We start from the raw sequence: 72,089 nt of genomic DNA, 5'->3' as shown, positions 1-72,089 counted from the left end.
TTCTCTATGGTTTATAAACTATTTTACTAGCCATAGATTCATCAAAATAAGCAAACAACACACGAAAAACAGAATCTGTCAAAAACAGAACAGTCTGTAGTAATCTGGATCAAACTTATACTTATATAACTCATAAAATTCTAAAATAAATTTATGGACCTGAGGAATTTATCTATTAATCATCTTCAAAAAGAATTAACTCAATATCACTCTCCAATTAAAAATGGCAGCAGTTCTCGTGAGCGCTAAAGTTTCTGTTTTTTACAGCATGATCATAAAGACTTCACCCAAGTCTTCCCAAAGGTTCTACTTGGCACAAACACTAATTAAACACATAAAACCACATATAAACAGAGTCTAGATGAATTATTTATTACTAAACAGGAACAAAAAGAACAAAAATAAAATTGGGCTGCCTCCCAACAAGCGCTATCATTTAAAGCCCCTAGCTAGGCATGATGATTTCAACGATGCTCACATAAAAGATAAGAATTGTAACATATAGAGAGCATCTTGAAGAATATGACTAGCACATTTAAGCCTAACCCACTTCCTATGCATAGGTGAGGGAGTCTTAGATTAGGGGGTGTCCGGATGGCCGGACTATACCTTCAGCCGGACTCCTGGACTATGAAGATACAAGATGGAAGACTTCGTCCCGTGTCCGGAAGGGACTTTCCTTGGCGTGGAAGGCAAGCTTGGCGATACGGATATGAAGATCTCCTACCATTGTAACCGACTTTGTGTAACCCTAACCCTCTCCGGTGTCTATATAAACCAGAGGGTTTTAGTCCGTAGGACAACGTGCACATCAACAATCATACCATAGGCTAGCTTCTAGGGTTTAGCCTCTTCGATCTCGTGGTAGATCTACTCTTGTACTACCCATATCATCAATATCAATCAAGCAGAACGTAGGGTTTTACCTCCACCGAGAGGGCCTGAACCTGGGTAAAACTTTGTGTCCCTTGCCTCCTGTTACCATCCGGCCTAGACGCACAGTTCGGGACCCCCTACCCAAGATCCGCCGGTTTTGACACCGACATTGGTGCTTTCATTGAGAGTTCCCCTGTGTCGTCGCCATCAGGCTCGATGGCTCCTACGATCATCAATAGCGATGCAGTCCAGGGTGAGACCTTCCTCCCCGGACAGATCTTCGTCTTCGGCAGCTTCGCACTGCGGGCCAATTCGCTTGGCCGTCTGGAGCAGATCGAAAGCTACGCCCCTGGCCGTCAGGTCAGATTTGGAAGTTTAAACTACACGGCTGACATCCGCGGGGACTTGATCTTCGACGGATTCGAGCCACTGCCGAGCGTGCCGCACTGTCAAGACGAGCATGATCTAGCTCTGCTGCCGAACAGTGCCCTGGAGGCCGCACCCGCATCGGCTCCGACCCTTAATTTGGAGCCAACTGCGCCAATCGAGGATGGGCGGTTGGAAGCCACCTCGGGTCTACGACCCCGACGGTGATTGAGCTGAACAGCAGCCCCGTACTCTGCGAGACTCATGAGTCCAAGGAGCCAGACTCCTCTCCGGACTCCGAACCCTCTACGCCCCTGCCGATCGAATCCGATTGGGCGCCGATCATGGAGTTCACTGCCGCGGACATCTTTCAGCACTCGCCTTTTGGCGATATCCTAATGTCACTGAAGTCTCTCTCTTTATCAAGAGAGCCCTACCCGGACTACGGTCAGCAAGGTGGGAGTACGGACGATGAAGAAATTCAAAGCCCACCCACCACCCACTTTGTAGCCACTGTCGACGACTTAACCGACATGCTCGACTTCGACTCCGAAGACATCGACGGTATGGACGCCGATGAAGGAGATGATGAAGAACTAGCGCCTACTAGGCACTGGAAAGCCACCTCGTCATATCACATATACATGGTGGACACCCCAAAAGAGGGAGATGGCGATGGAACAGCGGAGGATGACCCCTCCAAGAAACAGCATAAGCGCCGGCGTCAGCGGCGCCGCTCAAAATCCCTCCAAAACAAATACGGTGATTCTAGCATGGGAGATAATAATACTCTGGAAAGCGCCGAAGAAAACCCCCTCCAGCAAGATTTAGCACAGGAGGATGGAGAAACCAGCCCTCATGAGAGAGCGGCAGACAGAGAGGTCGAGGACGATAATTATATGCCTCCCTCCGAAGACGAGGCAAGCCTCAACGACGACGAATTCGTCGTGCCAGAGGATCCCGTTGAGCAAGAGCGTTTTCAACGCAGGCTTATGGACACGGCAAGAAGCCTCAAGAAAAAACAGCAACAGCTTAGAGCTGATGAAGATTTGCTAGTCGCCAGATGGACTGAAGTCCTTGCGGCCGAAGAGCATAAACTCGAACGCCCCTCCAAGAGCTACCCAAAGCGCAGGTTGCTACCCCGATTAGAGGAGGAAGCACTTGATGCGGCCGACCGGCCACCTCGTGGCCGCGACAGAGAGGCCTCTCGGCCCTCCACTCAAGCCGCACCCCGTACCAAGGCACGAGAATATGCGCCGGACTTACGAGACATGTTGGAGGACAAGGCAAGGCAAACAAGATCGATCTACCGATCGCGTGGGTGCCCCACGGTTCGAGACGGTAACCGTCACGCCGGCCACAAATTCGGCAGGGCCGAACACAGTAGACAAGGCTCATTGGAGCTACTTCATGATATAGCCCAGTACAGAGGCACCGCACACCCACTATGCTTTACAGACGAAATAATGGATCATCAAATCCCCGAGGGTTTCAAACCCGTAAACATCGAATCATATGATGGCACAATAGATCCTGCGGTATGGATCAAGGATTATCTCCTTCATATCCACATGGCCCGCGGCGATGATTTCCACGCCATCAAATACCTCCCACTGAAGCTTAAAGGACTAGCTCGGCATTGGCTTAACAGCTTGCCAATAGGATCAATCAGTTGTTGGGAGCCGCATTCCTCGACAATTTCCAGGGCACTTATGTGCGACCCCCAGACGCCGATGACCTAAGTCACGTAATTCAGCAGCCAGAGGAATCGTCCAGGCAATTCTGGACACGGTTCCTAACAAAGAAAAATCAAATAGTCAATCGTCCGGACGCTGAGGCCCTAGCAGCCTTCAAGCACAATATCCGTGACGAGTGGCTGGCCCGGCACCTTGGACAGGAAAAGCCGAAATCTATGGCAGCACTCACGACACTCATGACCCGCTTTTGCGCGGGAGAAGACAGCTGGCTTGCTCGTAGCAACAATATGACCAAGAACCCTGGTAATTCGGACACCAGGGACAGTAGTGGCAGGTCGCGTCGCAACAAGCAGAAGCGCCGCATTAACGGCAACAATGTTGAGGATACGGCAGTTAATGCAGGATTCAGAGGCTCTAAATCCGGTCAGCGGAAAAAGCCATTCAAAAGGAATCCTAGGGGTCCGTCCAGTTTGGACCGAATACTCGACTGCTTGTGCCAGATACATGGCACCCCCGAAAAGCCGGCCAATCACACCAACAGGGATTGTTGGGTGTTCAAGTAGGCAGGCAAGTTAAACGCCAAAAATGAAGACAAGGGGCGGCATAGCAATGACGACGAGGAGCCCCGGCCGCCGAACAACAGTGGACAGAAGGGTTTTCCCCCACAAGTGCGGACGGTGAACATGATATACGCAACCCACGTCCCCAAAAGGGAGCGGAAGCGCACGTCAAGGGATGTATACGCGGTAGAGCCAATAGCCCCAAAGTTCAACCCATGGTCCTCCTGCCCGATCACCTTTGATCGAAGGGACCATCCCACTAGCATCCGTCATGGCGGATTCGCCGCATTGGTTCTAGACCCAATTATTGACGGATTTCATCTCACTAGAGTCCTTATGGACTGCGGCAGTAGCCTGAACCTGCTTTACCAGGATACGGTGCGGAAAATGGGCATAGATCCCTCGAGGATTAAGCCCACGAAAACGACCTTTAAGGGCGTAATACCAGGTGTAGAGGCCAACTGTACAGGCTCAGTCACACTTGAAGTGGTCTTCGGATCTCCAGATAATTTCCGAAGCGAGGAGTTAATCTTCTACATAGTCCCGTTTCGTAGTGGTTATCATGCACTGCTCGGGCGAACTGCATTCGCTAAGTTCAATGCGGTATGACACTACGCATACCTTAAGCTCAAGATGCCAGGCCCTTGAGGAGTAATTACGGTCAATGGAAACACCGAATGCTCCCTCCGAACGGAGGAGCACACGGCGGCCCTTGCAGCGGAAGTACAAAGTAGCCTCTCCAGGCAGTTCTCCAGTCTGGCCACTAAACGACTGGACACCGTCAAGCGCGCCCGGAGTAACCTACAACAAGCCCGCCTGGCACGATCCGAGCAGGCGTAGCAATGCGGCCCCAACCCCAACCCTCGCAAAAAGGCGACGCCAGTACTTCGCGTACATAACTACGCTCTAGAGAAGGGGGAAGGGCACCATCACGGCACGCCCAAAACACGGCTTAAACCGTACCAGGGGCTGCCGATTTTTTAATTTTCTCTTACTTTCAGGACTCCATCCTTCGGAAGGCCTGTTCGGCAGTTCAATTGCCGCACAAACGATGCAAGAACCAGGGAAGCAGACAAGCCACGCTGCATTACGGAACTCCCAGATAGTCTCTATCACGAGCAGTACGCATACTATTCCGCAGCTTGCCCCTGGAACGGACATGTTAACTAGTCCAACCTTCCACTTATCGCATTATTTGTATCGTTCCGCTTTGATCACAGCCCTTTTTAATAAACAATGCATAGCTCTCATCTATTTTTGCATTACCTTTTTTCTTTATATATGTTCCTTAACGACATGTTGCACCCGTACACGTTGGTACGGCCAAAATACGCCAGGGGCTTTAGTACCCCTCAATATGGTGTGAGAAGTCCGAACACTTTAACAAGTGCGGCACCCCGAACTTATAGCATTTTATGCATCGGCTCCGAATCATGTCTTGGGTCAATAGTTGGGTTTGCCCGGCTCCTATGTTTTGGTGCCTTACGTTCCGCTATATCGGCTAAGGTAGCACTAGGAGAACCACTGCGATTGTGCCCCAGTTGAGCTGGGTCGAGCACCTCAGTGGAGAAAGCTAAAACTGACTGTCATGATGAAGCGAGAGCTGGTCACTGTTCGAGAGGTTTTTCGAGTCCCTAAAGACTTATGTCGCTTAGGGCGAGGAGCCGGCTCTATCCGGCCAAGGCGTGGATAGCGCCCCGAACTCGGTCTTCCGAATACTAGGGGCTTCGCCGAAATTTAAAATTATAGAATTCTATGGCTAAGTGAGAGTGTTCATGCATTATAGTCCGATTGCCTTGTTCGTTGGGCTGAGCGCCTCCCTCGAAGGACCCAAACATGGGAAAAAGAGCGCTCAGGTTTATCCCCGAACACCCCAGCACTAGCGGCACAGGGACAGAAGCCGACGACTCGCCATCTCTCAGAATTGATAAACAGCCACACATAAGGTAATATTTTAAATTCCAACAGCATTGCTTAGCGCATATAAACAAGTTTTCAGCGCACAGGACAAAACGAGCAAGTTTCACTCAAAAATTACATCCCTAGAACATTCATCCGCCACAAGGCAGGCACCCTTCAGAACATCCTTATAGTAATTCTCGGGCTTGCGATGCTCTTTCCCCGGCGGTGGCCTGTCCTTCACAAGCTTCTCAACATCTAGCTTGCCCCAGTGCACCTTAGCACGGGCAAGGGCCCTACGGGCACCTTCAATGCAGACGGAGCGCTTGATGACTTCGAGCCTTGGACAGGCCTCCACCAGCCGCCGCACCAGCCCGAAATAGCTCCCAGGCAGAGCCCCTCCAGGCCACAGCCGAACAATGAGGCCCTTCATGGCCTGTTCACCCGCCTTGTGGAGCTCGACCAGTTGCTTCAGCTGGTCGCTCAGGGGCACGGGGTGTCCGGCCTCAGCATACTGAGACCAGAACACCTTCTCTGTCGAGCTGCCCTCCTTGGCTCGATAGAATGCGGCGGCATCGGACACACTCCGGGGAAGATCTGAGAACGCTCCTGGAGAGCTCTGGATTCGGGTAAGTAACAAGTAACTCATGTTTATGTGTTTGCTTTGCAGAAAGAATGCCTTACCCGCCGCTATCTTCTTCACCTCATCCAACTCCTGGAGGGTCTTCTGGGATTCGTTCTTGGCAGACTTGGCATTTTCAATAGCCACCGCGAGCTCGGACGCTCACGTCTTTGAGTCAAGCTCCAAACTCTCATGTTTTTCCATGAGAGCCTGGAGCTCTTGCCACACCTTGCCAACCTCGGCCTCATACTTCTCCCGCTCGGTGCGCTCCGAGGCCGCCCTCTTCTCGGCCTCGACCAGCGCTTGCTTAAGGGTCGCCACTTCAGACGTGGCCCCTACAATAGCCACGATAATCCTGTCATTCTTTGCAATTGCACCTTTTTATATATATTTAAAAACAAGGTATTTCTTACCTTCATTGTCCTTGAGCTGCTTCTTGGCACGCCCGAGCTCTTGCTCGGACCGCTCGAGGTTCTGCTTTAGCATGTCCACTTCCGTAGTTAGTGCGGCGGATGCAAGCAGAGAAGCCTGCATATGCATATTGACTCATTTTTGTTAGACTCCTGCGAATTTTATTTGATCCTCTATTCGGCTTTTCTTCCCGAACGCCAAATAGAGCATCAGGGGCTACTGTCTATGCGGTAATATTATTTACACATTCTTTACATACCTCAAAGCCTGTTAAAAGGCTAGTACAAGCTTAAGTCAGTCCGCTCTTGGCGGACTGAACCTTCTGGACCACCACACTCATAATAGTGCGGTGCTCCTCGTCGATGGAAGCGCCTTGGAGCGCCTCCAACATATTGTCCGGCGCCTCCAGTTGGACGGGGGCCACCGGCACGGTGGACTTGCTCCTCTTGGAAGGAAGTCCCCCGCCGGACTCTGTAACCTTTGAAGGTTCCGGAGCAGTGTCCGGCCTAGAGCCGGACTTGGAGCCCTGGGGGGTTTCATCCCCTTTACTCCTGGAGTCCGGGAGGTCGCCTTGCGGCGCCTCCAGGACCACCTCCTCCCGGCTTGGAACCTGTTGGGACAACACTTTGGTGTCGTCCGTAGGGCGGGGGGAGGAAGCCATCGGAAGCGAGTTCACATCCGACGAGTCCAGTGAGCCGCTCGACGACGCGTTGAGCCGGCCTTTGGGTGGGCTACATAAACATATTCGACGTAAGGGAAAGCTGTGCAATAAACGAATACTATGAATTACTCTGGTATCCGGATACTTACGATTTTGCTAGGGGCTTGGCCCTGCGCTGCCACTCCTCTCCGCCGTCGTCGGCGTCGGTGGAGTAGTCCGGAGGAAGGGTTTTCCCCTTCTTGGACCCTCCGGCCTCCCCAGAGAGGGCGGCCTTCCTTTTATTCTCTCCTCCCGATGGAGTGGGAGAGGTCTCTTCTTCTTCCTCCTCGTCTTCATGGGAGGAATGCAGCTCGGAACCATCGGATGATGGATCCGACACCTCCTGGCGCCGGGCACTCTTTCGAGTCCCCGCGACCTTTTTCGTGGCCTTCTTCTCCGGCACCACATAGGGTGCCGGAACCAGCAGCTTCGCCAAGCGAGCGTCCGCTGGGCCTTCGGGCAAAGGAGTCGGATAGTTGATCTGTCTGGATGTCACCTGCCAATCCTGTCAAAGGTAAGGGATCTTAGATCCTGCATGGAGTCAAACTATGAAAAACTGATACCCTGTAAAAGGAAAAAACAGCTTACCGCGAGAGCGTGACGCTGCGCACTGAATCCGCGATCCTCGGTAGCGGATGCGGGAGCCTCGGCGCCCTTGAAAAGCACCTTCCAGGCATCTTCGTACGTTGTGTCGAAGATCCTGCTCAGAGTTTGGTGCCGCACCGGGTTGAACTCCCACAGGTTGAAACCCCGTTGTTGACATGGGAGGATCAAGCGGATGGGCATAACTTGGACTACGTTGACAAGTTTGAGCTTCTTGGCCACCAGGGTTTGGACGCATATTTGGAGTCCGGTCAGCTCTCCCTTCTTACCCCACGACAGGCCCGTCTCCTTCTAGGAGGTGAGCCTCGTAGGGGTCCGGATCAAAACTCAGGGGGTGCGACCCATTCGGCGTCGCGCGGCTCGGTGATGTGAAACCTCCCCGATTGCCACCCCTTCAAGGTCTCCACAAAGGAGCCCTCGAGCCATAGGATGTTGGCCATCTTGCCCACCATGGAGCCTCCGCACTCTGCCTGGTTGCCGCGCACCACCTTCGGCTTAACGTTGAAAGTCTTGAGCCATAGGCCGAAATGGGGGCGGATGCGGAGGAAGGCCTCGCACATGACGATAAATGCCGAGATGTTGAGGACGAAGTTCGGGGCCAGATCATGGAAATACAGGCCGTAGTAGAACATGAGCCCCCGGACAAATGGGTAGAGAGGGAAGCCCAGTCCGCGGAGGAAATGGGGGAGGAACACCACCCTTTCAGGGGGCCTAGGGGTGGGGATGAGCTGCCCCTTTTCGGGAAGCCGGTACGCGATGTCGTTAGACAGGTATCCGGCCTTCCTCAGCTTTTTGATGTGTCCCTCCGTGATGGAGGAGACCATCCACTTGCCTCCCGCTCCGGACATGCCTGGAGAAGGTTGAGGTGGGGAGTGCGGACTTGGGCACTGGAGCTCTAGTGCGCAAGAATGGATAGGCGGAGGAGGAAGAAGGCGTAGGTGAAAAGGTGGATCCTTATCCCCTTATATGGGTGGATGCAACTACATTTCCCCACCAGCCTGGTAAAACTCGCTTATCTCCAAGCAACATAATCAATTGCGCGGTTGGGTTACCCACGCCCGTATTGATGAGAATCCCGGAATAAGGGGACACGATCTCTGCTTTATCAAGACGTGCCAAGGAAACCGCCTCGCATGACGCGCTGAGGTGGGATAATGAAACGACTCGGATAAAGGCTTGGCCGTGGTGTGTCACGCTACGGAATACGTCAGCAGATTAGATTTGTGTAAATATTATTCTCTCTATGGCAATATGTGGAAACTTATTTTGCAGAGCCAGACACTATCTTTGTGTTCAAAATCTTCTATGAAGTACTTGGAGGAGGAACCCGCCTTGCAATGCCGAAGACAATCTGCGCGCCAGACTCGTCGTCATTGAAGCCTGGTTCAGGGGCTACTGAGGGAGTCCTGGATTAGGGGGTGTCCGGATGGCCGGACTATACCTTCAGCCGGACTCTTGGACTATGAAGATACAAGATTGAAGACTTCGTCCCATGTCCGGAAGGGACTTTCCTTGGCGTGGAAGGCAAGCTTGGCGATACGGATATGAACATCTCCTGCCATTGTAACCGACTTTGTGTAACCCTAACCCTCTTTGGTGTCTATATAAACCGGAGGCTTTTAGTCCATAGGACAACGTACACATCAACAATCATACCATAGGCTAGCTTCTAGGGTTTAGCCTCTTCGATCTCGTGGTGGATCTACTCTTGTACTACCCATATCATCAATATTAATCAAGCAAGACGTAGGGTTTTACCTCCATCGAGAGGGCCCGAACCTGGGTAAAACTTCGTGTCCCTTGCCTCCTGTTACAATCCGGCCTAGACGCATAGTTTGGGACCCCCTACCCGAGATCCGCCGTTTTTGACACCAACAATAGGGATTTTGTGAGCAAACAACTTGTGGGAACAAGAATCATCTTGCATAGAAGGTAAAACAAGCATAACTTCAAAGTTTTAAGCACATAGAGAGGAAACTTGATATTATTGCAATTCCTACAAGCATATGTTCCTCCCTCATAATAATTTTCAGTAGCATCATGAATGAATTCGACAATATAACCAGCACACAAATCATTCTTTTCATGATCTACAAGCATAGAAGTTTTATTACTCTCCACATAAGCAAAATTCTTCTCATTCAGAATAGTGGGAGTATCATAAGAAACTTGAATACTATAAATTGTTTCCACATTAAAAGAGTAATGTTCAGAAAAAGGGTAATCATAATCATGACAAGTTTTATAAATATAATCATCACTACTTTTTATAGCATAAGTTTCATTACAATAATCATCATAAGTAGCAACTTTGTTCTCATCATAATCACTTTGCATATCAAAAATATCATCATTATTAAACATAGCATCCCCAAGCTTGGGACAAACATTAATTGCAGAAAATATATTCTCAAATATGTCATCCTCATCAAACATAGGTTCCCCAAGCTTGGGCCTTTTCGTATCATAAGCATAATCACTCTCATCATTAATAGTATGGATAGCACCAATAGTATAGCAAACATTATTATAATGTTCTTCCAAGCAAGAACCAAAAAGATTTTGAAGATCATAAGAAGTATCATTATCTTCCCAATCATAATCATCACAACAAGCAATAGGCATAACGAGATCATCATAAAGTGTATCATCTTCATTTTCATGAGGCACAACAATAATAGGAACAACCTTATTTGGGAGAGATACCTTTTTACCTCTCTTCCTTTTTCTTTTCTTCCTCTTCACCACATCATGTTGGGGTTCAATCCTCTTTTTGGAGCTCCTTATTAATGAGATTGGTTGAGTAGAAGGCTCCTCCTCGTTACCTAATTCATCATAAGAAATAATAGGAGGATATTGGGAAGTCTCTTCCCTTTCATTAGTATTCTCTTCATCTTCTATTTGTTTTATTTTCTTTAAGTAATTGGCAATATAAGGATTTTCAATGCAATTCACCGCACAGTACATATAAATCTCTTCCAGATCAATATCGAGGAATTTCTTGAGGTTATATTTTGGAATATGCTTAGTTTGACGCTTGAATTCTTCATAACCCAAAAGCAAACTTAGCTCATTATAATGCGTGTCGGTGCGGAACGACACCTATGGGATCACGAGAATCCCTACAACGGTTGCGGGGCGCGGGGTCGTGAGAAGAGCGGATCAAACAGATAGCACACGGTTCGTTTATCCAGGTTCGGGCCACGGGGATGCATAAAACCCTACTCCTGCTTTGGCGGATTGTATATCTGTGTTCTTGAGCTAGCTATGGGGCGTCGGGAGCTCCAAAAAGCCGAATCCTCCTCCTGGTCGTCTCGGGCCTCCTTTTATAGGAAAGGAGGTTGCCACCGTGGCACACAGGAGGTGGAAAGGGTACAGTGATGTGAGGTTATCCCTCGCAGTACATGACAAGGCGCATTTAATGCGTCTTGCCCAGGTGTCCTTGCTTTATCGGGGACGGGGGAGAGCCCTGTCTCGTCCGTCGCCGCTCCCTCTCATGTCGACACGCGCCCTGGCCAGCGGCGCCCGCGGTGCCATGTAGGTAGGCAGGCAGCTGAGGTGGCGCAATGGTAGGTCTCCACGAAGATCCGCATGCCGCCACGCAGGTGCCTGCCCAGCTGGTTGGGTCGGCAGCTGCATGCGAACGGCGGTGGAGGTTTGACTGGCATGGGCCTGATGGTGGCCCTACGGGTGTTCTTGGCAAGGGCCTTGCCGAGGCCCAGCAAGGGTCTTGCCGTGGGCCTGTTGTCATCCCCGGCAAGGCTCTTGCCGGGGGCTTTGTGGTCCTCCTTGGCTGGGATCCCGCCAAGGATCATCATCTTCTAAAGGGTGTATCTCATCTTGAATGTCTTCACAAAGATCTGCATGCCACCACGGGGATGCCTCCCGAATCCTTGCCCCAATGGGGCAGTGGACTCAAGGGTGACTCACTCCGTAGGTGTGGGGTGAGCTGCCACGGCAAGGGTCTTGCCGGGTTTGCCAAAACTGCCTCCCGGCAAGGATCTTGCCGGGGGGGTCCGCTTCGTCCCCTTTGCTCTTTGTGGTCTTGGTCTTGGCGTCGTTCTGCTTCTCTTGAGCTTTGGCCTTACCTTGGCTCACCTCCCTTGCCTTGCTCGGTGTGGTGGTGCCCGTGGCTCAGACTGCCCGTGCACAGTTATAGGGGTACAAAAAGTGTACCCCTCTTTTTGTACACCGACAGGAGCCCCCGGGCCTGGGCCACACATAAGCGCAATCGCATCGTTGGGCTAGGCCAAAAAACGGTGCGCGAGCAGGCAGGGTGGTTTTTACCGCGGTAAGTCTCTTCGTGCGCTGTGCTTCCCATGCTTCCCGCGCGTGGCGCGACGTGGGGAGGCGTGTGTGACGTGGGTGGCATGCGTGGTGCTGAGCTCTGCATGCATGCATCACGTCGTAGTAAAGGGGGCAGTTTGCACCTTCCCCATAAACAGAGGGAGGCGTGGAGGCGCGGCCCATTTACTGAACGGGGCCGAGGCGTGGTCTTCAAGGCGTCCACTCCCCACGACCACGGGGTGGGGAGAGGTTGCCTCACCCGTTGCCTCGGTCCTGCACTCCTGCCACGTGGCTCTCATGCGCTTGGGGTGGTGAACGGTGGAGGCGGGAAACCGGGCCGCCGCGGGCTGGGGCGGCGGGTCGGTCCCTGTTCCCTGCGCCTTCTACGTCTTGATTGGCTGAGCGGGGTGGCCGAGCCCCCCACCCCGTTCCTTTATAAAGAGCGGGAGGGGGGATGGCGTCCCGCATTCTTTCATCTCCTCCTTCATTCAGCTTCTGCTCCCCCCTTCCATCCGTCATGGAGAGAGGGAATCCTGGTACGTCAACAGTGGCGACAAGGGTCGCCGCTCGACAACGCGTCCCTCCTTCTCCTACACCCGCGGTGGCAGAGCCAACCGCGAGGGGAAGGGGGAGGGGGCGAGGCCATGGGCGAGGCCGAGGCGCTCGGGGAAGAGGAGGAAGGGGCGGCACGCCGGCCTCGCCTCCACCAGCAGTTCTTCCCCCCGTGGAGGGCCACGTTGGGGATGACCCTTGCAAGTTCTTCGTCAGGCTACGTCGGCCGCCTCGCCGTCGCCTTCGTATCCCGACTCCATTCGCGCGGGAGATGGAGCTGGATCCGCCGGAGTCGTTGTGGCTGCACATGAGGGGCTGCGCGATCAATGGCACATGGGCCCGCGTCGATTTCCCCGCCCCTCACGTGATGTATCTCCGTTGGGGATGGAAGACGTTTGCCCATATCCACCGCTTGACGGAGGGGCTCACTCTCCATTTTAAGCTAATGGATGGTGGCCTTCTCTCCGTCAAGGTCTTCGGGTGCTTTGGGACCCGTGGAAGGTGCTGCGTGGAGAGCTCTTCTGATAGTGAAGACTTCTCCTCGGGCGGGAGTGACGAGGAGGACTTCGGCAGCGATGACGAGGGTAGTAGGCAGCAGGATGACGGGTCCGATTAGGTGTCGGGTGCCGCTCCGTGTGGCACCGGCGACACCATCATTCGCGTCGCTAGCTCCCTGAACTTCTCGGGGTCGTCTCCTTGGGCGGCCGGCGTTGGGAGGCTTCGGAAGAGGAAGAGGGTGGGCGGCAAGGCCGTCAAGTCGGAGTACGCGGGCACCGACGCCTTCGACGCGTGCTGACGTCATGCCGCCTCGTCTTTGAGCTCTGCTTCCGTCGCCGCCATCACCATCCAGCCTCCGAACGGCCACCGAGATGTTCTCTTGGTGTCTTCTGCCACCCGTAGCTCGCCTAGGCGCTCCTTTTGCCCTTTTCGCCTCCTTGACCTGCCTCCTGAGGAGAGGGACAAGAAATGGATTACGGGCACCTTATCTCTTTTTAGTTTGTAAGCCTTCGGGCCTTAGCTGAATTTAAAACTTGTAATCCCATCATTCATGTTTTTCATTCCCTATGGACTGTACCTGAGTAGAATGTTTTTAATGAAAAAGGGCTGCTTGCCAGGTCATTTGTTAGTGGGTTGAACCCACGACAAGGAGTAAATCCTTGATATCCTTAAGATAAACATTTCCTTGCCCGGCAATAGGCCTTGCCGTCTCCCTACTTCGCTCGACCTTTCTCACACCTTTGGCGGAGGCAAGCATGAGGTGGGTTCAGGCTCCTTGTTTCATCCTCTCGCTGCCGCGACTACTACCAAACCTGGCCCCAGGAACGAGCCCTAGGGCCTAGAGTTAGGGGAGCACGGTAGTTTTTGGAAAAAACGAGGTTTCACATACCTCAGTCCATAAGGGAATGCATGATAAGGGATGAAGAACTTATCTGAACCTGTTGCCCCGGGCAACTCTGGTTTGCCATGGGTGAATCTTTGCTCTTGCAGCCCCCGGCAATACTGGCTTGCCGGGGTCTAGATGCTGGTCTGTCCATCTTCTCTTTTTCGTCCTCAAGTGATCCCGCAAGGATACCTGTGAGTCCTGTGAACCAAAGAAGACGAAAGAACAACAAAGAGACGCACACTCGACCTCTAAGCTAGGGGTTAGTCACCGCTAAGCACTATCAACCCTAACCAAGGACGAGACTCGACCTAGCATGCATGCTATAACTTAGGGCACCAACACTTCATTTATTTATGCTCAGGGTCTGCGCCTGGCTTTGTACAAAGGGTTACATGCATCATCGGCAATGCTTGTACAAAAGGTGGCTTGCCGGAGGGCCCGGCAAGCCGCGCCTCATGGGTAAAACTTGCGAAGATGCTCAATGTTCCAGGAGTTACTTACTGGAACGGCGTCTTCAGTCTCCAGGCGGACTGCACCAGGCCTGGTGACTCGTATTACCCGATAAGGGCCCTCCCACTTTGGCATCAACTTGTTGGAATTCTTGGCCGATTGGACGCACCGAAGGACAAGGTCGCCTTCCTCAAGGCTTCGGGCATGAACCTTGCGGCTATGGTAGCGGCGCAAGGCTTGCTGGTAGCGTGCTGCTTTCACAGCCGCCCGAAGATGATCTTCCTCAAGGAGCATTGCGTCATCTTGGCGGAGTTGCTCTTGCTCAAGCTCATCATAAGCGAGCACTCGAGGTGACCCGTATATGAGTTCAGTGGGGAGAACTGCTTCTGCCCCGTATACCAGGGCAAAAGGTGTCTAGCTGGTGGCTCAATTTGGCATCGTCCTGATCGACCAAAGAACCGTTGGCAACTCATCAATCTAGCGCCTTCAACTCTTGTGTAGCCTGTCAAAGGTCTTGGTCCTTAAGCCTCGCAGTACTTCAGCGTTTGCCCTCTCAGCTTGACCATTGCTTCATGGGTGAGCAACGGAAGCGAAACAGACTTTGCTGCCGACGTCTTGGATATATTGCAAGAAGGTGCGGCTTGTGAACTGTGTGCCGTTGTCGGTGATGACCCTGTTGGGTACACCAAAATGGCACAATAGTCCCTTGAAGAACTTGACGGCTGATTGAGCTGTGACCTTCCTCACTGCCTCCACTTCCGGCCACTTTGTGAACTTGTCGATTGCAACATACAAGTACTCAAAGCCCCTGACAGCACGGGGGAAAGGGCCCAGTATGTCGAGCCCCCAGACCGAGAAGGGCCAGGAGAGAGGAATGGTTTGAAGGGCTTGAGCTCGCTGATGAAGCTTCTTTGAATGGAACTGACATGCTTCACACCTAGTGAATAGTGTCGTCGCATCCTGGAGGGCGGTGGGCCAGAATAAGCCTTGCCGAAATGCCTTGCCGGCAAGGGCCCTTGACCCGATGTGGGACCCACATATGCCTCCGTGTATCTCCGCCAACAGCTCCAGTCCTTCCTCCCAAGGGATACACTTCAATTTCACACCGTTCGGCCTCTTTCTGTACAGGACGTCATCGATGAACTGGTACATGGTAGAGCGACGGGCTACTTTTTCCACTTCTTCCCGCTCTTCAGGAAGTTCCCCTGGTTGGAGGAATCAGACTGTATGATGTGCCCACACTGGAGCCTGGGGCTCAACAGCGAGGACTAAAGGCATTTCCTCCGCTATAGGAGCGGCTGTCTCGACGGCAAGAGCTTGACGCTCCGCCGGAGCTAGCCGTCCCGTGGCGGGCTCAGTGTCCCTGGCAACATCCTTGCCGGCGGCTCCGGGGAGCTCGGCGGGAAAGTACTTGCCCGGTCCTGATTTCCTGCTCTTGTTCTGCTCTGTTGATGGATCAACGGATGGCTGAGTTAGCTGGAGCACAAAGGTACCTGGTTCCACAGGTAGCTTGAGGGCAGCGCGGTTTGAAAGGTAATCGGCGATATCGTTCTCCGCTCGGGGAATGTATTCAGCCTGTATACCGTTGAAACGCTCTTCCAGGTTTCTCACTTCATCGACGTAGGCCTTCATCAACGGGCTCTGGTAGTCCTTGTTGACTTGCTTGGCGACGAGCTGCGAGTCGCCCCTGATGATGAGCTTCTTGATTCCGAGGTCTGCCGCGATCCTAAGACCGGCAAGCAGCCCTTCGTACTCTACCGTATTGTTTGTTGACACCTCCCTAGGGAAGTGCATCTGGATCATGTACTTGAGGTGCTCTCCGGTGGGCGCGACAAGCAGTACGCCAGCCCCGGCGCCATGTAAGGAGAAAGCTCCGTCAAAGTACATGATCCAACTGCAACTTGCCTCATTGCCGGGGAGAGCAGTCTCTTGGGCTTCTTCGTCAGTCGTCACGGTCCATTCTGCAATTAACTCCGCCAGGACTCGACTCTGAATCGTCAAAGTACTTTCAAACTTGAGGCCAAAGCTGGACAGCTCCAGTGCCCATTCCACAATTCTTCCCGTTGCATCTGGATTGTGCAATATCCGTTGCAGAGGGAGGCAAGTGACGACAGTGATCTCGTGTGCCTGGAAGTAGTGACGCAGCTTCCTCGAGGCCATAAGAAGGCCGAAGAGCAGTTTCTGCACGCCGGAATACCTTGATCTAGCTCCCTGCAGGAGGGAACTAACAAAGTAGACTGGGTGCTGCATCATATTCTTCTTCGGTGGCACTTCAACTGGCTATGTCGTCTCTGCATTGGTGGTGTCGGGCTCTCTCGCTGCCATTACCTCGTCGTCAACCTCTCTCTGCGCCACTAGTGCGCCGCTGACCACCTGGTTCATTGCCGCCAGGTATAGCAGCAACGGCTCCTGTGGCCTAGGCGCAACTAGTATTGGCGCGGAGGAGAGGTACTTCTTCAAATCTTGCAATGCTGCTTCGGCTTCTGGCATCCACTCCATCGGGCCCGCCTTTTTCAGGATCTTGAAAAAGGGAAGGGCACACTCGGCGGACTTGGAAATGAATCTGCCCATGGCGGGGACGCAACCAACAAGCCGACGCACGTCCTTGATTCGCTTGGGTGCTTCAATCTGCTCTATAGCTTTGATCTTGTCCGGATTGGCCTCTATCCCACGCTGTGACACAAAGAACTCGAGAAGCTTGCCGGATGGGATGCCAAAGACGCACTTCTCAGGGTTCAGCTTGAGATTGATCTTGCACAGGTTTGCAAATGTTTCATGCAAATCCGATATGAGGGTTGCCCTGTCCTTGGTTTTGGCCACTATGTCATCCATATAAGCTTCCATATTTCTATGGAGATGGGGTTCAAAACCAATCTGGACCGCCCTTGCAAACGTCAAACCAGCACTCTTCAGCCCGAAAGGCATCCGCATGAAACAATACGTACCACATGGGGTGATGAATGCTGTTTTCTCTTCGTCTTCTCTTGTCATGAAGATCTGGTGGTAGCCGGAGTAGGCATCGAGGAATGAAAACAGATCACACCCAGCTGTGGAGTCAACAATCTAGTCGATGCGCGGCAATGGGAAAGGGTCCTTAGGACAAGCCTTATTGATATCTGTGTAATCAATACACAGCCTCCACTTCCCATTAGCCTTGCGAACTATGACCGGATTGGCCAACCACGTAGGATGGAGCACTCCTCTTACCAAACCCGCTGCTTCCAGTTTCCGGATCTCCTCTGTGATGAACTCTTGTCGTTCCAAAGCTTGCTTTCTGACCTTCTGCTTGACGGGCCGCGCATGAGGACAGACAGCAAGCTGGTGACATGCAAACACATCGACATTCGCCCATAGGAAGGTGATGAGCGCGTCTTCCTATTTGTCATCAAGGGTGGAGCTTATGGTGAAAGCCCCTCCCGTGTCGTCCTCATTGGCAGAAACCTTCTTGGTTCCCGGCAGTATGGCCCTGGGCTTCTTGTTTCCGCCGGTGGAGCTCTCTGGCACGTCCTCGACGGGAGCGCTACACTCCGAAGAGGTGCGCTTGCCAGAGTGGGTGTCCGAGGTCTCACCGGTCTTATTCTTCTTCTTCCCTCCCGGGGTCCCAGCGGCAGGAGCAAGTGCCCTAGTGGCGGCAGCTGCTGCAACTGCTTGCTGGTATAGTTGGTCAGCGCAAATCAGTGCATCTTTCTTATTGGAGGGGATGGTGATGATCATCACAGGTCCTGGCATCTTCAGGGTGTTGTAGGCATAGTGTGATGCCGCCATGAACTTGGCCAGCACTGGGCGGCCAAGGATCCCGTTGTAGGGCAAGGGGATCTTGGCAACATCAAACACGATCCTCTCCGTCCTGTAGTTCAGATTGCTTCCAAAAGTCACGGGCAGCGTGACCTTTCCCTTAGGTTGGCTTCTTCCCGGGTTGACCCCCTAAAACATGCCCATCTCCTCGAGGTCTCCATCAGGAATCTGCAGTTTCTTGATCACGGTAGGCGAGATCAAGTTCAGACTGGACCCGCCATCGACTAGCATCTTTGTCACCTTGAGGTTGCGTATTGTTGGTGAAACCAACAATGGCAAGCACCCGACCGCAGTAGTGTGATCAGGGTGATCCTCAGTGTCAAAAATGATAGGTGTGCTGGACCACTTCAGTGGCCTTTCGGCATCAAACGACGGCTCTGCCACTGTAATCTCTCGCGCCCACTGTTTAAGCTGGCCGTGAGAAGTATGCAGCAAGGCACCACCGTCGATTCACATGGCCTCTGTAGCTTTCTGAAACTCTTGGTCGCCAGATTCGTCGTCCTCTTCATGATCGTCGTCTTCTGGCTTTTTGTAACGGCCCCGGGCGGGCCTCTCCTGTTGTTTATCCTTGCTGCGATGGCCTGCCTGGCCGTCACGCTTCTTGCCGGACCCCTCAGCACCGTCTTGGCCCTTCTCCTTGTCCCGCCTCTCATACTCAGCCCTCTGCTTCTCAGCGAGGAGCTCAACCTGTCGGCAGTCTTGGAGAGCATGGCCTTTGGTGCGATGGATCTTGCAGTATCGCTTGTCGGAGTTCCCTGGCTTCTCGGCAACCGCCAAGGCCCAGCAAGCGACACATCCGGCAATTTCCTTGTCGGGGTCATCTGCCTTGGTTTTCTTGGTGCAGCCGGTGTCACCAGATCCCTCTTCGGCAAGCACGGCTTTACCTTTGCGCTTCCTGTTGCGGCACCGGCCCTTCTTCGCCGGGGCGGCAGTATCTTCATCTGAGGAGTCAGTTTCCACGCTGGCGTCTTCGCCGGGGTAGTTCCTTCCCTCTTCAGCCCGGGCACATCTGTCAGCAAGAACATAGAGTTCTGCTACATCTTTCACCTTGTTCATTGCCAGCTCTTCGCGCATCTTGCGGTTACGCACGCTCTGATGGAACGCGCTGATGATGGCGGCAGGGTGAACATCAGGGATATTGTACTGTATCCGGCTGAACCTCTGTATATACTTACGGAGACTCTCGCCTCCCTTCTGGGGAATGACGTGCAGGTCGCTCGCTTGGCCTTGGGCTTGGTGGCCTCCAGTAAAGGCGCCCACAAACTCATGGCACAAATCCGACCAGGAGGAAATAGAGTCTACCGGCAAGTGCATCAACCATGACATGGCCTTGGGTTTAAGAGCCAACGGAAAGTAATTCGCAAGCACCTTATCGTCGCGGGCTCCGACAGCTTGCATCGCAATGGTGTAGATGCTGAGGAACTCGAACGGGTGGGTCTTGCTGCTGTACTTTTCGCCCACGTCAGGTTTGAAGGTGCGATGAGTGGGCCACTGGAACTGCCGTAGCTCACGGGTAAAAGCCGGACAGCCTACCTCGTAAGGTAGGCCTCCAGGGCTCTCCGGTGCCGGGTGGTTCACAGCAGGCCCTGCTCGCCTGTCTGACTGCTGGCGCGCTGCACGCCGGCGCTCGATAGTGGTTTGAGCGTCTTCATGTTCTTGTTCCCGAAGGACTTGGCGCTGGTCACAGTGGGTCCGCGGGTCGGACAACGCTATGGAGATTTCGTCGCCCGCAACGTCGCGACGGGCTGGCATCCGCGGTACCGGGCGAGGAGGAGGCGAGTGCATCGTGGTCGCGGCACCGCCGGCTTTCATGCCACTGGTGCGTGGGACTCCGTCGGAGCATCGACCCGGGGGCTCCACCGGACTCGGTTCGTCTTTGTTGGCCACCGCAACAAGGCTTCGGATAGTGGCTCTCCATTCGTCGAGTTTCCCCGTAGTGGGAGGAAAATCGAGGAGCAACTGCACGCGCGCCAGGGCTTCTGCTGGCGTCAGTGGCAGCGAAACCTGCACGGATCGCGACGCACTTCGACTTCTGACCATGTCAGAAGGAGCTCTATCACGACCCCGCGGTCGCATGCCATCTTCACCAGCGCCTCGGCGACCGGGCAGGTATTCTACCTCCCGGGAGTGGCGCTCGGGGCTCTTCCCGCGGCGACGCCCGGGGTCTTCGGCGTGAATACGCCGTTCGTCGCGCGCCACTTGAGAGGAGCGTGCCGTTGGCGCCGGCGTGGGAGTCTTGGAGGCCCTCGCATCGCCTTCGGGCGGGGCGGTAGCAATCTTGGAAGGCCCCGCGCCACCCGCGGAGGGCCTGGCTCCGTCTTTGGATTTGGCGGCATGCGGCCCGTTACCAGGCGCACGAACATCGCCGCCTCCCAAACTCCGGCTACTGGGACGGTGTTGGTGTTCGCGAATGGTGCCCTGGGTCCTTTCTGCGACCGGTCCGCTGCTCGCTCGCGTCGGTACGGGATGTTCGGATTCCGACGGGCCAACCGCCACCGTCGTCTTCTTCTTGGGCGCCATGACGATGAAGAAACGTCGAACTAACTGCTAAAGCCGATTCTCACAACTGCGCCCCGTACCTGGCGCGCCAAAGATGTCGGTGCAGAACAACACCTATGGGATCGCAAGAATCCCTACTACGGTTGCGGGGCGCTGGGTCGTGAGAAGAGAGGATCAAACAGATAGCACACGGTTCGTTTATCCAAGTTCGGGCCGCGGGTATGCGTAAAACCCTACTCCTGCTTTGGTGGATTGTATATTTGTGTTCTTGAGCTAGCTATGGGGCGTGAGGAGCTCCAAAAAGCCGAATCCTCCTCCTGGTCACCTCGGGCCTCCTTTTATAAGAAAGGGGGTTGCCACCGTGGCACACAGGAGGTGGAAAGGGTACTGTGATGTGAGGTTATCCCTCGCAGTACATGACAAGGCGCATTTAATGCATCTTGCCCAGGTGTCCTTGCTTTATCGGGGACGGGGGAGAGCCATGTCTCGTCCGTCGCCGCTCCCTCTCGTGTCGACACATGCCCCGGACAGCGGCGCCCGTGGTGCCATGTAGGTAGGCAGGTAGCTGAGGTGGCACAGTGTGGGTCTCCACGAAGATCCGCATGCCGCCACGTAGGTGCCTGCCCAGCTGGTTGGGTCGGCAGCTGCATGCGAACAGCGGTGGAGGTTTGACTGGCGTGGGCCTGATGGTGGCCCTACGGGTGTTCTTGGCAAGGGCCTTGCCGGGGCCCCGGCAAGGGTCTTGCCGTGGCGCCTGCTATCATCCCCGGCAAGGCTCTTGCCGGGGGCTTTGTGTTCCTCCTTGGCTGGGATCCCGCCAAGGATCATCATCTTCTAAAGGGTGTATCTGATCTTGAATGTCTTCACAGAGATCTGCATGCCACCACGGGGATGTCTCCCGAATCCTTGCCCCATGGGGGCAGTGGACTCAAGGGTGACTCACTCCGTAGGTGTGGGGTGAGCTGCCACGGCAAGGGTCTTGCCGGGTTTGCCAAAACCGCCTCCCGGCAAGGATCTTGCCGGGGGGGTCCGCTTCGTCCCCTTTGCTCTTTGTGGTCTTGGTCTTGGCGTCGTTCTGCTTCTCCTGAGCTTCGTCCTTACCTTGGCTCACCTCCCTTGCCTTGCTCAGTGTGGTGGTGCCCGTGGCTCAGACTGCCCATGCACAGTTATAGGGGTACAAAAAGCGTACCCCTCTTTTTGTACACCGACAATGCGCAAGGGAAATCAAGTCATCACAATTTTTGGACAAGATTCGATCATGAAACAATTTGCATTTGATATTTAAATGACCATGTTCATTGCAAAGTTCACAAGTATGGTAAAGATATTTTAAATTTTTAGCACTCACATTTAGCCTTTCTTGCAACCATTTAGTTTCTAAGTACTTATGTCTCTTGCAATATCTATCTTCCCTATTTGTTGTGTACTTACAAACCCAATGCACTCCACAAAAATTGACATGTTTATAGGAGGAATTTTCATCATAACTAGTGCAATCATCATTAGTACTATAGATATTCAAGGAATTCGTACTAACAACATTGCAATCATGCTCATCATTCAAATATTTAGTGCCAAACATTTTAGAGATCTCTTCTTCTAGCACTTGAGCACAATTATCCTTTCCATCATACTCACGGAAGATATTAAAAAGGTGAAGCGTATGAGACGAACTCAATTCCATTTTTTATAGTTTTCTTTTATAAACTAAACTAGTGATAAAACAAGAAACTAAAAGACTCGATTGCAAGATCTAAAGATATACCTTCAAGCGCTAACCTCCCCGTCAACGGCGCCAGAAAAGAGCTTGATGTCTACTACACAACCTTCTTCTTGTAGACGTTGTTGGGCCTCCAAGTGCAGAGGTTTGTAGGACAGTAGCAAATTTCCCTCAAGTGGATGACCTAAGGTTTATCAATTCGTAGGAAGCGTAGGATGAAGATGGTCTCTCTCAAGCAACCCTGCAACCAAATAACAAATAGTCTCTTGTGTCCCCAACACACCCAATACAATGGTAAATTGTATAGGTGCACTAGTTCGGCGAAGAGATGGTGATACAAGTGGTATATGGATAGTAGACAAAGGTATTTGTAATCTGAAATTATAAAAACAGCAAGGTAACTAATGATAAAAGTAAGCGTAAACGATATTGGAATGCTAGGAAACAAGGCCTAGGGTTCATACTTTCGCTAGTGTAAGTTCCCTCAACAATACTAACATAATTAGATCACATAACTATCCCTCAACATGCAACAAAGAGTCACTCCAAAGTCACTGATAGCGGAGAACAAATGAAGAGATTATGGTAGGGTATGAAACCACCTCAAAGTTATTCTTTCCAATCAATCCGTTGGGCTATTCCTATAAGTGTCACAAACAGCCCTAGAGTTCATACTAGAATAACACCTTAAGACACAAATCAATCAAAACCCTAATGTCACCTAGATACTCCAATGTCACCTCAAGTATCCGTGGGCATGATTATACGATATGCATCACACAATCTCAGATTCATCTATTCAACCAACACAAAGGACCTCAAAGAGTGCCCCAAAGTTCTACCGGAGAATCACAACGAAAACGTGTGCCAACCCCTATGCATAGGTTCATGGGCGGAACCCGCAAGTTGATCACCAAAACATACATCAAGTGAATCACGTGATAACCCATTGTCACCACAGATATCCACGGCAAGACATACATCAAGTGTTCTCAAATCTTTAAAGACTCAATCCGATAAGATTACTTCAAAGGGGAAACTCAATTCATTACAAGAGAGAAGAGGGGGAGGAGAAACATAGGATCCAACTATAATAGCAAAGCTCGCGATACATCAAGATCGTATCACCTCAAGAACACGAGAGAGAGAGAGAGAGAGATCAAACACATAGCTATTGGTACATACCCTCAGCCCCGAGGGAGAACTACTCCCTCCTCGTCATGGAGAGCACCGGGATGATGAAGATGGCCACCGAAGAAGGATTCCCCCCTCCGGTAGGGTGCCGGAACGGGTCTAGATTGGCTTTCGGTGGCTACGGAGGCTTCTGGCGGCGGAACTCCCGATCTATTGTCCGTTCTGGAAGTTTTAGGGTACGATGATATATATGGGTGCAGGAAGTACGTTGGAGGAGCTACGGGGGCCCCACGAGGCAGGGGCGCGCCATAAGGGGGGGGGCGCCCCCACGGTCGTGAGCACCTCCTGTATCTCCTGACGTGGAGTCCAAGTCTATCCGGTGGCTTTCGTTCCAAAAATAACTTCTCTAGTTGATTTCGTTCCGTTTCGACTCCGTTTGATATTCCTTTTCTTCGAAACACTGAAATAGGCATAAAACAGCAAATCTGGGCTGGGCCTATGGTTAATAGGTTAGTCCCAAAAATAATATAAAAGTGGAAAATAAAGCCCAGTATTGCCCAAAACAGTAGATAATATAGCATGGAGCAATCAAAAATTATAGATACGTTGGAGACGTATCAGCGTACCACAAAATGGGACTCCACGAGCTACTGTTCATCCACCTTCTACCGCCTTGCTCCAGCCTCCACGGGCTACTATTCATCCACCGTCGACCTCCTCTAGCTTCCACCTGCGACTGTTCATCCACGACATCTCCCTCCAGCCTCCACCAGCTACTGTTCATCCACGGGCTCCTGTTCATCCATCCTCCACCGCTCCTCCACCGACTACTGTTCAACCAACCCTCTCCACGGGGTCCTGTTCAACCACCCCTCCACGAGCTACTGTTCATCCAACCCTCCACCGGCTACTGTTCAACCAGCCCTCCACCGGCTGCTATTCATCCAGCCCTCCACGGGGTCCAGTTCATCCACCCCAACCAGCTCGATCGGGGTCCTATTCAATCACCAGCAACAACCTCTACTACCACGGGATCCTGTTCATCCTACCCCCACCGGAACTGTTCATCCAACACCCAACAACGCTCACTGTTCATCAAGAGGCAGCAGGTTTGATCGGCTTCAGTTAGCAGCAGTAGCGAAGGAATCGCTCGATCGGGTTCAGTTAACAGCTGGGGATCGATCGATCGCTCGGGTTCAGTAACACGTATCCTGCAGTGCAATCGCTCGGGTTCAGTTAGAGGCCAACGCCTTGCACCCACACGCGTACGTGTATGAGAGAAACGCGCATCGCTCGGCCCCGACCACCCACCATAGCCGGGAATTCTCCGATATTTTTCCCTCCCTCGCTTCTTCCACGGTTTTTTCGGTCATGGACGGCCCAAAGAATGTCATGCAGCCGCGTCTTCGGCCCAAAGCCCATTTTTTGTCATAGAAGTAGGAGCCCACCATATCTATGATGATACCAGGTTTTGTCACAATTATTGTCATAGAAGTGTCATAACCATGACAGAAAAAAATCGTTTGGCCCAAAATGTCAAGGATGTGTCTTTTTTTGTAGTGCTAACTTGTTTTTGCAGGGCATGTTGTGATGCGATATGGTCAAGACATGATGTGATATACGTTATTGTATGAGATGATCATGTTTTGTAAAAGTTATCGGCAACTGACAGGAGCCTTATGGTTGTCTGTTTATTGTATGAAATGCAAACGCCATGTAATTGATTTACTTTATCACTATGCTTTAGCGATAATTGTAGAAGCAATAGTTGGCGAGATGACCACGATGCTACGATGGAGATCAAGGTGTCGAGCTGGTGACAATGGAGATCATGATGATGCTTTGGAGATGGAGATCAAAATCACAAGATGATGATGGCCATATCATGTCACATATTTTGATTGCATGTGATGTTTATCTTTTATGTATCTTATTTTCCTAGTACGGCAGTAGCATTATAAGATGATCCCTTAACTAAAATTTCAAGGTCTCCTGAGTATGCACCGTTGCAAAAGTTCGTCGTGTTGAGACACCACGTGATGATCGGGTGTGATAGACCCTACGTTCACATACAAGGGGTGCAAGATAGTTTTGCGCATGTGGAATACTCGGGTTAAACTTGACGAGACTGGCATGTACAGACATGGCCTCGGAACACTACAGACCGAAAGGTCGAACGTGAATCATATAGTAGATATGATCAACATAGGGATGTTCAGCATTGATGACTACTCCTTCTCATGTGATGACCGGACATGATTTAGTTGATTTGGATCATGTATCATTTAGATGACTTGAGGGATGTCTAAGTGGGAATTCTTAAGTAATATGATTAATTGAACTTAATTTATCATCAATTTAGTCCTGATAGTTTTTGCATATCTATGTTGTAGATCAATGGCTCGTGGTACCGTTCCCTTGAATTTTAATGCATTCCTAGAGAAAGCAAAGTTCAAAGATGATGGTAGCAACAACACGAACTAGGTCCGTAACTTGAGGATTATCCTCATTGCTGCACAGAAAAATTATGTCCATGATGCACCTCTAGGTGTGCCACCCCCTCCAGCAACTCTGGACGTTGGGAATGCCTGGCAGTCGCGTGTTGATGACTACTTAATAGTTCAGTGTGCCATGCTTTACGACTTAGAATCGAGACTTCAAAGATGTTTTGAACATCATGGACCATATGAGATGTTCTATAAGTTGAAGTTAATATTTCAAGAAAATGCCCTAGTTGAGAGATATGAAGTCTCCAACAAGTTCTATAGCTGCAAGATGGAGGAGAACAGTTCTGTCAGTGAACACATACTCAAAATGTCTGGGTATAATAATCACTTGACTCAGCTGGGAGTTAACCTTCCAGTTGATAGTGTTATTGACAGAGTTCTTCAATCACTGCCACCAAGCTACAAAGGATTCGTGATGAACTATAATATGCAAGGGATGGATAGGACAATTTCCGATCTCTTCGCAATGCTCAAAGCTGCGGAGGTAAAAATAAAGAAGGAGCATCTAGTGTTGATGGTTAACAAGACCACTAGTTTCAACATAAAGGGCAAGGGAAACAAAGGGAACTTCAAGAAGAATGACAAGCAAGTTGCCACTCCCGGGAAGAATCCCAAAGCTGGAACCAAGCCTAAAACTGAGTGCTTCTACTACAAAGGGACTGGTCACTGGAAGCGGAACTACCCTAAGTATTTGGCGGATAAGAAGGATGGCAAAGTGAGCAAAGGTATATTTGATATACATGTCATTGATGTGTACCTTACTAATGCTCGTAGTAGCGCCTGGGTATTTGATACTGGTTCGGTTACTCATATTTGTACCTCGAAACAGGGGCTACGTATTAAATGAAGATTGGCTAAGGACGAGGTGACGATGCGCGTCAGGAATGGTTCCAAGGTCAATGTGATCACCGTCGACACGCTCCCTCTACATCTACCTTCGGGATTAGTTTTAGACCTGAATAGTTGTAATTTGGTGCCAACATTGAGGATTAACATTATATCTGGATCTTGTTTAATGCGAGACGGTTATCCATCTAAATCAGAGAATAATGGTTGTTCTATTTATACGAGTAATATCTTTTATGGTCATGCACCCTTGAAGAGTGGTCTATTTTTGTTGAATCTCGATTGTGGTGACACACATATTCATAATATTGATGCCAAAAGATGCAAAGTCGATAATGATAGTGCAACATATTTGTGGCACTACCGTTTAGGTCATATTGGTGTAAAGCGCATGAAGAAACTCCATGCAGATGGGCTTTTGCAATCACTTGATTATGAATCATTTGATACTTGCGAAGCATGCCTCGTGCGAAGATGACTAAAACTCTGTTCTCCGGAACAATGGAGTGAGCTAATGACTTATTGGAAATAATACATACCTTTGTATGCGGTCCGATGAGTATTGAGGCTCGCGGCGAGTACCGTTATTTTCTGACCTACACAGATGATTTGAGCAGATATGGGTATATCTACTTAATGAAACACAAGTCTGAAACATTTGAAAAGTTCAAAGAATTTCAGAGTGAAGTGGAGAATCATCGTAACAAGAAAATAAAGTTTCTACGATCTGATCATGGAGGCGAATATTTGAGTTACGAATTTGGCCTTCATTTAAAACAATGTGGAATAGTTTCACAACTCACGCCACCTGGAACACCACAGCGTAATGGTGTGTCCGAACGTCGTAACCGTACTTTATTATATATGGTGTGATCTATGATGTCTCTTACCGATTTACCACTATTGCTTTGGGGTTATGCATTAGAGACCGTTGTATTCACGTTAAATAGGGCATCGTCTAAATCCGTTGAGACGAGAACGTATGAACTATGGTTTGGCAAGAAACCTAAGCTGTCGTTTCTTAAAGTTTTGGCTTGCGACACTTATGTCAAAAAGCTTCAGCCTGATAAGCTCGAACCCAAATTGGAGAAGTGCGTCTTCATAGGATAACCTAAGGAAACAATTGGGTGCACCTTCTACCACAAATCTGAAGGCAGGATATTTTTTGCCAAGAATAGAAACTTTCTAGAGAAGGAGTTTCTCTCGAAAGAAGTGAGTGGGAGGAAAGTAGAACTTGATGAGGTAATTGTACCTTCTCTCGAATTGGAAAGTAGCTCATCACAGAAGACCATTCCTGTGATGCCTACACCAACTAGAGAGGAAGCTAACGATAATGATCATGAAACTTCAGATCAAGTTACTACCCAACCTCATAGGTCAACCAGAGCAAGATTGTCGGTGTCAAAACCGATGGATCTCGGGTAGGGGGTCCCGAACTGTGCGTCTAGGATCGATGGTAACAGGAGACGGGGGACACAATGTTTACCCAGGTTCAGGCCCTCTCTATGGAGGTAATACCCTACGTCCTGCTTGATTGATCTTGATGAATATGAGTGTTACAAGAGTTGATCTATCACGAGATCATAATGGCTAAACCCTAGAGGTCTAACCCGTATGACTATGGTAATGTGTGTATCCTTTCCGAACTAACACCTCCGGTTTATATAGACACCGGGGGAGATCTAGGGTTTACATAGAGTCGATTACATAAGAAGGAATCTTCATAGTCGGTCGCCAAGCTTGCCTTCCACGCCAAGGAGAGTCCAATCTGGACACAGGTACAGTCTTCGGTCTTCATCTCTTCACAGCCCATCCGTCCGGCCCATGGATAACAGGTCGGACGCCCGAGGACCCCTTAGTCGAAGACTCCCTCATTAGCCCCCGAACCAGTCTTCAATAACGACGTGTTCGGCACACACATTGTCTTTGACATTGCAAGGTGGGTTCCTCCTTTAATGATCTTCAAGTGATGTATTCGGCCGTCGGTTCAATGTCGCTCCCCTCGGCTTCTGCGCGTTAAATAACTCCGAGTCCCACGTGTCAAGCGAAGGCGGAAGGTCAGGGAATTTTTGCACATAACACCCCGTCCATACAAGGAAGAGTACTTATTAAATAGATTGGATGCCAGATCCATTCGTCACCACACAGAGGAAATCCCTGAAAACTGCCTAGGAGAAACCATTCCAGCATGGCCAGCGCCCCTAGCTCCTCCACCCGTTCTAGGCCAGAGAAATGCCAGTGGGAGAGGTGTTCAGTGTCCCACAGTCAATTGATGAAGTTGCAGACGCAGGGATTTCTCCCCCCTGCAGATCTAGTTCCTGTTCGAGCGGGGCTAGATTCCTTCAATGGCGAGATTCAGGCAGAGGACTTCCCCAATTCATCTGGGGAGAGCGAGTATGTTTCGTCCCCTACCTGATAAGGGGCGTTGGATTTCCCATTCATCCATTCCTCCGAGGGCTTCAGGAATACTATGGCCTCCGGCTGCATAACTTCACCCCTGCCTCCATTCTTCACATTGCAGGTTACGTCGCCTTATGTGAACTATTCCTGGGTATCGAGGCTCATTTCGAGCTATGGAGGAAGATGTTCTGTCTTGTCCCACACAATCGCGAGGGGTCAATATTTGAAGTGGGTGGAGCCAAAGTATGGCGTGTCGCTGATACTGGATATCTATCCGGCACACCAAGGAAGGCATCCGAAGAATGGCCTTCCGAATGGTTCTATATTGAGGAAGTCGCGCTTCCCGACCCAGTTCGAAAGGGTCTACCCGAATTTGTGAGCATTCCGCTGAAGGAACGCCACAGTTGGCGTCCTCCGAGTCTTGAAGAGGATGACAACGCAAAATATTGCCAGCTTATGAGCAAGATAAAGACGCTCGCTCAGTCCGGACTCACAATAATCGAGGTAATGGTGATCTCCATAGTGTGTGGGGTTCAGCCGCTACAATAAAGAGGGCTGCCCATGTGGCACTATAATGGAGAGGATGACGCCTCCCGCTATGGCCGAAAAGGTCTGGATACCCCGCCGCTCTGGCCAAAATATTGGCCGAGTTGTTTAAAGGGGATGGATATTCCTTCGCCTTAAGCACAGAGATGGATATTCTATGTATGATCCTCCTAGTAGTGTAAGCTTCGAACCCTTTATTCCACTCATTCCCTTTCCGGATTACTCTTGATAAATTTCAAGTCTGTTTATGACAGCACCGGCGGAAGGTCACCGAAGGACTTCATAGTCCTGCCCCACAACCGGAGATCCACAACCGGGAGCTAGATCCTGGGTTTGAAGAGTATCCGGATATATTCGTGGTGCTTGCGGGTGACACGTAATGGATCCTAAAGCATGATTTCTGCGTCCCCCTGACCAAAACCTCCCACATTAGGATTGCTTGTTAATGGGAGTGTTTTACCAGACAAGCTATGATGGCACAAAAGTGGCCATCACCGCTGACTATCCTGGCCTCCTTCCTGCTTCATATGTAAATAATTAAGAAACACCTTCTCTAAAAGAGTGCACTTATTCTGCCTCACCCAGCACACTGTATCGTGCTTTATAGGGGAGACGCTCAGCGATTTCGAAGAGATTGGCTCTCGCGCCGGGCAAGCCTTCCAAGAGGAAAGCAAAAAGAGACACAGCTGTGCCTTCGTCGAAGAGGTATGAATTCGCCAACCCGCACCTAAGCAGTCTCGTCCAACCGTGACCTTCCCGTTTTCCATGTGTCAGGAGGAAGGTGCACCGGACTATATCCGGAGGTTTGAGCGGCCATACTTCCCGCAGCTAGGATTCGAATCTTGCCGTGCAGACAGGGGCTAATGTAGGGGCGACGCCGGAATGTCCTCCAGCCGAGGACTCGGGTGATGTATCCATCACCAACTCGGAAGTGGAGAGTGATATGAATCATCGGCGCCGCTGGGCCATTTTACATGACCCTGGCTTTTCAGAACAGTCATTTAACGCCTTCAACTCAGCCGATGCATATGTCCGGGCTGCTCGAGATGGGATTAACAGGGCCACAAGGCAACATTTGAAAGATGTGCAGATAAATTCGCTTTGTCTGTTATGATAAGCATATGCCAGTAGCCCCCGAGACTTAAAGGAGTTGAAACAACTGATTTAAGGATCAATGTACAACCAGGTGCTTATGGAGAGGAATACCCAACTAGCTCAGGAACTAGAGAAGTGTCAGTGCCAGCTGCTTGCTGCCAATGCCGAACTGGAGAAATACATGGCATCTCCCGGTAATTTTTTCCTCTATCGAAAATTCATAATGATACACCGATAGTGTGAATCTGGGTTCTAATCTTTTTGTTAGACCAACTACGAGAGCAACTGGACGCCGCTCGAAGCGAAGAACACGGAGCCAAAAAGCTTCTAGCAGCAGGCGAGCGTGTATTGACGAAGGTCGTTGAAGAGAAAAAGAAACTCCAGGATTCGAACACCAAACTGGGCGAAGAACTGAAAGATGTGCGAGCGCAGATAGCCGACTCTGTGAGGGAGAACAAGAAGCTCTATGGCGGCATATTCAGTACGTGGCTGCTTTTATCTTATAGCAGTTTGGAGGTAACGGTAGCTGATATACCTGTAATTGCAGGTGTATTGACGAACCACCCCAAAGTGGAAGTGTCTGGATCATCGAATGATCTTTTGCAAGGGTTGTCCCAGTTGCACGAGCAAGCTCGGCAGGCTATGCGGAGTGTAGCCAAGGCTTTATGGCCATCCGACTTCCCTCTAGGAAGCATGGAGAAGCTGGTAGAGCTGTTCAAGGGAGCACGGTGGTGTATCCGGCTGTGGAAGATATCTGCTTGCCGAGAGGGTGCGCGAGAGGCCTGGGCCATGGTGAAGACGCGATATACCAAGCTGGATCCTAATCACATGGCTTGTGTCGGACCAGTAGGGCCGAATGGGGAAGAAATTCCCATTAGTATAGTATATGACCAAGTAGAGGTGGCCGCCAAATATTCCCAACAGGATTGTAAGTTAGACTGCCAGTTGGGAGGTGTAGAGGAAGAGGTGTTCGAGTCTAAGTGACTACGTACTTTCCTCATCTAGCTGAATTGTATATCATTTGTCATGGCAGACCTTTTCGCTTCAATCTCCGGACCTGAAGGTGCAGAGTGTTTCCGAATACCGTCGCGGCGGAATATGCTGGGGTATGCCTGGAAAACTAGGTGTAGGGATCATAGTTGCTTGAACAGACAAGTTGTATCCGGCTAGCTATGTTATATTACATTGATACCGTAAGAAACATATTCCAGAGAGGATAGTTCCGTTAAGGGTTCATTTCCCTGGGTGTGCATGCATTTAATGTGCATGTCTGACTTGTGATGCGAGCACCACAGTTTGTATAACCTCCGGGGGTGCACAATGGATTGAGTTTAGAAAACATCTTTAATTCACCCACCGAATATTCCCTTAAAAACGCTAGCTTTCGGCTTCACCCAGTCTGAGGTACACATCCGGATGACCCGGCAGTAACAATTGCATAGGTGCTCCCTTTATGCCCTAGTCAAACTAACGAGAATGTAGGGCATAAGCAGAGGAGCCAAGCAACCTAGCTAGGAAAAAACTTAAGTCATATCGATGCATATAGTGGCGAAGAAAAGGTACATATGGAAAAACTCATATGTGAGGAGCTTAATGCTCAAGGAATGAACAGAACTTCTGTCCGAGAAGCCCCCAGGTACAAGTGACATACATAGTTAGAGATGTATGTGTCGATGGTGTGCGGTCTAGCCGTACCAAAGCATTAAAGCAAAAAAGAAGAAAATAATCGAAAATGAGAGAAAAAATAATGGAAACTACGGGGGAGGGGGAGACGAACAAGGAGTTTGGTGTTAGGCATAGAATCTTCGGAGTCTCACCGCGTTCCAGGGGTTTGGCTCGAGGCGATTGTCTGATGCATCGTGAAGACGCTACGCTTCTCCGGTGAGAACTTCGTCAGTTATGAAGGGACCCTCCCATTTGGGCTTGAGTTTGTCCTTTTTCTTCTCCGGCAGGCGCAGAACGAGTTCGCCAACGTTGTAAGTCTTGGCCCGTACTTCTCTGCTTTGATATCTTCGAGCCTGCTATTGGTAAAATGCTGAACGGGCTTTTGTGACATCGCGTTCCTCCTCCAGGGCATCTAGGCCATCCTGCTGATCAAGCTCGGCTTCTCTCTCTTTGTACAGACGCACTCGAGGTGAGTCGTGAATAATATCACAGGGCAATACGGCCTATGCGCCATACACCATGAAGAAAGGTGTGTATCCGGTAGTGCGGTTGGGTGTGGTCCGCAGCCCCCAGAGTACGGAGTCGAGCTCCTCAACCCAGTGCTTGTCTGATTCTTTCAAAGACCGCACTAGTCTAGGCTTGATGCCGCTCATAATAAGACCATTGGCTCATTTGACTTGACCGTTGGTTTGTGGGTGGTAGACGGAGGTGTAATCGAGTTTAATACCCAGATTGGTGCACCAGGTTTTTACCTCGTCGGCTGTGAAATTGGAGCCGTTGTTAGTGATGATGCTGTGTGGGACACCACAAAGGTGTACAACGCCGGACTCAGCTATTTTGACAGGCCTAGCCTCTATCCACTTAGTGAATTTGTCCACCATGACCAGCAAATATTTTTTCTTATGGCTTCCCCCTTTAAGGGGTCCAACCATATCTAGTCCCCAGACCGCAAAAGGCCAAGTGATGGGGATTGTTTGTAAGGCGATGGGGGCATATGGCTTTGATTGGCAAAGAGTTGGCATCCGACGCAATGTTGGACGAGGTCCTGTGCATCTGCTCGGGCCGTCGGCCAATAAAACCCTGTACGGAAGGCCTTGCTAACAAGGGCCCGAGCTGCGGCGTGGTGACCAACGAGTCCATCATGAATTTCAGCCAAGAGTTCTCGCCCCTCTTCCTCGGATGTACATCGTTGAAGGACTCCGGTGGTGATTTTCTTGTAGATCTCTCATCATGAACCTTGTAGGCCTTTGCCCGTCGGACAATGCAGCGGGCCTCATTCTGGTCCTTGGGAAGCTCTTTCCTGTTGAGGTAGGCCAGGAAGGGTTCGGTCCATGGGGCAATGACTGCCATGATGAGATGCGCCGATGGTGTTATTCCGATGGCTGAGCCCCCGACGACGTCGGTGTTTCCAGGATCTTGGATGATGTTTGGTTCCAGACTAGTATTGTCGTTTTCCCCCTACCACACCACGGATGGCTTAAAGAGTCTTTCCAGGAAAATATTAGGTGGGACGGGGTCGCGCTTAGCACCGATAAGAGCAAGAACATCCGACGCTTGATTACTTTCTCGAACCACATTATGGAACCCGAGTCCTTCGAACCGGGTCGACATTTTTATGACTGTGTTACGATACGCTGCCATCTTCGGATATTTAGCATTGAAATCTCCATTTATTTGAGATATTGCAAGGTTGGAGTCCCCACGTACTTCTAGGCATTGTATGCCCTTGGAGACAGCCATCCGAAGACCATGTAACAAGGCCTCACATTCGGCCGCGTTATTGGAGTCTGTGTATTGGAATTGGGAACATACTGGACGATGTCTCCAGTAGGGGACGTTAAAACGACGCCCGCTTCTACCCTGCCAGTATTTTGGAGCCGTCGAAGTACATGACCCAATTGGAGTATGTGTCGTACTCTTTAGGGAGTTCGGCTTCTGTCCATTCGGCGACGAAGTCGACCAGTACTTGGGATTTGATAGCTCGACGTGGTTTATATGTAATGTCAAATGGGAGGAGTTCGATGGCCCATTTGGCAATTCGGCCCATAGCATCGCGGTTGTTTATGATGTCATTGAGTGGTACTTCGGAGGCCACCGTGATCGAACACTCCTGGAAGTAGTGACGGAGCTTTCAGGATGCCATGAAGACTGCCTATGCTATTTTTTGATAATGAGGGTACCGGGATTTGCATGGTGTAAGGACAGTAGATACGTAATATACTGGCTTCTGAAGCGGGTATTTATGTCCATCTTGTTCTCGTTCAACGACGAGTACGGTGCTCACCACCTGGTGTGTTGTCGATATGTATAATAACATCGGTTCACCGGCGTTTGGTGTGGCCAGGATTGGATTGCTCGCAAGAAGGGTTTTTATTTCCTCCAGTCCGGCTGTTGCCATGTCCGTGCACTCGAAGTGGTCGGTTCGTCGTAGAAGGCGATAGAGTGGCAGTGCCTTTTCTTCCAATCTGGAGATAAAGCGGCTTAGAGCTGCTACGCAACCCGCAAGCTTTTGAACTTGTTTAAGGTCTGTTGGCTTGGCCAATTGTGACAAAGCTCGGATTTTGGCTGGGTTTGCTTCGATTTCTCTATTGGAAACGATGAAGCCCAGCAGTTTTCCAGCAGCGATGCCGAAGACACACTTTTCTGGATTGAGCCTAATGTCATAAGCCCGGAGGTTGTCGAATGTAAGACGTAAGTCGTCTATTAGTGTTTCGACGTGCCTAGTTTTGATGACAATGTCGTCGATGTAAGCTTCTACTATTTTGCCGATCTGTTTCTCCAGGCTTGTTTGAATCATGCGTTGGTATGTGGCACCGGTGTTCTTGAGCCCGAAGGGCATGGTGTTGAAGCAAAATGGCCCATACGGGGTGATAAATGCTGTTGCGGCTTGATCAGACTCCTTCATTTTGATTTGATGGTATCCGGAATATGCATCAAGGAAACACACTGAGTCGTGTCCTGCGGTGGCGTCGATGATTTGATCAATGCAGGGGTGGGGGAAGGGATCCTTAGGGCAAGCCTTGTTGAGGTCTTTAAAATCGACGCACAGGCGCCAGGATTTGTCCTTGTTTGGTACCATCACCAGGTTTGCCAGCCAGTCCGTTTGATTTCTCTAATAAATCTGGCCTCGATTAGTTTGGCCAGCTCCTCCCCCATGGCTTGTCTCTTGGATTCAGAAAAGCAGCATAATGGTTGCTTTACCAGTTTAAACCCCTTTAATATATTGAGGCTATGTTCGGCGAGCTCGCGTGGGATCCCGGGCATATCTGAAGGGTGCCAGGCGAATATGTCCCAGTTTTCGCGCAGGAATTCTCGTAGTGCGGTGTCAACTATTGGGTTCAGTTGAGCTCCAATATATGCTGTCTTCATGGGGTCCATTACGTGGACTTGGAATTTGACTATTTCTTCTGCTGGTTTGAAGGATGTGGATTTAGGGTGTTTGTCGAGGATCACGTCGTCCCTGTCCGCCATGGAGCGTAGTGCGGTTAATTCGTCGGTCTCGAGGGCTTCGAATAGCTCCTCCAGGGCCAGGGATGTGGTTTTGTTTTCAGCGCGGAGTGCTATGTCCGGATCACTGATAAGAGTGATTATATTGTTTGGTCCGGGCATTTTGAGCTTCATATACCCGTAATGGGGTATGGAATGAAAGCATGTAAAAGCATCTCGCCCCAACAGGGCATGATATCCGCTCTTGAAAGGGGCCACTTGGAAAGTTATTTCTTCGGACCGATAGTTCTCCCACGTGCCGAATACTACGTCAAGTGTGATTTTTCGCACGCACCACGCCTCCCAACTAGGAATAATTCCTCGGAAGGTTGTGCTACTATGCATGATGCGGCTCCTATCTATTTCCATTTTATGGAGTGTGTCCTCATAAATGAGGTTTAGTCTGCTGCCACCGTCCATGAGGACCTTGGTAAGTCGAAACCCATCCACGATGGGACTGAGGACTAACGCGGCTGGCGCTCGTACTGTTCTGTACTTTGGTTCGTCACCGGCGTTGAATGTTATAGTTGTGTCGTTCCAGGGGTTTATCGCAGCAATTTGGCAGACTTCAGCGAGCTCGCGAAGCGCCCTTTTGCTCTTGTTGTTTGAAGCGAATATCTCAAAGACCATTAATACTCATGAGTTATTGTCCCCTAGGGGAGGCCTTTCTGGGTCGTTCTTGATAAGGATATCCTCGCTGCTCTTGGCTACCTGTCATAGTATCCAACATGCTCTAAGGCTGTGGGTTGCCATGGAATCTGGTGTTGTATGTATTTTATATGGGCCATCGAGCCATCCCACCAGAACGGTGCCGTGCCGCATAGCGGCTTTGTGTTTCTTGGCTCTTGGGCTGGGCGTGCCGCGAGGGTGCGCCCTTTTCGCATGTTGGGGGAGTTGAGTTGGAACTGATGGTTCCCAGCGAGCTGTCTGAGCTTTCCAGGTGCTCTCCATTGCGCTGTACTTTTGTATGATGGTTGCTAAGTCAGCGAATTTCAGTATGAGGTGGCGATTGATGGTGTTGAGAATTCCTTCCTCCGTGGAATTGTTGCAGAACGCTGATATTGCATCCTCATCACGGCAATCTTTTACCTTGTCCTTGACAAGGACGAATCTGGCCCATAAGTGGTGGACCGTTTCCTGAGACTGCTGTTTTATTCTCATGAGAGCGTCTATATCCGGGTGGGTTGGTGGAATTAAATCCGAACCCAGATCTGACCGATTATCCGGAGTCTGGCGACCTTCCTGGCTTAACAGTCCAGGTTCTAGAATATCTTCTGATTGTTTAGGACCGTCGTCCGATGCTATGTTCGGAGGGCTGGTCGCATCCTTTCGTGGGTGGGTATCCGGCTCTTCCTGATCAGCGATCCGAACATAGTCTGTCTTCGGTATAGAAAAAGGCTCGCTGTCCTGCTCCACGACTACCGCAATCTGGTGGGTGACCGGTAGGGTCTCAATTTCTTCTTGATCGGGTTTTTGGCCCGATCCGATCGTAGTTTGTGGCTATTCCCAAAGCGGCGATGCAATCTTGGAGATCGTTCAAAGACGAAAACTCTGTTGGATCCATCTGCTTGGAGTGCTCGGATTTGATGCGAAGGGGGTTTTCGATGGCCCGAGAGGTTATCGTCGGCTCAACGGCCGAACGGGCGATCATAGTAAAGCCGCCCAACCGGAGGGTTTGGCCTCGGGCCTGAGATCCCCCGGAGGTGATGTTGTCTTGAAGGACAAGGCGAGCCATCGAGCCTTTCATTGACAACACAGTGGAACTCTCAATAAAAGCACCAATGTCGGTGTCAAAACCGGCGGATCTCGGGTAGGGGGTCCCGAACTGTGCGTCTAGGATCGATGGTAACAGGAGACGGGGCACACAATGTTTACCCAGGTTTGGGCCCTCTCTATGGAGGTAATACCCTACGTCCTGCTTGATTGATCTTGATGAATATGAGTGTTACAAGAGTTGATCTACTACGAGATCGTAATGGCTAAACCCTAGTGGTCTAACCCGTATGACTATGGTAATGTGTGTATCCTTTCCGGACTAACCCCTCCGGATTATATAGACACTGGGGGGTCTAGGGTTTACATAGAGTTAGTTACATAAGAAGGAATCTTCATACTCGGTCGCCAAGCTTGCCTTCCACGCCAAGGATAGTCCAATCCGGACATAGGTACAGTATTTGGTCTTCATCTCTTCACAGCCCATCAGTCTGGCCCATGGATAACAGGCCGGACACCCGAGGACCCCTTAGTCCAGGACTCCCTCAACGATCCCCACCAGAGTGGTATGGTAATCCTGTTCGGGAAGTGATGTTACCAGACCATTGATACGTCTCCAACGTATCTACTTTTCCTAACGCTTTTCCTTTTGTTTTGGACTCTAATTTGCATGATTTGAATGAAACTAACCCCGGACTGATGTTTTTTTCAGCAGAACAACCATGGTGTTGTTTTTGTGCAGAAATAAAAGTTCTCATAATGGAGTGAAACTTTGCGAGGATCTTTTATGCAATAAATAAGAATTTCTGGAGCCAAGATCCACCGGAGAGGGGCACTGATAACCCACAAGTATAGGGGATCAATTGTAGCCTCTTTCGATAAGTAAGAGTGTCGAACCCAACGAGGAGCTAAAGACAGAACAAATATTTCCTCAAGTTTTATCGACCACCGATACAACTCTACGCATGCTTGACGTTCGCTTTACCTAGAACAAGTATAAAACTAGAAGTACTTTGTAGGAGTAACGGAATAGGTTTGCAAGAATATAAAGAGCATGTAAATAAAAACTAGGGGCTGTTTTAAGTAAAGAAGCAATACAATTAGTATAGAGAGTGTGGAAAAGTGGTGGTAGGAGTTACGAAATTTTCCCTAAGCAATTGACTATGTTACTAGACTGATAGCGAGTTTTATGTGGGAGAGGCCACTGCTAGCATGTCATCGCTGACTTGGAATTCTATGCACTTATGATTGGAACTATTAGCAAGTATCCGCAACTACTAACGTTCATTAAGGTAAAACCCAACCATAGCATTAAGATATATTGGTCCCCCTTCAATCCTGTATGCATCAATTTCTATGCTAGGTTGAACCTTCTGTCACTCTTGCCCTCCAATAAATAGTCCTATCAACATACAACTAACCCTCTGGTGTGATCCACGCGCATGCTCATATGATGGGCACCAAAGGACAGCAACATAACCACAAGTAATTTAAACCAATCATAGCAATTCACCAATTACTGATAGGACAATGAAAATCTACTCAGACATCATAGGATGGCAACACATCATTGGATAATAATAATATGAAGCATAAAGCACCATGTTCAAGTAGAGGGTACAGCGGGTTGCGGGAGAGTGGACCACTGTAGAGAGATGGGGGAAGGTGATGAAGATGTTGGTGAAGATGACAAAGGTGTTGGTGTAGATCTCGGTGACGATGATGGCCCCGGAGTAGTTCTGGCGCCACCGGGAGAGAGGGGGAGAGAGCCCCCTTCTTCTTCTTCCTTGACCTTCTCCCTAGATGGGAGAAGGGTTTCCCATCTGGTCCTTGGCTTCCATGGCATGGGAGGGGCGAGAGCCCCTCTGATATTGGACATGTCTCTCTGTCTCTCTCTGTTTCTGCGTTCCAGATTCTAGCCTTTCACTGTTTCTTATATTCCCGGAGATCCGTAACTCAGATTGGGCTGAAATTTTAACATGATTTCTATCCGGACATTGTATTTCTTGCAGTGAAAGAAGGGCACCATCTGCCTTAAGCAGTGGCCACAAGGGCCCAGGGCGCGCCCCCTACCTCGTGGCCCCCTCAGGCATCGTCTCGCGTTGATTCTTCTTCCCAAAAATCACATATATTCCAAAAAAAATCTCCATAAGTTTTTATCCCATTTGGACTCTGTTTGATATGGATTTTCTACGAAACAAAAAACATGCAACAAACAGGAACTAGCACTGGGCACTGGACCAATATGTTAGTCCCAAAAATAGTATTAAAAGTTGCCAAAAGTATATAAAAGTTGTAAAATATTGGCATGGAACAATCGAAAATTATAGATACGACGAAAACGTATCAGCATCCCCAAGCTTAATTCCTGCTCATCCTCGAGTAGGTAAATGAGAAAAAAAGATAATTTTTGATGTGGTATGCTACCTAGCATAATCTTGATCATGTAATCTAATCATGGCATGAATATTAAGACACGAGTGATTCAAAGCAATAGTATATCATTTGACATTAAGACAATAATACTTCAAGCATAATAATAAAGGAATCATGTCTTTTCAAAATAACATGGCCAAAGAAAGTTATCCCTACAGAATCATATGGTCTGGCTATGCTCCATCTTCACCACACAAAGCATTCAAATCATGCACAACCCCGATGACAAGCCAAGCAATGGTTTCATCCTTTTGACGTTCTCAAACCTTTTCAACTTTCACGCAATTCATGAGCGTGAGCCATGGACATAGCACTATAGGTGGAATAGAATATGATGGTGGAGGTTGTGTGAAGACAAAAAGGAGAAAGTCTCACATCAATGCGGCTAATCAATGGGCTATGGAGATGCCCATCAATTGATGTCTATGCGAGGATTAGGGATTGCCATGCAACGGATGCACTAGAGCTATAAGTGTATGGAAGCTCAAACTGAAACTAAGTGGGTGTGCATCCAACTTGCTTGCTCATGAAGACCTAGGGCATTTGAAGAAGCCCATCGTTGGAATATACAAGCCAAGTTCTATAATGAAAATTCCCACTAGTATATGAAAGTGATAACTCAAGAGACTCTCTATATGAAGAACATGGTGCTACTCTGAAGCATAAGTGTGGTAAAAGGATAGTAACATTGTCCCTTCTCTCTTTTCTCTCTTTTTTTCTTTCTATTTCTTTTTTAGGATTCTTTGGACTCTCTCTCTTTTGGGGGGGCCTTCTTTGGCCACTTTTATTTTGATAACCTCACACGGGACAATGTTCTAATAATGATGATAATCACACCTTTATTTACTTACAACTCAATGTCTAGAACAAAGTATGACTCTATATGAATGCATCCGGCGGTGTACCGAGATGTGCAATGATCTAGCGTAGCAATGAAATCAAAATACGGACAAGCCATGAAAACATCATGCTAGCTCTCTTACGATCATGCAAAGCAATATGACAATAAATGCTCAAGTCATGTATATGATGATGATGGAAGTTGCATGGCAATATATCTCGGAATGGCTATGGAAATGCCATGATAGGTAGGTATGGTGGCTGTTTTGAGGAAGATATAAGGAGGCTTATGTGTGATAGAGCGTATCATATCACGGGGTTTGGATGCACCGGCAAAGTTTGCACCGACTCTCAAGGTGAGAAAGGGCAATGCACGGTACCGAAGAGGCTAGCAATGATGGAAGGGTGAGAGTGCGTATAATCCATGGACTCAACATTAGTCATAAAGAACTCACATACTAATTGCAAAAATCTATTAGTCATTGAAACAAAGTACTACGTGCATGCTCCTAGGGGGATAAATTTGTAGGAAAAGACCATCGCTCGTCCCCGACCGCCACTCATAAGGAAGACAATCAATAATACCTCATGCTCCAACTTCGTTACATAACGGTTCACCATACGTGCATGCTACGGGATTCACAAACTTCAACACAAGTATTTCTACAATCCACAACTACCCACTAGCATGACTCTAATATCACCATCTAATCGCAAAACTATTGCAAGGAATCAAACATATCATATTCAGTGGTCTACAAGTTTTATGTAGGATTTAATGACTAACCATGTGAATGACCAATTCCTGTCATCTCTCTGAATAGATATAAGTGAAGCAAGAGAGTTTTAATTCTTTCTACGATAGATATGCCCAAGCTCTAACAAATATAAGTGAAGCAAAAGAGCATTCTACAAATGGCGGTTTTCTATGTGTAGGGAAACATGCAATCCAAACTTCAAATGATATAAGCGAAGCACATGAAGCTTTCTATAAAGCCATACTCAAAAGATATAAGTGAAGTGCAAAGAGCATTCTATAAATCAACCATGGAATATCTCATACCAGCATGGTGCATCAAAGAAAAGTTAAAACTAAATGCAAAAGATGCTCCAAGAATTGCACATATCGCATGAACGAAACGAATCCGAAAACATCCCGATACTTGTTGAAGAAAGATGGGATGCCTTCCAGGGCATCCCCAAGCTTAGACGCTTGAGTCTCCTTAAATATTTACTTGGGGTGCCTTGGGCATCCCCAAGCTTGAGCTCTTGCCTCTCCTACTTCTCCTCATATCGAGACCTCCTCGATCTTTGATCACTTCATCCACACAAAACTCAACAGAAAGCTCGGTAAGATCCGTTAGTATAATAAAGCAAATCACTACTCTAAGTACTGTTGTAAACCAGTTCATATTTTGTTTTTGCATCGTAGCTACTATAATATAACTTTTCCATGGATTAATCCACTGATAAAAATCGATAGCTTCATCAAAACAAGCAAACTATGCATCAAAAACAGAATATGTCTGAAACAGGACAGTCTATTGTAATATGAACATTCACCATACTTCTGGTATTCCAACAATTCTTAAAAAATTAGGAAAAATAAACAATTTGTATATAAATACTGTTCAAAAGGTTTCAGATCCGTTTGACGTTCCAGTAAAAAATGTAAAATCGCGCACTACAGCCAAAGTTTCTGTCTTGCACCGCACAAACCAACAAGCAATGTAAACATCCTAAAGGAAAATCTTGGCACATTATTTTTTAAAAACTTTATAAAAGCACATAACAGAAATAAATGACTCTCTAAAACTTCCGGGTTGTCTCCCTAGCAGTGCTTTCCTTAAAGCCATTAAGCTAGGCATATAGTGCTCAAGTAATGGATCCACCCGGATCCCAAGGTAAATCAAAGCCAATTTTAATTAACAATGATTTGTGATTTAGAAGTGAGCACAAAGTAACATATATCATGCAACAACAAAGTCTAACTCTCTTCCTACGCATCGGCATGTCGTAAAAGAATAATTCGCATAGTAAAGGCCAATGCATAATATAAACAGTTTCTTGCAATTTTATCTTATTGGAAACATGGAGAGGCGGAGATGTAGTTCCTCTCTCATAATAATTGCAAGTAGGAGCAGAAAGCACATGCATATTATATTCATCAAAATTATCATGTGTAGTAGTAAAATGCAACCCATCAATATAATCCTTAATAAGGGCAAACTTCTCTGATTTAGTGTAGTCGGGAGAATTCAAAAAGATAATAGGACTATCATGCGTGGGTGCAATAGCAACAATTTCATGTTTAACATAAGGAACAATAGCAAGTTCATATCCATAAGCATAATTCATATTGGCATCTTGGCCACAAGAATAGCAAGCATCAAGTTCATCAAAAGGGATATTTCAGACGAATCAACGGGATCATAGAAATTATCATGGCATTCATCCTTCAGTAAGAACGAAGGGACATCAAATAATGTATGAGTTGGAGAGTTACTCTCATTAGAAGGTGGGCACGGGTAGCTAATCCGATCTTCCTCCTTTTGTTCTTCGCTCTCCTCATCATCTTTTTCATCCAATGAGCTCACAGTTTCATCAATTTCTTCTTCCATAGACTCCTGCAAAATATTAATCTCTTCTCGGACAGCAGAGACTTTCTCAATAAATTCATCAATATAATAATTGTATTTATAATTCTCATAGAAATATTTAAGGATAGCTAAATTTTTAGATCTATAAACTGAATCATCAAAATCTTCAAACTCTTTATACAAGGATTCAATCTCACAAGCACCCTTAAAAGCAACAAATTCTTCTATTCGTTCCACATCATAGTAATCATATATACCATTAGCATAAGAAGCTAAGGTTTCATTATCATTAAATTTGCATGAAAAGGGAAGGTGTGGAGCCTTCATCCTAGAGCAACAAGTATAATCATATCTCAAGCATAGTTCCCGAGCATACCACTTCAATATATGAATTTGATCCCATAATAGTTTCCCTTTTTTGAGTCAAGTGATAATCCCTAAAGTATTCATGTTGATCCAACGTTACTCCCATTATAAAGTTGAATGGGGTTTTCTTAGGATTACCAAAGTAGTACATGATATCTTTCACATATTGAGCATCGAGGGTTTTAGGAGGTTCCCCATCTCCATGAGTAGCAAGTAAACCTAATTGTTTTGGTATTTCGTGTTTCATATCAATAATAAAAGATAGAGAACAACTTAGAGAAGCAAATAAAAATTACTTAGCGATAAAGAAAACAAGCACACACGAGAATATTCACCCCATGCTATAACTCCCCGGCAACGACGCCAGAAACAACCCACAAGTATAGGGGATCAATTGTAGCCTCTTTTGATAAGTAAGAGTGTCCAACCCTACGAGGATCTAAAGGTAGAACAAATATTCCCTCAAGTTTTATGGACCACCGATACAACTCTACGCACGCTTGACGTTCGCTTTACCTAGAACAAGTATAAAACTAGAAGTACTTTGTAGGTGTAACGGGATAGGTTTGCAACAATATAAAGAGCATGTAAATAAAACCTAGGGGCTGTTTCAAGTAAAGAAGCAATAAATTTAGTGTAGCGAGTGTGAAAAAGCGGTGGTAGGAGTTGAGAAATTGTCCCTAAGCAATTGACTACGTTACTAGAATGATAGCGAGTTTTATGTGGGAGAGGCCACTGCTAGCATGTCATCCCTGACTTGGAATTCTATGCACTTATGATTGGAACTATTAGCAAGCATCCGCAACTACTAACGTTCATTAACGTAAAACCCAACCATAGCATTAAGATATATTGGTCCCCCTTCAATCCCGTATGCATCAATTTCTATGCTACGTTGAAGCTTCTGTCACTCTTGCCCTCCAATACATAGTCCTATCAACATACAACTAATCCTCTGGTGTGATCCACGCGCGCGCTCATATGATGGGCACCAAAGGACAGCAACATAACCACAAGCAATTTAAACGAATCATAGGAATTCACCAATTACCGATAGGACAACGAAAATCTACTCAGACATCATAGGATGGCAATACATCATTGGATAATAATCTGAATCATAAAGCACCATGTTCAAGTAGAGGGTACAACGGGTTGCTGGAGAGTGGACCGCTGTAGATAGATGGGGGAAGGTGATCAAGATGATGGTGAAGATGATGGAGGTGTTGGTGTAGATCACAGTGACGATGATGGCCCCGGCGGCGTTCCGGCGCCAGCGGAAGAGATGGGTAGAGAGCCCCCCTTCTTCTTCTTCTTCCTTGAACTTCTCCCTAGATGGGAGAAGGGTTTCCGCTCTGGTCCTTGGCTTCCCTGGCATGGGAGGGGTGAGAGCCCCTTCGAGATTGGATCTGTCTGTCTCTGTTTCTGCGTTCCAGATTCTGGCCTTTCACCATTTCTTATATTCCCGGAGATCCGTAACTCTGATTGGGCTGAAATTTTAACACGATTTTTATCCGGATATTGGCTTTCTTGCAGCGAAGACAGGCACCAACCGCCTTACGGAGTGGCCACGAGGGCCCAGGGCGCGCCTGACCCCCTAGGGCATGCCCCCTGCCTCGTGGCCCCCTCGGGCATCGTCTCGCGTTGATTCTTCTTCGAAAAAATCACATGTATTCCAAAAAAATCTCCGTCAGTTTTTATCCCGTTTGGACTCCGTTTGATATGGATTTTCTGTGAAACAAAAAACATGAAACAAACATGAACTTGAAGGAAATATGCCCTAGAGGCAATAATAAAGTTATTATTTATTTCCTTAAATCATGATAAATGTTTATTATTCATGCTAGAATTGTATTAACCGGAAACATGATACATGAATGAATACATAGACAAAACAGAGTGTCACTAGTATGCCTCTACTTGACTAGCTCGTTGAATCAAAGATGGTTATGTTTCCTAACCATAGACAAAGAGTTGTCATTTGATTAACTGGATCACATCATTAGGAGAATGATGTGATTGACTTGACCCATTCCGTTAGCTTAGCACTTGATCGTTTAGTTTGTTGCTATTGCTTTCTTCATGACTTATACATATTCCTGTGACTATGATATTATGCAACTCCCGTTTACCGGAGGAACACTTTGTGTGCTACCAAACGCCACAACGTAACTGGGTGATTATAAATGTGCTCTACAAGTGTCTCCAAAGCTACTTGTTGGGTTGGCGTATTTCGAGATTAGGATTTGTCACTCCAATTGTCGGAGAGGTATCTCTGGGCCCACTTGGTAATACACATCAATTAAGCCTTGCAAGCATTGCAACTAATGAGTTATTTGCGGGATGATGTATTACGGAACGAGTAAAGAGACTTGCCGGTAACGAGATTGAACTAGGTATTGAGATACCGACGATAGAATCTCGGGCAAGTAACATACCGATGACAAAGGGAACAACGTATGTTGTTATGCGGTTTGACCGATAAAGATCTTCGTAGAATATGTAGGTGCCAATATGAGCATCCAGGTTCCACTATTGGTTATTGACCGGAGACGTGTCTCGGTCATGTCTACATAGTTCTCGAACCCGTAGGGTCCGCACGCTTAAAGTTCGATGATGGTTATATTATGAGTTTATGTGTTTTGATGTACCGTAGGTAGTTCGGAGTCCCGGATGTGATCACAGACAGGACGAGGAGTCTCGAAATGGTCGAGACATGAAGATTGATATATTGGACGACTATATTCGGACACCAGAATGGTTCCGGGGGTTATCGGATATATACCGGAGTACCGGGGGGTTACCGAAACCCCCCCCCCCCGGGGGGGTTATTGGGCCTCCTGGGCCCAAAGTGGTGGAAGAGGAGAGGCAGCAGGAGGTGGCGCGCGGCTCCCCTTGCCCCAATCCGAATTGGGAAAGGGAAGGGGGCAGCGGCCCCCCTTCTCCTTCCTTCTCTCCACCTCCTCCTTCCCCCTTCTCCTAGTTGGAATAGGAAAGGGGGACAAAACCTACTTGGAGTAGGATTGCCCCCCCTTGGGCGCACCTCCTCCTCTTGGCCGGCCCCCTCCTCCCCCCTTTATATACGGAGGAGGGAGGCACCCCATAGACACAACAATTGATCTCTTAGATCTTTTAGCCGTGTGCGGTGCCCCCCTCCACCATAATCCACCTCGGTCATATCGTAGAGGTGCTTAGGTGAAGCCCTGCATCGGTAGAACATCATCAACGTCACCACGCCATCATGCTGACAGAACTCAACCTCAAAGCTCGGCTGGATCGGAGTTCAAGGGACGTCATCAAGTTGAACGTGTGCAGAACTCGGAGGTGCCGTGCGTTCGGTGCTTGATCGGTCCGATCGTGAAGACGAACGACTACATCAACCGCGTTGTGCTAACGCTTCCGCTTTCGGTCTACGAGGTACGTGGACACACTCTCCCCTCTCGTTGCTATGCATCACCATGATCTTGCGTGTGCGTAGGAATTTTTTTGAAATTACTACGTTCTCCAACAGTGCTATCAGAGCCAGGTTTTATGCGTTGATGTTATATGCACAAGTAGAACACAAGTGAGTTGTGGGCAATACAAGTCATACTGCTTACCAGCATGCCATACTTTGGTTCAGTGGTATTGTTGGATGAAGCGGTCCGGACCGACATTTCGTGTACGCTTACGCGAGACTGGTTTTACCGACGTGCTTTGCACACAGGTGGCTGGCGGGTGTCAGTTTCTCCAACTTTAGTTGAACTGAGTGTGGCTACGCCCGGTCCTTGAGAAGGTTAAAATAGCACTAACTTGACGAACTATCGTTGTGGTTTTGATGCGTAGGTAAGAACGGTTCATGCTCAGCCCATAGCAGTCACGTAAAACTTGCAACAACAAAGTAGAGGACGTCTAACTTGTTTTTGCAGGGCATGTTATGATGTGATATGGTCAAGGCATGATGCTATATTTTATTGTATGAGATGATCATGTTTTTGTAACCAAGTTATCATCAACTGGCAGGAGCCATATGGTTGTCGCTTTATTGTATGCAATGAAATCACCGTGTAATGCTTTACTTTATCACTAAGCGGTAGCGATAGTCGTAGAAGCATAAGTTGGTGAGACGACAACGATGCTACGATGGAGATCAAAGTGTCGTGCCGGTGACAATGGTGATCATGATGGTGCTTCGGAGATGAAGATCACAAACACAAGATGATGATGGCCATATCATATCACTTATATTGAATGCATGTGATGTTTATCTTTTATGCATCTTATCTTGCTTTGATTGACGCTAGCATTATAAGATGATCTCTCACTAAATTATCAAGGTATAAGTGTTCTCCCTGAGTATGCACCATTGCGAAAGCTCTTCATGCTGAGACACCATGTGATGATCGGGTGTGATAGGCTCTACATTCAAATCCAACGGGTGCAAAACATTTGCACATGCGGAATACTCAGGTTAAACTTGACGAGCCTAGCATATGCAGATATGGCCTCGGAACACTAAGACCGAAAGGTCGAGCGTGAATCATATAGTAGATATGATCAACATAGTGATGTTCACCATTGAAACTACTCCATCTCACGTGATGATTGGACATGGTTTAGTTGATTTGGATCACGTGATCACTTAGAGGATTAGAGGGATGTCTATCTAAGTGGGAGTTCTTAAGTAATATGATTAATTGAACTTAAATTTATCATGAACTTAGTACCTGATAGTTTTTTGCTTGTCTATGTTGATTGTAGATAGATGGCTCGTGTTGTTGTTCCGTTGAATTTTAATGCGTTCCTTGAGAAAGCAAAGTTGAAAGATGATGGTAGTAATTACATGGACTGGGTCTGTAACTTCAGGATTATCCTCATTGCTGCACAAAAGAATTACGTCCTGGAAGCACCACTGGGTGCCAGGCCTGTTGTAGATGCTGCTGACAATGTTAAGAACGTTGGGTAGAGTAAAGCTGATGACCACTCGATAGTTCAGTGTGCCATGCTTTACAACTTAGAACCAGGACATCAACGATGTTTTGAACGTCATGGAGCATATGAGATGTTCCAGGAGTTGAAGTTAGTATTTCAAGCAAATGCCCGGATTGATAGATATGAAGTCTCCAATAAGTTCAATAGCTGCAAGATTGAGGAGAATAGTTCTGTTAGTGAACATATACTCAAAATGTCTGGGTATCATAATCACTTGACTCAACTGGGAGTTAATCTTCCTGTTGATAGTGTCATTGACAGAGTTCTTCAATCACTGCCACCAAGCTACAAAAGCTTCATGAAGAACTATAATATGCAAGGGATGGATAAGACAATTCCCGAGCTCTTCGCATTGCTAAAGGCTGCGGAGGTAGAAATCAAAAAGGAGCATCAAGTGTTGATGGTCAACAAGACCACGCGTTTCAAGAAAAAGGGTAAAGGGAAGAAGAAGGGGAAATTCAAGAAGAATGACAAACAAGTTGCTGCTCAAGAGAAGAAACCCAAGTCTGGTCCTAAGCCTGAAACTGAGTGCTTCTACTACAAACAGACTGGTCACTGGAAGCAGAACTGCCCCAAGTATTTGGCGGATAAGAAGGATGGCAAGGTGAACAAAGGTATATGTGATATACATGTTATTGATGTGTACCTTACTAATGCTCGTAGTAGCACCTGGGTATTTGATACTGGTTCTGTCGCTAATATATGCAACTCAAAACAGGGACTACGGATTAAGTGAAGATTGGCTATTCTTATTGAATCTCGATAGTAGTGATACACATAGTCATAATATTGAAGCCAAAAGATGCAGAGTTGATAATGATAGTGCAACTTATTTGTGGCACTGTTGTTTAGGTCATATTGGTGTAAAGCGCATGAAGAAACTCCATACTGATGGACTTTTGGAACCACTTGATTATGAATCACTTGGTACTTGCGAACCGTGCCTCATGGGCAAGATGACTAAAACGCCGTTCTCTGGAACTATGGAGCGAGCAACAGATTTGTTGGAAATCATACATACAGATGTATGTGGTCCGATGAATGTTGAGGCTCGCGGCGAGTATCATTATTTTCTCACCTTCACAGATGATTTAAGCAGTTATGGGTATATCTACTTAATGAAACATAAATCTGAAACATTTGAAAAGTTCAAAGAATTTCAGAGTGAAGTTGAAAATCATCGTAACAAGAAAATAAAGTTTCTACGATCTGATCGTGGAGGAGAATATTTGAGTTACTAGTTTGGTCTTCATTTGAAACAATGCGGAATAGTTACGCAACTCAGGCCACCCAGAACACCATAGCGTAATGCTGTGTCCAAACGTCGTAATCGTACTTTACTAGATATGGTGCGATCTATGATGTCTCTTACTGATTTACCGCTATCATTTTGGGGTTATGCTTTAGAGACGGCTGCATTCACGTTAAATAGGGCACCGTCGAAATCCATTGAGATGACGCCTTATGAACTGTGGTTTGGCAAGAAACCAAAGTTGTCGTTTATTAAAGTTTGGGGCTGTGTTGCTTATGTGAAAAAACTTCAAGCTGATAAGCTCAAACCCAAATCGGAGAAATGTGTCTTCATAGGATACCCAAAGGAAACTGTTGAGTACACCTTCTATCACAGATCTGAAGGCAAAACGTTTGTTGCTAAATTTGGATCCTTTCTAGAGAAGGAGTTTCTCTCGAAAGAAGTGAGTGGGACGAAAGTAGAACTTGATGAGGTAACTGTACTTGCTCCCATATTGGAAAGTAGTTCATCACAGAAACCGGTTCCTGTGACACCTACACCAATTAGTGAGGAAGTTAATGATGATGATCATGAAACTTCAGATCAAGTTGTTACTGAACCTCATAGGTCAAACAGAGTAAGATCCGCACCAGAGTGGTACGATAATCCTGTTCTGGAGGTTATGTTGCTAGACCATGACGAACCTACGAACTATGAAGAAGCGATGGTGAGCCCAGATTCCGCAAAATGGCTTGAGGCCATGAAATCTGAGATGGGATCCATGTATGAGAACAAAGTGTGGATGATATATTATGGAACGAGTATAGAGACTTGCCGATAACGATATTGAACTAGGTATTGAGATACCGACGTTCAAATCTCGGGCAAGTAACATACTGATGACAAAGGGAACAAAGTATGTTGTTATGCGGTTTGACCGATAAAGATCTTCGTAGAATATGTAGGAGCCAATATGAGCATCCAGGTTCCGCTATTGTTTATTGACCGGAGACGTGTCTCGGTCATGTCTACATAGTTCTCGAACTCATAGGGTCCGCACGCTTAAAGTTTGATGACGGTTATATTATGAGTTTATGTGTTTTGATGTACCGAAAGTAGTTCGGAGTCCCGGATGTGATCACGGACATGACGAGGAGTCTCGAAATGGTTGAGACATGAAGATTGATATATTGGACGACTATATTCGGACACCGGAATGGTTCCGGGGGTTACCGGATATATACCGGAGTACCAGGGGGTTAGCGGAACCCCCCCCTCTCCGGGGGGGGGGGGGGGGGGGGGGGTTATCGGGCCTCATGGGCCCAAAGTGGTGGAAGAGGAGAGGCAGCAGGAGGTGGCGCGCGGCCCCCCTTGCCCCAATCCGAATTGGGAAAAGGAAGGGGGCAGTGGCCCCCCTTCTCCTTCCTTCTCTCCACCTCCTCCTTCCCCCTTCTCCTAGTTGGAATAGGAAAGGGGGGAAAACCTACTTGGAGTAGGATTGCCCCCCTTGGGCATGCCTCCTCCTCTTGGCCGGCCCCTCCTCCTCCCCCCCTTTATATACGGAGGAGGGGGGCACCCCATAGACACAACAATTGATCTCTTAGATCTTTTAGCCATGTGTGGTGCCCACCCACCACCATAATCCACCACGGTCATATCGTAGCGGTGCTTAGGCGAAGCCCTGCATCGGTAGAACATCATCATCATCACCACGCTATCGTGCTGACGGAACTCTCCCTCAAAGCTCGGCTAGATCGGAGTTCGAGGGAAGTCATCGAGTTGAATGTGTGCAGAACTCGGAGGTGCCGTGCGTTCGGTGCTTGATCGGTCGGATCGTGAAGACGTGCGACTACATCAACCGCGTTGTCCTAACGCTTCCGCTTTTGGTCTACGAGGGTACATGGACACACTCTCCCCTCTCGTTGCTATGCATCACCATGATCTTGCGTGTGCGTAGGAATTTTTTTGAAATTACTACGTTCTCCAACTGAACTGACCTTGGGCACTGGATCAATATGTTAGTCCCAAAATAGTATAAAAAGTTGCCAAAAGTATATAAAAGTTGTAGAATATTGGCATGGAACAATCAAAAATTATAGATACGACGAAGACATATCAGGCACCTGGGTGGGCACAACCCACCAGGGCGCACCCCCTCTCCTGGCGTGCCTAGGTGGGTTGTCCCCACCTGGTGGCCCCGCAGACCCTGAAACTGACGCTATAAAATCCTATTTTTCCAGAAAAAATCAGGGAGAAAGAATTATCATGATCCACGAGACAGAGACGTTGTCACCTCCAATTCTTCATTGGGAGGCCAGATCTGGAGTCCATTTGGGGCTCCGGAGAGGGGGATCTTCGTTCTTTTTCATCACCAACCCTTCTTCATTGCCGATTCCATGATGCTCCCCGCCGGGAGTGAGTAATTCCTTTGTAGGCTCACTAGTCGGTGAGGATTTGGATGAGATTCATCATGTAATCGAGTTAGTTTTGTTAGGGCTTGATCCCTAGTATCCACTATGTTCTTAGAATGATGTTGCTATGACTTTGCCATGCTTAATGCTTGTCACTTTGGGCCTGGGTGCCATGATTTCAGATTTGAACCGTTTATGTTATCACCATTATCTCCATGTTCTAGATCCGATCTTGCAAGTTATAGTCACCTACTACGTTTTATGATCCGGCAACCCCGGAGTGACAATAGTCGGGACCACTCCTGGTGATGACCGTAGTTTGAGGAGTTCATGTATTCGCCACGTGTTAATGCCTTGTTCTAGTTCTCTACTAAAAGGAGGCCTTAATATCCCTTGTTTTCCAATATGGACCCCGCTGCCACGGGAGGGTAGGACAAAAGATGTCATGCAAGTTCTTTCCATAAGCATGTATGACTATTTACGGAATACATGCCTACATTATATTGACGAACTGGATCTAGTGTCGTATCGCCCTAGGTTATAACTGTCTCATGATGAATATTATCCAACAAGTCACCGATCCAATGCCTACGAATTTATCTTATATTCTTCTTGCTAAGTTACTTCTGCTATCATCACTATTACACTTGCTACAAAATTACTACTATCACTGTTACCATTACCATTCCTATTGCTACTATTATCAAAACTATCATACTACTTTGCTACTGATCACTTTGCTATAGATAATTAATCTCCAGGTGTGGTTGAATTTGCAACTCAGCTGCTAATATCTTCAAATTTTCTTTGGCTCCCCTTGTGTCGAATCTATAAATTTGGGTTGAACACTCTACCCTCGAAAACTGTTGCGATCCCCTATACTTGTGGGTTATCAAGACATTTTTCTGGCGCCGTTGCCGGGGAGCATAACTATATTTGTTGAGTCACTTGGGATAATTATCATATTATCACTATGAAGAATCTGAAGGATGCTAAGACCAAGATATTTCCCTCAAAGATGACAGGAGGTAAGGAACTGCCATGCAGTTCTGCTTTAGATTCACCTTCTGTTGTGAGTAAACTTGCAACACCACCACATGCTATTAATTCCGATATGTCGCAAGTTATTGATGATGCTACTTCTGTTATGTATAATGCTTATGATGATGCTAGTACCTTGCTTAATGATGATGTGCCACTTGGTGACTTTCTTGGTAAACAAATTGCTAGAGTTATACAACATGATGTTGTTGAATCTGATGATGAGCTTGAAACTGAAACTCCTGAAACACCTGTGTAACATCCCAAATTCTCAATTTGGAATGTTATACACTAGATCATCATGCATAGAATATTTTCATGCATTTTGGTTGATCCTAGAAATTTCACGCAACTCAAGGACCATCGGAGAGAGTTGGAGATTTCGTTATTTTCATATTTGAGAGTCTTCTCGAATTTGAAAAGAGGATCATTTGGTTTATTTATTTCATCTTCAATTAATTTTCCGATATCAAAAATATAAGAGAGGGAATAATATGACTTTCCCAAATTTAGGAAAAATGAAGATTTAATAAATAGATCAAATTTTGTTTTGCCGGAGTTTATTTGCATTTTATTTGGATAGGGAAAAATGCGCGTTTTCGAAAATTGCATTTTAGGCCCAGAGAAAAGTTCATTTTGTTCGACTCATTTTTAGGAGTCGGGGAAAATTTACTTTAGGTTTTCCGGAGTTCGTTTAGTTTCTTTTTCTTTTGTTTTCTGCGCGCGAAAACCAGTTAAAAAAAAAGAGCCTCCCGCCAGGCCAGCCGGGCCAAAGGCCCAGCCTGCCGGCCACCGCCCCAGCCTCCCTGCGCGCCGTGCGCTAGGCAAGGCAGGCACCAGCCGCCGCCGCCTCTTGCTCTAGCCGAGTCCGGCTAGGGTTAGCCCCTCCCCTTTCCTTTGTTTCGTTTTCCTTTTCCTACTCTATTTCTTGTCCCCTACCCCAAGTAATCTATCCCCTCCCCAATATAAATACCCCAACACCCCCCCCCCTCTAAGTCATCAAACCAAACCCCAAGCCCTCCACCGCGCCCCTCACCCACGCCGCCGCCTCCCACCCCGAGCCGCGCGCCGCCGCCGCAACTTGCCCACGCCGCCGCCGCCCTACGCCACACCGCCGGAGCCCCTCGCCGGAGGTTGCCCCGCGTCTCTTTTCCTCGGATCGTTTTCTTCTAATCGTTCCGATTCTTTTCTTCTCTTCTGATTCGTTTTCTAGATCGGTTTTTCGTTTCAGTTTTCTTCTCCGAAACCCTAGATCGGATTCGTTTTCTTTTCCGATTTAGTTGCCTTTGGACCGTTCGCCGGACCGTTCATCCTAATGAACGTGATCACCGGATTCTTCTAGGTTAACGAACGTCCGTTCGTTTAACCGTTCTTCTTTTTCTTCTCGTCGGATTTATTCCACGATCGCGATCTCAGATCCGATCTTCGTTCTAGTCTTTCTTCTCGCTCGTTTATCGGCATCAGGTGATTCAAGCGCCTGGAGTTTCGTTTCGAAACCGTCGTTCCATCTAATCAACTTAAACACGTTTTTCCACCGGTAAAATTTGACCTAGATTCAACTTGCTAGAACCGAGTTGTTTTCTTCCGCCGTTTGTTTTCCGTTTCTTTGTTCGGTTCTTTCTTTCTTTGCAACCGGAGTTCTTAAGTTGAACTATCTGGTTCTTTCTCTTGTTCGAGTTTTACCTGTGCATTAGATGAGTACTTATTGTGTGCTTGTTGGTTGTCTGCGATAGATCACCCGGATTGCGTCGCCTGTTACTTCGAAACCCTAGGTCTCGCGGATCATCAGCAAGGCAAGTAACACTTTGATCATACCTTTTCTACAACCCAGTTTTATTGCATTAGATCAATCCTCTCACATTGCATGATTAGGATCTAATTAAATTGTGGAATGGGAAGTAGATGAGGTAGTACCTATCACCTGTATTATTATGAAACCTTTGGGAGTTACTTCTACGTTTGCTTATTATGCCATGCTATGCTAGTAGACGTGGATTGGGTGAGTGATATCCATGACAGATGTGAGTTGTTAATTTTAATGGTTTATCTAAGGTGGCAACTTAAACACACATCTGGGTGGATTGAGGCACCTGATGTCTATCAGGACTTGCCTGTTTTTTTGGACCGCCACCCAGGCTCAAAGGGATCATAAGATAATTCATGCTAGAAACTTCCGTGTGCAGCCACATGCTACTATGGGCTCTGGCATAGTTGACTAAGTTGTGCGAACTCTTACGGGGTGGACTAGCAGATGTAGGGGTTGTAGGTGGTACGGTCTACCCCACATGTAAGGTGCTAGCGCTTCTGAAAGACTATGTCTCGGTCATCCGTTTCTCAAACACCATGTAGTGCGGGAAAACAAATGGAGGCGATCGAGTCATGTGGGGAAAAGTGCGCAAACCTCTGCAGAGTGTAACAAACTAATCATGATTAGCCGTGTCCCCGGTTATGGACAACTTGAGTATCTAGTACTTGAATATCATGTGAATCTCAACATGTTACTTCTAATTAATGTTGTTGGTTTTTAATTGTTCACTTAATTGGGATCGGAATGCTGTCAACCATTCTCGATGTTTCACAACCACCATGATAGTTAAATAAATTTATTCCTTTGCAGTAGGGAAAAACTGGCTTTACGCAAAACTGTAACCATAGAGCTTTCCACCAGCCATATATGCATATAGTATAGCTGTTTCATTCCATTACTCTCTATGTGTTACATTGCCAGCATATTCCATGTGCCGACCCATTTTCGGGCTGCAACGTTAATGTTGCAGACTTTTCAGACGATGATTGAGGTGTTTTAGGTCGTGGTTCTATACTCAGTGATGCCGTTGGAGTTGATGGACCCATTTATCTTCCAAGTCTTCCGCTGTTATCGACACTAGATGGCCTTAAGCCATTCTTATTGTAATAAGTTCTCTTTGAGAAAATGATGTAATAAGTGTGTGATTACCACTCTGCTATAAATCCTTCGATGTACTGTGTGGTGTCAGCATTACTGATCCAGGGATGACACCCGAGCACAGTAGACTTGATTCATTCGGGTCGGGTCGCCACAACCTGCTAGAACTAGCCCTCCTAGATATGAATTTCCTAAGGTACCGGAAGGTTATGTTATGAGTGAAGAAACAACTAGAGATATTCTTGCTTGTAGAGATAGAGATGATCTAGAGAAATTATTATACAAGTATAAAGAAAAATCTCTGAATGCTATAATGAAATGTGATCCTAAGTTTTCTACTTCACCTATCTTTAATGATGATAAGGATTATGAATTCTCTGTCAACCCAGAGTTAATTACTTTGGTTGTATCTGATCATTTTCATGGTTATGAAACTGAAACTGTGGTGGCACATCTTACTAAGTTGAATGACATAGCCACCCTTTTTACTCATGATGAGAAAACTCGCTATTACTATATTCTAAAATTATTTCCGTTCTCATTAAAGGGTGATGCTAAAGCTTGGTACAATACTCTTGCTCCTGGTTGTGTGCGTAGTCCCCAGGACATGATTTCTTACTTCTTTGAAAAATATTTCCCTACTCATAAGAAATAAGCTGCCTTGCAGGAAATATTTAACTTTGTTCAAATTAAAGAAGAGAGTCTCCCACAAGCTTGGGGGAGGCTTTTCCAATTACTTAATGCTTTGCCTGATCATCCTCTTAATAAAAATGAAATACTTGATATCTTCTATAATGGACTAACCGATGCTTCTAGGGACTTCCTAGGTAGTTGTGCTAGTTGTGTTTTCAGGGAACGAACTATTGGACAAGCTAAGGAATTATTGAATAATATATTGAAAAACTATGATGATTGGACTCTTCCTGAACCACCGGCTAAACCAACTCCGAAGAAGAGGGGTATATTATATATCAGTCCTGAAGATATGCAAGAGGCAAAGAAATCTATGAAGGAAAAAGGTATTAAAGCTGAGGATGTTAAAAATTTACCTCCTATTGAAGAAATACATGGGCTTAATACACCACCACATCCTAAGGTGGTACAAGTAAATTATTTAATGAATTTCAATGGTAATGATAATCCTCACAATATGCATCCTAGCCAATGCCTGTGTGAGTTTGAAAATTATATTAGAAAATAAGATCACTTCAATGCAAATGTTATGAAACAATTGAAATACAATTCTGATATGATTGGCTTGAGTGACTTTTATTTAGAATATAAAATGATGTTAGAGGTGTTGGAAAGCATGCTTCTATGGTTCAAACTCAGTTAGAACAAGTTGCTAAATCTCAAAGGGAATTGCTTGATGAAATGAATAATAATATGCATGACTTTGTTGTTAGAGTTGCAACTAGAGAAGGTAAAATGACTCAAGAACCACTTTATCCTGAGGGACACCCAAAAAGAATTGAACAAGATTCACAAAGAGCTAACACTAGTGCACCTAGTCCTTCTAGAAAGAAGAAGAAAAAGAAAAATGATAGAACTTTGCATACTTCTAGTGAACCTGAAGTAGAAAAACCTCCTGATAATGATAATGAAACTTCTATCTCAGATGCTGAAACTCAATCTGGTAATGAACACTCACCTAGTGATAATGAAAAAGATAATGATGATGTTCATAAAGACTCCCAACCAAATAATAAAGAACGAGACAATGATGTTGAGATAGAACCACTTGTTGATCTTGATAACCCACAACCTAAGAATAAAAGGTATGACAAAAGAGACTTCATTGCTAGAAAACACGGTAAAGAAAGAGAACTGTGGGTTCAAAAACCTATGCCTTTTCCACCTAGGTCAACTAAAAAGAATGATGATGAAGAATTTGAACGCTTTGCTGAAATGTTGAGGCCAGTCTTTTTGCGTACTCGCTTGACTGATATCTTGAAAATGCCTCCTTATGCAAAGTATATGAAAGACATCATCACCAATAAGAGAAAAATACTGGAAGCTGAAATCTCCACTATGCTTGCTAATTATACTTTTAAAGATGGAGTACCTAAAAACTTGGAGATCCGGGAATACCAACTATACCTTGCTAACGTTACTATGAATAAACTCACGCCTACTGAAATATCTTTCCAAATGGCTGACAAATCAACTGCCATACCTATCGGTATCTGTGAGGATGTGCCCGTTGTTGTTGCTAACGTTACTATTTTGACTGACTTTGTTATACTTGAGATGCCCGAGGACGACAACTTGTCGATTACCCTTGGTAGACCCTTCTTGAATACTGCAGGGGCTGTAACTGATTGCAATAAAAGCAAGGTCACTTTTCATATCAATGGTAATGAGCATACGGTGCACTTTCCAAAGAAAAAATTCCAAGTGAATGGTATTAATATCATTGAAAAATCTCCGACAATCACTATTGGAAGTTTTCAAATACCTCTACCTACTGTCAAGAATAAATATGAAATGCTTATTGTTGGGGACATTCATATCCCCGTTGAGGTAACTTAGTGATTTACGGAAGTTCTTCGGTTTCATGCTAATTGAAAGTGGTTGTTAATAAGACTTGATCAACCTTATTAATGGATCATTTTTTAGCGGTATGAAGTTGATGAATTTAGTAAGCACTATCTTTTATCGCTACTTTTTGTTTTATGTTTTTATTAGTTAAATAAATAAAATGACATGTTCTGTCTATTTTCTGAATTTCCCATGCAATAAAAAATGACCCAAAAATAAAAGTTCTCAGAATGCCCTGAAAATTTAATATGAATTTTTTCTGAATATTTCTGAAGTTTTGGTGCAAATAACATCAGAGGGAGGTGCATTAGGTGGGCACAACCCACGTGGGCGCGCCAGGACTCCCAGGATCGCCTTGGTGGGTTGTGGTCCCCACATGGGGCCCCTCACTTATCTCTTCATACCACATCATCAGTTACCTCAAGAAAAAATATCTCCATTGCTCTCTCTCCCGTGTTCTTGCTCTCAAACCCGCGTATTTTGATCTCTTTGCTCGAAGCTCCATTTCCGAAAATATTTTGGGGGATTGTTCCTTGGTATGTGACTCCACCGTTTGTCCAATTAGTTTTTGTTTTAGTGGTTTATATTTTGAATAATTAGCTACTCTTGGTCCTGCTGTAGATGAGCTTGCATGTTGAATTCTTAGTGTTCTAAGTAGTTTGAATGCTTGCTATGGCCTCTATGTATCCCTATGAGTAGTTGGTATCATTTTTGGGAAGTTTTGTTGAGAAAATTTTGTGGGCTAACAAATTTCAGAATTTTGTTGATAGGAAAACCATGAATATCTTTAGGAAGTTTGGCTCTACCAAGAACTCCAAGGGTGTTATTGGGGAATCATCTGATAGTGATCTTCATCCTCGAAAGTTGGCAGAGGTATGGCCGTGTGAATGGCCGCACACCCTGTTCCTAAAAGAGGCTGGAATCCTTCAAGAGTTCACACAATATGTTTCTAATGCCGGCCTCACCGACTTCATCGCAGATGAGTGTGAACAGCACCAAATCCTCACAAACATCTTTGTTCAAAGCTTTACTTTCCTACCTAGGAATAATCCTCCTGAAGTGAGTTTTGATTTATAAGCCGAAAACCATCAGATACCACTTACTGAATTTTGTGACATATGCATGATCCCCTCTGATGGGAGCTTGGCTGAGCCTAGGCCATCTGAGTTTGAGGCCTTTTATCATACTTTGACAGTGGGACATGAGAGAGGGGTGTCAGCTAGCACTGCCGCTGGTTTGCATTTTCCTGCGATTCATTATTTTGCTCTTTTCATTGCAAAATGCCTGCTTGCTAGGGAGAAGGTGGGTGCACTCAGCTCACCAGACCTTGCTATTTTGCGTCGTGCATTAGAGGGCAACTACACTTATAGCTTGGGAGCTATTGTGGGTCGTCGCCTCCACCCTAATAAATCCAAGGGTAAAATTCATGGTGGGATTTATGGTACTCGTTTGGCGGCTCACTTCGAGGTTGAGATACGCTCTCATGATTACCCTTTGACCAAGGTTTACCTAGACCGTGCTGCCAGGGATCACCACCATTTTACTGGTGATAAATCTCCTGACATTCCTATTCCTTATAACCTGGTTTTTAGCATTGAAACTCGTGATATTATTCCATTACCTAATCCTGCTTTGTTTGATACTGTTGCTAGGGGCGGATATAGGATTATGCCTGCAGATATCATCCCCTACCGGAACGCTCCGTCTGCTGTAGAGGTAGTGGAGGAGCCTCAGCAGTGGGATCAGTGGATGCCTGCTCCTTAGTACCCCAACTACTATCCAGGCTACTGATCAATTACCAAGTTAGGCTAAAAGCCTAAGCTTGGGGGAGTACGTGTTTCTCACCGACATTACATTCATGTCCACTTATTCATCTTGCCAGATTCACGCGTTTTCATTGTATCATCCATGCTTAGATTTATTTTTCTTGCTTTCGTCTTGTGTGTTTGAAAAACTTTAAATCCAAAAACATTAGTTGTAGTTAGTTTACTTTCTATGCATGCTTAGTAGTAATATTAAAAAGAAAACCCAAAAAGATTTCCTTGTTCTTCTTTTGCTTGTTGGGAGCTTTCCCATGTAAATAGTTTTTCTCGTTTTTGCTTTTCCCTTTTATTTGCTTGCTCAAGAAAACCAAAAACTCCAAAAATATTTCGGTGTGCTTATCTGAATTTCTTTTCCTTTTATTTGAGTTGTACCAAGGAGAATACCACGATGAAAATGTTGAGTTGAACTAATAAGGAGCCCATTTTACCTTATCTTCTCCCGTTGAATAAAATGTTTGCAGATTCCAGCTTAGTCCACGGCACTCTTGCAATATTATTATTTTCATATCGTTCGGTCATGCAAGTGAAAGGCAATAATGACAACATTCAATGAACTAGCTGTGGCAGAGAGAAACTGGTATGAACCCGACTTGTTCTGTTTGTGTAAATATGTTTAACCTAGTATCCATGATTCAGCCCCTTACGATTATACATGTTTGCAATGACAATTAGAGATTATAGTTTCTCATGCCATGCATAAGTAGCTGGGAGTGGATAATGATTTATCTTGGATATCAACATTGCGTTAAAATGATTGTGATGTAGTATGATGATATGGTATCCTCCGCTAAATGTTCGAGTGGCTTGACTTGGCACATGTTCATGCATGTAGTTGAATCAAAACCAACATAGCCTCTATGATATTTATGTTCATGGTGATCATATCCTACTCATGCTAGTGCCCAATGTTACTGATGCATAATGCATGATCATGATCGTTGTTGCTCCCTAGCTGGTTGCTTCTCAATCTAATTGTTAGCCTTCGCCTGTACTAAGTGGGAACTCTACATGTACATCAAAAACCTTGAACCCAAAGTATTCCAGATGAGTCCACCATACCTACCTATATGCGGTATTACCCTGCCGTCCTAAGTAAATTTGCATGTGCCACCTCTAAAAATATATCCTTTTGTGTGCCTGGATCATTCATGGAACGACAGGAGGTGGTCGGTATCTTTCATGCTAAGCAGGTTATTCTCAGGTCGAATGTTTATTCACTCCCCGTCCCAAACTGCAAACACAAAAAGAGTTAATCTCTCAAATAATCAAACAAAAACTCCCAATGGAGTCAAAACCTTTACTTTTTATGGCTTGGGAACTGCCACTAGCTTGTTTAGCATGGGAGATATTGATAACTGATGGTCGTGAAGTAAATGAGAAGGGTTCATGTCTCAAAATTTCATTTATCTCTGTTTTTAAAACTTAAGCTCTGGCACTGATAACCCACAAGTATAGGGGATCGCAACAGTTTTCGAGGGTAAAGTATTGAACCCAAATTTATAGATTCGACAAAAGGGGACCCAAAGAATATTTGAAGGTATTAGCAGCTGAGTTGTCAATTCAACCACAATGGAGACTAATTATCTGTAGCAAGTGATCAGTAGCAAAGTGATAACCCACTAGTATAGGGGATCAATTGTAGCCTCTTTCGATATGGAAGATTGTCGAACCCAATGAGGAGCTAAAGGTAGAATAAATATACCCTCAAGTTTTATCGACCACCGATACAACTCTACACACGCTTGACGTTCGCTTTACCTAGAACAAGTATAAAACTAGAAGTACTTTGTAGGTGTAATGGGATAGGTTTGCAAGAATATAAAGAGAATGTAAATAAAAACTAGGGGTTGTTTTAAGTAAAGAAGCAATAGAGTTAGTATAGCGAGTGTGGAAAAGTGGTGGTAGGAGTTGTGAAATTGTCCCTAAGCAATTGACTATGTTACTAGACCGATAGCAAGTTTTATGTGCGAGAGGCCACTGCTAGCATGTCATCCCTGACTTTGAATTCTATGCACTTATGATTGGAACTATTAGCAAGCATCTTCAACTACAAACGTTCATTAAGGTAAAACCCAGCCATAGCATTAAGATATATTGGTCCCCCTTCAATCCCGTATGCATCAATTTCTATGCTAGGCTGAAGCTTCTGTCACTCTTGCCCTCCAATTTTGTCCTATCAACATAAAACTAACCCTCTGGTGTGATCCACACGCGCGCTCATATGATGGGCACCAAAGGACATCAACATAACCACAAGCAATTTAAACCAATCATAGCAATTCACCAATTACCGATAGGACAACAAAAATCTACTCAGACATCATAGGATGGCAACATATCATTGGATAATAATAATATGAAGCATAAAGCACCATGTTCAAGTAGAGGGTACAGCGGGTTGCGGGAGAGTGGACCACTATAGAGAGATGGGGGAAGGTGATGAAGATGTTGGTGAAGATGACAGAGGTGTTGGTGTAGATCGCGGTGACGATGATGGCCCCTGCGTCGTTCCGGTGCCACCGGGAGAGAGGGGGAGAGAGCCCCCCTTCTTCTTCTTCTTCCTTGACCTTCTCCCTAGATGGGAGATGGGTTTCCCCTATGGTCCTTGGCTTCCATGGCATGGGAGGGGCAAGAGCCCCTCCGAGATTGGATATGTCTCTCTGTCTCTCTCTGTTTTTGCGTTCCAGATTCTGGCCTTTAAATGTTTCTTATATTCCTGGAGATTCGTAACTCCGATTGGGCCAAAATTTTAACACGATTTCTATCTGGATATTGGCTTACTTGCGGCGAAAGAAGGGCACCAACCGCCTTACAGGGTGGCCACGAGGGTCCAGGGCGCGCCTTACCCCCTGGGGCGCACCCCCCTGCCTCATGGCCCCCTCGGGCATCGTCTCGGGTTGATTCTTCTTCCCAAAAATCACATATATTCCAAAAAAATCTCCGTCATTTTTTATCCTGTTTGGACTCCGTTTGATATGGATTTTCTGCGAAACAAAAAACATGCAACAAGAAGGAACTGGCACTGGGGACTGGATCAATATGTTAGTCCCCAAAATAGTATTAAAAGTTGCCAAAAGTATATAAAAGTTGTAGAATATTGGCATGGAACAATAAAAAATTATAGATACGACGGAGACGTATCAGCATCCCCAAGCTTAATTCATGCGCGTCCTCGAGTAGGTAAATGATAAAAAAGATAATTTTTGATGTGGAATGCTACCTAGCATAATCTTGATCATGTAATCTAATCATGGCTTGAATATTAAGACACGAGTGATTCAAATCAATAGTCTATCATTTGACATTAAGACAATAATACTTCAAGCATACTAATAAAGCAATCATGTCTTTTCAAAATAACATGGCCAAAGAAAGTTATCCCTACAAAATCATATGGTCTGGCTATGCTCCATCTTCACCACACAAACCATTCAAATTATGCACAACCCCGATGACAAGCCAAGCAATTGTTTCATACTTTTGATGTTCTCAAACCTTTTCAACTTTCACGCAATACATGAGCGTGAGCCATGGACATAGCACTATAGGTGGAATAGAATATGATGGTGGAGGTTGTGTGGAGAAGACAAAAAGGAGAAAGCCTCACATCGATGCGGCTAATCAACGGGCTATGGAGATGCCCATCAATCAATGTCAATGTGAAAGTGCAACTATCCCTAGGTGGTTTTGGTAATTCCTAACAACATATAGCTCATTGAGCTAATGCTATTTCAAGATAAATATTTCAGGAAAGCGCAATGATTGGCATGGCATGGATTAGAAAGTGGACCCCTCAAAATGCTAAGGACAGAAGATTGGCTCAAGCTCAAAGCACAAGACTCTACATTTTACTTTTAGTGATCCAAGATCACATTGAGTCCATAGGAAAAGTCAATACTGTTAAAAGGGGGTGAGGTGTTGCTTAATGAGTTACTTGCTCTAAATGCTTAGTGATATGTTCCAAAAACCATCAACTACTTTCTCATATCCACATATGTCCCAAACCAAAAGTCAAACTTGGCCCCACCAAAACTTTCTATCCCGCGCCACCGAGTTCTCTTGACATAGCCACTGCCACAAACCCTAGTCACTTCGGTCTCACCGATAGGGATCTCGGTCTCACCGAGATGGGATTGCAACCTCTCTGTTTCCCTTCATAATGTTTCGGTCCAACCAAGATGAGCGATCGGTCCCACTAAGATTGCAATGCAAACTCTCTGTTTCCCCTTCGTAATGTTTCGGTCTAACCGAGATGAGTGAATCGGTCCCACCGAGTTTGCCTGAGCAACTCTCTATTTGCCTATTACCAAAATCGGTCACACCGAGTTTGTGTAATCGGTCTCACCGAGATTATGTTATTCCCTAACCCTAATTGAATTGGTCCCACTGAGTTGACATGTCGGTCCCACCAAAGATCCTAACGTTCACATTTTGAACTAAATCGGTCTAACCAAGTTTTCTAATTCGGTCCCACCGAGTTTGGTGATTTGTGTGTAACATTAAGATTTTGTGTGGAGGCTATATATACCCCTCCACCCACTCTTCATTCATGGAGAGAGCCATCAGAACATGCCTACACTTCCAACATACATTTTCTGAGAGAGAACCACCTACACTTGTGTTGAGGTCAAGATATTCCATTCGAACCACATAAATCTTGATCTCTAGCCATCCCCAAGTTGCTTTCCACTCAAATCATCTTTCTACCAAATGCAATCCTATGAGAGAGAGAGTTGAGTGTTGGGGAGACTATCATTTGAAGCACAAGAGCAAGGAGTTCATTATCATCACACCATCTATTACCTTTTGGAGAATGGTGTCTCCTAGATTGGTTAGGTGTCACTTGGGAGCCTTCGTCAAGATTGTGGAGTTGAACCAAGGAGTTTGTACGGGCAAGGAGATCGCCTACTTAGTGAAGATCTACCCTAGTTAGGCAAGTCTTCGTGGGCGATGGCCATGGTGGAATAGACAAGGTTGCTTCTTCGTGGACCCTTCATGGGTGGAGCCCTCCGTGGACTTGCGCAACTGTTACCCTTCATGGGTTGAGGTCTCCATCAATTTGGATGTACGATAGCACCACCTATCGGAACCACGCCAAAAATCTCCGTGTCTACATTGCGTTTGCTCCCTCAAAACTCCTCCCTTTACCTTCATATGCAATTGTTTTACATTCCACCGCTATACTCTTAGAATTGCATGTGTAGGTTGATTACTTGATTTATGCTAAGTTGCTAAAATCTGCCAAGACTTAAAATTGGGAAAAGGCTAGATTTTTATTTGGTACAAGTGGTATCAGAGCTTTGGTCTCCATTTTCTTTGATTTCCATAGCTTTTGGTGATCATAGCATTGGTTTCACAACCTAGGAGAGTATGGCGTCTAGTGAGGGAAATTACCACCGTAGAGGTCCTTACTTTGATCGTACTAATTTTTGTAGTTGGAAGCATAAGAGAAAAATGCATATTCTTGGACATAACCCCGCCATTTGGGCTATTGTGTGTATTGGCTTGCAAGGTGAATTTTTTGGTGGGGGAGAACCGAATCGTGAAGCTACAGTGGAAGAGTTGAAGATGCTGCAATACAATGCTCAAGCTTGTGATATTCTCTTCAACGGATTGTGCCCCGAAGAATTCAACAAAATCAGCCGTCTTGAGAATGCAAAGGAAATTTGGGATACTTTGATTGATATGCACGAAGGTACCGACTCCGTCAAGGAATCCAAATTGGATGTGCTTCAAAGTCAACTTGACAAGTTCACAATGAAGGATGGTGAAGGTGTCGCTGAAATGTACTCTAGGCTTGCTCTCATCACAAATGAGATTGCCGGCTTAGGAAGTGAAGAGATGACTGATAGATTCATCATCAAGAAGATTCTAAGAGCCTTGGATGGAAAATATGATACCGTGTGCACATTAATCCAAATGATGCCCAATTACAAAGATCTCAAGCCAACGGAAGTCATTGGAAGGATTGTTGCTCATGAGATGTCACTCAAGGATAAGGAAGAGCTTCACAACAAGTCAAGTGGTTCTTACAAAGCTTCATGTGATGCTCCCACATCATCAAGTGAGAAACAAACCTTCAATGAAGAATTGAGCCTAATGGTGAAGAACTTCAACAAGTTCTACAAAAGTGGAAGCAAGGAAAGAAGTTTCAAGTCAAGGTCCTACAATGACAAAATATCTTCAAGTCGTGAGCGTAATTGCTACAATTGTGGAAGACCTGGACACTATTCCAATGAGTGTACGGCTCCCTACAAAAGAAGTGAAGATTCTCCCAAAAGAAGGAGTAGGAGAGAAGAATCACCACCAAGAGAGAGAAGGAGTACAGATGACCATTATGAACGAACAACATCACGGAGAAGCAAGGATTCGGAAAGGAAGGACAAATCATCAAGGAGCTACACAAAACGAAGACATCAAGCTCATGTTGGTGAATGGGTATCCGGCTCTAACTCCGACAATCACTCCGAAAGAAGTTATCAATCCGAGTCTGAATATACTCAAGATGAAGGTGTTGCCGGTCTAGCACTTGTGTCAACCAACTCCTACGACATATTTGAGTCACCAAATGAAGGAATTGGAAGATCCTTCATGGCTAAAGGCCCAAAGGTATCACACCCCGAGTATGTTGATTTCAATAGTGATGAAGATGACTTGCTAGGTGATCATGGTTTACTTGTTGATTCTAGTGATGAAAACTATGATGAACTTGCTAGTAATCATGCTAATAAAGACAGAACGAATGACGATGATAAGAAGGAGATTGAGCAGCTAACTAAAGAACTAAACACTCTTAAGTTATCTCATGAAACTACCTTGGAAAATCATCGAGAGCTTTTAAAGACTCATGAGAAGTTACGCTTCGAAAAGCTCAATCTTGAGCAAGAGCATGGGTTCTTAAAAGCGATCAATGATGATCTTCGCAAGAAAAGTTCTTCTTACATTGCCAAGCGTTTAGTCTTGTCTACTTGCATGCCACAATTTAAATCTAGCAACAAGGACAAGAAAGATTCTTCTTCTAGTAGTAACAATAATCATGCCAAACCCAATGATGTTACTTGTAGTAGTTCTCTTGATTCCACTAATGATTCTCTTAGCCAAGTTACACTTGAGCAAGAAAATAGCTTATTGAAGGGAATTATAGATAAAGGTGTTTACAAGAGCCTTGCCGGAAGTAAGCAATTTGAGGAAATTGTACGCAAGCAAGGAAGACACCGGAAGAATCAAGGTGTTGGTTTTGAACAAAAGTTCAATGCCAATGGAGTTGACTGGGAAGAAGATCAATATCCCAAGACGAAATTTGTTCCTCAATAAGAGAAGTATGATCCTACTTCTTTCCAAGGAACACAAGCTCAAGATGATCTTCCACCACAAGACCACAAGCTAAAAGGCAAGGACAAGCTTCCAGAGGAGATTGATGCATTTGAGGAAGCTCCCAAAGCCTTGGTTAAGTGGGTTCCCAAGACTACATCAAGTTCTACCTCATCAAGTATGACTACAACTCCAAGGATTCCCATCAAGATGGTGTGGATCCCGAAGAAGAAGAACTAGAGAGTTCTTGAGGGTGACTCCGCCAACATACTTCACTCATATCACTTTGGCAAGGACAAGTGCAAACAACTTCCACATCTTGCACTAGTTCAAGGAGTCACAAACCCTCTTGTTGGTAAGACAAGGGACAAGGTAACCTAATGCATTCATGGACATCATCCTATGTGAACATCGTTCTATGTCTATGGATATCCTTGTTTGTTCCTTGTGGGACTAACCCGTGTAGGTATTGAAAGTGCAACTCACTCTAATGGATTGCTCCAAATGATCTACATCAACATTGAGCATCTACACCTTCAACACCTACATGAAGTCATCATCGACAAAACCCAAGGTTATTTCATCCCTCTTAGGGGGGATATCACATCTAGGGGGAGCTTTACTCTAATCAATTGAGCTAAAGCAACTCTAATGATGTGAGTACAACAATGCTTTATGTAAAAGTGGCAACCCCACTCGTGCTTAAACGATGAGTATGACCTATGATCAAATGTTCTCATTTGACTCCTTAGTCAATATACTCATATATAGATGACCTAGTCATAGCCAAATTGCTTGATAGATGCTAGAGTGATTGTGCGTGCTTTGTCACATATTTCATTTGTCATTTTATTGTGTGAGCATGTTGGATGCATATTTTACTCATTCGAGGACATCCATTTGTTGCTTTGATTTTTTGGCTTTTTGTCTTTTGCAAAATGGATGGACAAGAATGCCTAATAAATCCCTCCAGCATGTTGGATGCATATTTTACTCATTCTAGCTATCTATGCTTTTCTCGTCTCAAACTCTATTCATGCTACATCACAAAGTTTGATCAAGTCAGATTCGAACCACTCTGTGTGAGGAGCACTTGGAGTCCCCGATTCGTCATAGACTTAAACTTCCAAAACCTCTTTGTGTATTTCGGTATGACTGAGTCATCCATTTCAGTCACACCGAGATCACTAAGTTGATCTAGGTTTTAAATCTCGCTGCAACCGATTTGAACTTTTCGGTCACACCGACAGGGTCGGGATATATAAACCCACGGGTGAGATTTTGGAAATTTCTTTGAAACTTCTCAGCCCACGTGTATCCTTCTCTGCCACCTCGGGTCTCCGGATCGTCTTCTCGCCGCCAGCGAGCTCCGCCGCTGGTTTACATCGCCGTCAACTGAATTCTGCCCCTCCGTTGCCGCCGTAGCGAACTCCGCCGAATTAGGGTACAAGTTTGATCCTTTGTGCTATTCTTTTAACTCCGATTCATAGCACATTACTTTGCCCTGATCATGACCACGTATGCAATCAATCCATCCAATGAAAACTTCCTTTAGATTAGATTGGATTTGAAAATTTAGGGTTAGGTCTCCGCCAAACTCATCTCGGACCGACCGAATTGTAGAAATCGGTCTCACCGATTTGGCTTAGGCCATTGCAGTTGCACTTTAGGTCTGACCAAAAACTGCAAATTGGTGTGACTGAGTTCAATTCTTTGTGAAACCCTAGCAGTCTCGGTGCCACCAAACTGTGAGTCGGTCTGACCGAGCTCACTAGTTTAGGTTCCAAAAGCTGCTTCGGTATCACCGAGCTTACAAATCGGTAGCGCCGAAATGCTTTCTGTGAAGAACTAAAACTAAGTTTTGAAGTCATCTATTTTGTGAAAACTCTGCACTTTGTGATGCTCATCCACTCTACCTCATCTATATCTATTCATAGGGTCTGCTGTCAGTAAATTTGCAGAGATTTCTGATCAAAGCGACAGTCAGAACAAGTCAGAAGAACAAGTGCAATTGAGTGAGGGCACTAGTCCCTCTAGCACTTCTGATGATGGCAGTAGAAGCACACCAAGTAACTTGCCCAAGGCAGCCACCAGGTCAAGGAAGAAGAAAACCTCAGATTCTGAAGATGAGGACTATGTAGCTGTTGAGGAGGAAGTCAGCTCCAAGAGGAAGGTGTTGAATAAAGAATATGGGTCAGCTGCTACAACTAAGATTGGCTTGCACAAGAAGGCCCATGCCGAGAGGGTGCCAACCTTAAAGGTTAGAGCCTCAACTGCTGAAACCTCCAAGCCAACTGAAGAGGTTGTTGGAGAAGGAAAGAAGAGGAAGGAAAGGGTTAAGAAAACCACTGCCAGAGTGCTTGGCAGATCCTCCATTATGAAAGATCCAGAAGAAGAGGAGGAAGAGGATACTGCACCAGCACCCAAAGCTCAGAAGCTTATGGGAGATGCTATAAAATCAGGGGCTGCAACATCAAAGCCCAAGTCTGCTCCCAAAGCTCAAGCTTAGAAACCCCCAAAGCCCAAGAGGAATACCAGGAGGATACCTGTTGAGGAAAAGAACAAGGCCCTAGTGCCTCAAGCTGAAGAAGAGGAAGATGATTCACTTGTTTTGAGGAAGTTGAAGCCCAAGATTCCTGACCATAATGATGTTCATCCAGTCGCTGAGGACATGCACATCAAAAAGGATGCTGGACTGAGATTGTGGAGACAGTATGATCCGTATGCTATTAGGAGGAGGACTACAGTTGATTACAGGTTTCACACAAAGGAACAACAAGACTTCTATGAGACTATTTTGCTTGACAAGAACCCATTGTATGTGACATGAAATGGGTGGTGTCGGTGTAAAAACAGGCAGATCTTGGGTAGGGGGTCCCCAATTGTGCGTCTAAGGCGGATGGTAACAGGAGGCAGGGGACACGATGTTTACCCAGGTTCGGGCCCTCTTGATGGAGGTAATACCCTACGTCCTGCTTGATTTTTCTTGATGATATGAGTATTACAAGAGTTGATCTACCACGAGATCGTAGAGGCTAAACCCTAGAAGCTAGCCTATGGTATGATTGTATGTCATCCTACGGACAAAACCCTCCGGTTTATATAGACACCGGAGGGGGCTAGGGTTACACAAGGTCGGTTACAAGGGAGGAGATATACATATCTGTATTGCCTAGTTTGCCTTCCACGCCTAGTAGAGTTCCATCCGGACACGGGACGAAGTCTTCAATCTTCTATCTTCATAGTCCAACAGTCCGGCCAAAGGATATACTCCGACTATCCGGAGACCCCCTAATCCAGGACTACCTCAGGTGGATTGGGAATACATCCAGGAGAATGAAGTTCACTTCCTAGGAGTATATGACAGTTTCAAAGCATGTGGAGTAGATGAGTTTGTTGGACAGAAGCTCACTAAATGGAATGATGATATAATCATGCAGTTTTACTCCACTGCTCATTTCTATCCAGATGGAAGGGTAGTTTGGATGTCTGAAGGTACAAGGTACCAATCCACTGTTGAAGAATGGGCCAAGCTGGTCAATGCCCTAGGGGAACATGAGGATGACTTGGATGTGTATGCCAAGAAAAAGAAGGATCATAACTCTATGGCAAACATGTACAAAGAGATCCCTAATAAAGCTTTGGAGACACACATTCTTGGATTTGTACATTTCTTGTTGTCTGGTCTGCCTACTATCAACTGGATCTTAAGGCACACATTGCTACCCAAGTCAGGAGCTCACAAGATGATCAGAGGACATTCTATCAACCTGCAACAGCTTTTGGATGTCCCTTAGAAG

The sequence above is a fragment of the Triticum urartu genome, chromosome 2 (assembly GCF_003073215.2).
Source record: "Triticum urartu cultivar G1812 chromosome 2, Tu2.1, whole genome shotgun sequence".
NCBI lineage: Eukaryota > Viridiplantae > Streptophyta > Magnoliopsida > Poales > Poaceae > Triticum > Triticum urartu.
This window is presented reverse-complemented; position numbering follows the sequence as displayed.